At 38.1% G+C, this 72,089-nt stretch overlaps 1 long non-coding RNA gene across 1 annotated transcript; it reads left to right on the top strand.

Moving 5' to 3' along the window:
* Positions 1-31,996: 31,996 nt before the first annotated feature.
* LOC132151326 (uncharacterized) lies at positions 31,997-47,533 on the top strand. Its single transcript, XR_009436380.1, has 5 exons — positions 31,997-32,037; positions 42,508-42,546; positions 46,415-46,469; positions 46,701-46,892; positions 47,403-47,533. It is a non-coding gene; the product is annotated as an uncharacterized LOC132151326 (long non-coding RNA).
* Positions 47,534-72,089: the final 24,556 nt, after the last annotated feature.

Below are 72,089 nucleotides of genomic sequence, written 5' to 3'. Positions count from 1 at the left end.
CCTCTTTAGCCCGGAGGACACGGCGTCCGTGATTTCCAACAAGAATGTCAAATTTGGACTCGTCTGACCATAAAACACTATTCCACTTTGAAATAGTCCATTTTAAATGAGCCTTGGCCCACAGGACACGACGGCGCTTCTGGACCATGTTCACATATGGCTTCCTTTTTGCATGATAGAGCTTTAGTTGGCATCTGCTGATGGCACGGCGGATTGTGTTTACCGACAGTGGTTTCTGAAAGTATTCCTGGGCCCATTTAGTAATGTCATTGACACAATCATGCCGATGAGTGATGCAGTGTGGTCTGAGAGCCCGAAGACCACGGGCATCCAATAAAGGTCTCCGGCCTTGTCCCTTACGCACAGAGATTTCTCCAGTTTCTCTGAATCTTTTGATGATGTTATGCACTGTAGATGATGAGATTTGCAAAGCCTTTGCAATTTGACGTTGAGGAACATTGTTTTTAAAGTTTTCCACAATTTTTTTACGCAGTCATTCACAGATTGGAGAGCCTCTGCCCATCTTTACTTCCGAGAGACTCTGCTTCTCTAAGACAAAGCTTTTATAGCTAATCATGTTACAGACCTGATATCAATTAACTTAATTAATCACTAGATGTCCTCCCAGCTGAATCTTTTCAAAAATGCTTGCTTTTTTAGCCATTTGTTGCCCCCGTGCCAACTTTTTTGAGACCTGTAGCAGGCATTAAATTTTAAATGAGCTAATTAAGTGGATAAAAGTGTAAAATTTCTCAGTTTAAACATTTGCTATGTTATCTATGTTCTATTGTGAATAAAATATTGGCTCATGTGATTTGAAATTCCTTTAGTTTTCATTTTATTAAAATTTAAAAAACGTCCCAACTTTTCCGGAATTCGGGTTGTAGTTTGAGATTAATAGACCTATCCCAGGGGTGTCAAACTCAGTTCCTGGAGGGCCGTAGCCCTGCAGAGTTTAGTTCTAACCCTGCTCCAGCACACATATCATGTAGTTTTCAAATAAACCTAAATGATTAGATTAGCTGGATCAGGTGTGTTTAATTAGGGTTATATCTAAACTGTGCAGGACTGTGGCCCTCCAGGAACTGAGTTTGACAACCTTGGCCTGTCCCATTTTTGACTCCCTCCCACTGTTAAAATGTAACTAAGTAATTTTTACTCTGAGTAAATTTTAAATGAGCTACTTTTTACTTTTACTTGAGTAGATTTTTTAGACTGGTACTTTTACTTGTACTTAAGTAAAATTTCATTAATGTAATGGTACTTTTACTTGAGTAGAATATTTTTGTACTCTTTCCACCTCTGCATGTATGAAAATTGGTATACACATGTATCTCTCCAATACCTACAAAAAAGTCTCTTGGAGCAAAATCCGAAACCCAACAGGAAGTCAGTTATTTTTAATTTTATGAGCAAATTTTGTGTCATTTTTGTCATTTCCATGCGTTGTATTTTAACGAACTCCTCCTAGAGATTAATTCAGATCAACACCAAAGTTGGTATGCCTAATCTAAAGGCCTTTACGATGTTAAATTGCGAAGATTTTGAGTTTTCGTTAAAGGTCGTGTCCGTGGCGGCCTGGCGAATTTCGATGATTCGCCATGAAAAATGAAGTTGCTATAACTCAGACATTCAATGTCCAATCTGCCCCAAACTTCACATGTTTGATGAGACTCCAAACCTGAACAGATTGACATGCCCATATTCAGTTATAGTCATAGCGCCACCTATTGGCAACAGGAAGTGACATATTTTACACTGCGACTAACTACTCCTAGAAATTTTATGACATCAATGTCTTTTTTGTGGTCAGTCTAATCTAAAGGCCTGTGCGATGTTAAGTTGTGAAGATCTTGAGTTTTCGTTAAACGGCGTGTCCATGGCGCCGTGACGAAGTTCGATGTCTCGCCATGGGAACAAAAGATGTTATAAATCAGGCATAAAATGTCCGATCTTCCCCAAACTTCACATGTGTGATAAGAGTCCTGGCCTGAACACATCTGTAGGCCAAAATTCCATCAGGTGTGGCAAAATGGCTCGATAGCGCCACCTATACACTTTCAACGTAGCGCGCCTCGAGCTCTGTTTCACGTACATGTACAAAAATCGGTACACACATGTAACACACCAATACCTACAAAAAAGTCTCTTGGTACGAAATCCGAATCCCAACAGGAAGTCGGTTATTTTGAATTTTCTCTGCAAAATTGGCGTTGTTTTTGCCATTTTCAGGGGTTGTACTTTAACGAACTCCTCCTAGAGATTTATTCAGATCAACACCAAACTTGGTCAGTTAAATCTAAAGGCCTTTGCGATGTTAAATTGCGAAGATCTTGAGGTTTCGTTAAAGGGCGTGTCCATGGCGGCCTGACAAATTTCGATGTTTCGCCATGAAAAAGGAAGTTGCTGTAACTCAGACATACAATGTCCAATCTGCCCCAAACTTCACATGTTAGATAAGACTTCTGCCCTTAACAGATCTACATGCCCATATTCAGTTATAGTCATAGCGCCACCTGCTGGCAACAGGAAGTGACATGTTTTACTCTGCGAAAAACTACTCCTAGAAATCTTTTGACATTAATGTATTTTTTGTGGTCAGTCTAATCTAAAGGCCTGTGCAATGTTAAATTGTGGAGATCTTCAGTTTTTGTTGAAGGGCGTGTCCATGGCGCCGTGACAAAATTTGATGTCTCGCCACAGCAAGAGAAGTTGTTGTAACTCAGGCATAAAATGTTCAATCTTCCCCAGACTCTGCATGTTCGATAAGAGTCCTGGCCTGAACACATCTGAAGGCCAATATTCCATTATAATGATAGCGCCACCTACTGGTAACAGAAAGATTGGCACATATATGGAATAAACTTTGATATATTCCACTTATATTTTTGAGTTTAAATGCATATTTCTCACCGTTCACCTATTTACTAAAGCCATTCGCTGCCGGTGAGCCCGGGTGCGAGGGCCCGTTCATCGCTGCTTGCAGCTTTAATTATTATTATTATTATTCTTCTCTAAGATGAATCGCATTTTTGAGAGCCTAAACATGCTCGAAAAGTCATGAAACTTTGCACACACCTCAGAACTGGCGAAAATTTACGTCTGATATGGGTTTCAGAAGTGGGTGTGGCAAAATGGCTCGACAGCGCCACCTATACACGTTCAACGGTGTGCGCCTCGAGCTACGTTTCACGTACATGTATGAAAATTGGTATACACATATATCTCTCCAATACCTACAAAAAAGTCTCTTAGAGCAAAATTCTAAACCCAACAGGAAGTCGGTTATTTTTAATATTATGAGCAAATTTTGTGTCATTTTTGCCATTTCCATGAGTTGTATTTTAACGAACTCCTCCTAGAAACTTATTCAGATCAACACCAAATTTGGTATGTCTAATCTAAAGGCCTTTGCGATGTTAAATTGCGAAGGTTTTGAGTTTTCGTTAAAGGGCGTGTCCGTGGCGGCCTGGCGAATTTCGATGATTCGCCATGAAAAATGAAGTTGCTATAACTCAGACATAAAATGTCCAATGTGCCCAAAACTTCACATGTTTAATAAGACTCCTGACCTGAACATATTTACATGCCCATATTCAGTTATAGTCATAGCGCCACCTATAGGCAACAGGAAGTGACATATTTTAAAATTCGACAGACTACTCCTAGAAATTTTTTGACATCAATGTCTTTTTTATGGTCAGTCTAATCTAAAGGCCTGTGCAATGTTAAATTGTGAAGATCTTGAGTTTTCGTTAAGGGGCGTGTCCATGGCGCCGTGACAAAATTCAAAGTCTCGCCATGGGAATAAAAGATGTTATAACTCAGGCATAAAATGTCCGATCTTCCCCAAACTTCACATGTGTGATAAAAGTCCTGGCCTGAACAGATCTGAAGGCTAATATTCCATCGGGTGTGGCAAAATGGCTCGATAGCGCCACCTATACGCTTTCAACGGAGTGCACCTCGAGCTATGTTTCACGTACATGTACAAAAATTGGTACACACATGTAACACACCAATACCTACAAAAAAGTCTCTTGGTACGAAATCCTAATCCCAACAGGAAGTCGGTTATTTTGAATTTTCCCTGCAAAATTGGTGTTGTTTTTGCCATTTTCAGGGGTTGTACTTTAACGAACTCCTCCTAGAGATTTATTCAGATGAACACCAAACTTGGTCAGTGTAATCTACAGCCATTTGCGATGTTAAATTGCGAAGGAATTTAGGTTTCGTTAAAAGGGCGTGTCCATGGTGGCCTGACAAATTTCGATGTTTCGCCATGAAAAAGGAAGTTGCTGTTACTCAGACATACAATGTCCAATGTGCCCCAAACTTCTCATGTTGGATAAGACTCTTGACCTGAACAGATCTACATGCCAATATTCAGTTATAGTCATAGCGCCACCTATTGGCAACAGGAAGTGAAATATTTTACACTACGACAAACTACTCCTAGAAATTTTATGACATCTATGTTATTTTTGTGGTCAGTCTAATCTAAAGACCTGTGTGATGTTTAGTTGTGAAGATCTTGAGTTTTCGTTAAAAGGCGTGTCCATGGCGCCGTGACGAAGTTCGATGTGTCGCCATGGGAATAAAAGATGTTATAACTCAGGCATAAAATGTCCGAGGTCTCGTTAAAGGGCATGTCCATGGCGGCCTGGCAAATTTTGATGTTTCACCATGAAAAAGGAAGCTGCTGTAACTTAGACATACAATGTCCAATCAGCCCCAAACTTCACATGTTAGATAAGACTTCTGCCCTTAACAGATCTACATGCCCATATTCCATTATAGTCATAGCGCCACCTGCTGGCAATAGGAAGTGGCATATTTTACGCTGTGACAAACTACTCCTTGAAATTTTTTGACATTAATGTATTTTTTGTGGTCAGTCTAATCTAAAGGCCTGTGCAATGTTAAATTGTGGAGATCTTGAGTTTTTGTTAAAGGGCGCCATGACAAAATTTGATGTCTCGCCACAGCAAGAGAAGTTGTTGTAACTCAGCATTAAATGTTCGATCTTCCCCAAACTTCACATGTTTGATAAGAGTCCTGACCGGAACACATCTGAAGGCCAATATTCCATTATAATGATAACGCCACCTGCTGGCAACAGGAAGATTGGCACATATAGCTTTAATTATTATTATTATTATTATTATTATTATTATTATTATTCTCTAAGATGAATCGCATTTTTGAGAGCCTAAACATGCTCGAAAAGTCATGAAACTTTGCACACACCTCAGAACTGGCGAAAATTTACGTCTGATATGGGTTTCAGAAGTGGGTGTTGCAAAATGACTCGACAGCGCCACCTATACACGTTCAACGCTGTGCGCCTCGAGCTACGTTTCACGTACATGCATGAAAATTGGTATACACATGTACCTCTCCAATACCTACAAAAAAGTCTCTTGGAGCAAAATCCGAAACCCAACAGGAAGTCGGTTATTTTTAACTTTATGAGCAAATTTTGTGTCATTTTTGTCATTTCCATGCGTTGTATTTTAACGAACTCCTCCTAGAGATTAATTCAGATCAACACCAAAGTTGGTATGCCTAATCTAAAGGCCTTTGCGATGTTAAATTGCGAAGATTTTGAGTTTTCGTTAAAGGGCGTGTCCGTGGCGGCCTGGCGAATTTCGATGATTCGCCATGAAAAATGAAGTTGCTATAACTCAGACATACAATGTCCAATCTGCCCCAAACTTCACATGTTTGATGAGACTTCAAACCTGAACAGATTGACATGCCCATATTCAGTTATAGTCATAGCGCCACCTATTGGCAACAGGAAGTGACATATTTTACACTGCGACTAACTATTCCTAGAAATTTTATGACATCAATGTCTTTTTTGTGGTCAGTCTAATCTAAAGGCCTGTGCGATGTTAAGTTGTATAACAATAAAAGATGTTATAACTCAGGCATAAAATGTTCGATCTTCCCCAAACTTCACATGTGTGATAAGAGTCCTGGCCTGAACACATCTGTAGGCCAATATTCCATCGGGTGTAGCAAAATGGCTCGATAGCGCCACCTATACACTTTCAACGGTGTGCGCCTCGAGCTACGTTTCATGTACATGTATAAAAATCAGTATACACATGTATCTCTCCAATACCTACAAAAAAGTCTCTTGGAGCAAAATCCGAAACCCAACAGGAAGTCGGTTATTTTTAATTATATGAGCAAATTTTGTGTCATTTCCATGCGTTGTATTTTAACGAACTCCTCCTAGAGATTTCTTCAGATCAACACCAAAGTTGGTATGCCTAATCTAAAGGCCTTTGCGATGTTAAACTGCGAAGATTTTGAGTTTTCGTTAAAGGGCGTGTCCATGGCGGCCTGACAAATTTCGATGTTTCGCCATGAAAAAGGAAGTTGCTGTAACTCAGACATACAATGTCCAATCTGCCCCAAACTTCACATGATAGATAAGACTTCTGCCCTTAACAGATCTACATGCCCATATTCAGTTATAGTCATAGCGCCACCTGCTGGCAACAGGAAGTGACATGTTTTACGCTGCGACAAACTACTCCTTGAAATTTTATGACATCAATGTTATTTTTGTGGTCAGTCTAATCTAAAGACCTGTGTGATGTTTAGTTGCGAAGATCTTGAGTTTTCGTTAAAAGGCGTGTCCATGGCGCCGTGACGAAGTTCGATGTGTCGCAATGGGAATAAAAGATGTTATAACTCAGGCATAAAATGTCCGATCTTGCCCAAACTTCACATGTGTGATAAGGGTCCTGGCCTGAAAAGATCTGAAGGCCAATATTCCATTGGGTGTGGCAAAATGGCTCGATATCGCCACCTATACACTTTCAACTGAGTGCATATACACTTTCAACGGAGTGCACCTCAAGCTATGTTTCACGTACATGTACAAAAATCGGTACACACATGTAACACACCAATACCTACAAAAAAGTCTCGTGGTATGAAATCCGAATCCCAACAGGAAGTCGGTTATTTAGAAATTTTCTCTGCAAAATTGGCGTTGTTTTTGCCATTTTCAGGGGTTGTACTTTATCAAACTCCTCCTAGAGATTTATTCAGATCAACACCAAACTTGGTCAGTTAAATCTAAAGGTCTTTGCGATGTTAAATTGCGAAGATCTTGAGGTTTCGTTAAAGGGCGTGTCCATGGCGGCCTGGCAAATTTCGATGTTTCGCCATGAAAAAGGAAGTTGCTGTAGCTCAGACATACAATGTCCAATCTGCCCCAAACTTCACATGTTAGATAAGACTTCTGCCCTTAACAGATCTACATGCCCATATTCAGTTATAGTCATAGTGCCACCTGCTGGCAACAGGAAGTGACATGTTTTACGCTGCGACAAACTACTCCTAGAAATCTTTTGACATTAATGTATGTTTTTGTGGTCAGTCTAATCTAAAGGCCTGTGCAATGTTAAATTGCGGAGATCTTCAGTTTTTGTTAAAGGGCGTGTCCATGGCGCCATGACAAAATTTGATGTCTCGCCACAGCAAGAGAAGTTGTTGTAACTCAGGCATAAAATGTTCGATCTTCCCCAGACTCTGCATGTTCGATAAGAGTCCTGGCCTGAACACATCTGAAGGCCAATTTTCCACTATAATGATAGCGCCACCTGCTGGCAACAGAAAGATTGGCACATATATGGAATAAACATTGATATATTCCACTTATATTTATGAGTTTAAATGCATATTTCTCACCGTTCACCTATTTACTAAAGCCACTCGCTGCCGGTGAGCCCGGGTGCGAGGGCCCGTTCATCGCTGCTTGCAGCTTTAATTAGGGCCTGAGCACCGATGGTGTGAGGACCCTCTTGGAATTGCTCTGTTTATTATTATTATTATTATTATTATTATTATTATTCTTCTTCTTCTCTAAGATGAATCGCATTTTTTAGAGCCTAAACATGCTCGAAAAGTCATGAAACTTTGCACACACCTCAGAACTGGCGAAAATTTACGTCTGATATGGGTTATCAGAAGTGGGTGTGGCGAAATGGCTCGACAGCGCCACCTATACACGTTCAACGGTGTGCGCCTCGAGCTACGTTTCACGTACATGTATGAAAATTGGTATACACATGTATCTCTCCAATACCTACAAAAAAGTCTCTTGGAGCAAAATCCGAAACCCAAGAGGAAGTCGGTTATTTTTAATTTTATGAGCAAATTTTGTGTCATTTTTGTCATTTCCATGCGTTGTATTTTAACAAACTCCTCCTAGAGATTCATTCAGATCAACACCAAAGTTGGTATGCCTAATCTTAAGGCCTTTGCGATGTTAAATTGCGAAGATTTGAGTTTTCATTGAGGTTCAACAAATAAAAAACAGAAGCAATATGGATAAACAAATGATAAAGCTTGGCTTATTGAATATCAGATCCCTTTCTACGAAAACACTTTTTGTAAATAATATGATCACTGATCATAATATAGATGTACTCTGTTTGACAGAAACCTGGCTAAAACCTGATGATTACATTATTTTAAATGAGTCCACCCCCCAAGATTACTGTTATAAACATGAGCCACGTCTAAAAGGCAAAGGTGGAGGTGTTGCTTCAATTTATAACAACGTTTTCAGGATTTCTCAGAGGGCAGGCTTCGAGTATAACTCATTTGAAGTAATGGTACTTCATATAACATTATCCAAAGAAACAAATGTTAATGATAAATCCCCTGTTATGTTTGTACTGGCTACTGTATACAGGCCACCAGGGCACCATACAGACTTTATTAAAGAGTTTGGTGATTTTACATCCGAGTTAGTTCTGGCTGCAGATAAAGTTTTAATAGTTGGTGATTTTAATATCCATGTTGATAATGAAAACGATGCATTGGGATCAGTATTTATAGACATTCTGAACTCTATTGGTGTTAGACAACACGTTTCAGGACCTACTCATTGTCGAAATCATACTCTAGATTTAATACTGTCACATGGAATTGATGTTGATGGTGTTGAAATTATTCAGCCAAGTGATGATATCTCAGATCATTATTTATTCTTTGCAAAATTCATATAGCCAAAATTGTAAATTCTACTTCTTGTTACAAGTATGGAAGAACCATCACTTCTAACACAAAAGACTGCTTTTTAAGTTATCTTCCTGATGTATCCAAATTCCTTAGCATATCCAAAACCTCAGAACAACTTGATGATGTAACAGAAACTATGGACTCTCTCTTTTCTAGCACTGTAAATAAAGTTGCTCCTTTACGCTTAAGGAAGGTTAAGGAAAACAGTTTGACACCATGGTATAATGAGCATACTCGCACCCTAAAGAGAGCAGCCCGAAAAATGGAGCGCAGCTGGAGGAAAACAAAACTAGAGGTATTTCGTATTGCTTGGCGGGAAAGTAACATATCCTACAGAAAAGCATTAAAAACTGCTAGATCCGATTACTTTTCTTCTCTTTTAGAAGAAAACAAACATAACCCCAGGTATTTATTCAATACAGTGGCTAAATTAACGAAAAATAAAGCCTCAACAAGTGTTGACATTTCCCAACACCACAGCAGTAATGACTTTATGAACTACTTTACTTCTAAAATCAATACTATTAGAGATAAAATTGCAACCATTAAGCCGTCAGCTACAGTATCACATCAGACAGTGCACTATAGATCCCCTGAGGAACAGTTCCACTCATTCTCTACTATAGGAGAGGAAGAATTGTATAAACTTGTTAAATCATCTAAACCAACAACATGTATGTTAGACCCTATACCATCTAAGCTCCTGAAAGAGGTGCTTCCAGAGGTCATAGATCCTCTTCTGACTATTATTAATTCCTCATTGTCATTAGGACATGTCCCCAAAACCTTCAAACTGGCTGTTATTAAGCCTCTCATCAAAAAACCACAACTTGACCCCAAAGAACTAGTTAATTATAGACCAATCTCGAATCTCCCTTTTCTGTCCAAGATACTAGAAAAGGTGGTATCCACACAATTATATTCCTTCTTAGAGAAAAATGGTATATGTGAGGATTTCCAGTCAGGATTTAGACCGTATCATAGTACTGAGACTGCTCTTCTTAGAGTTACAAATGATCTGCTCTTATCATCTGATCGTGGGTGTATCTCTCTATTAGTTTTATTGGATCTTAGTGCTGCGTTTGACACAATTGACCACAACATTCTTTTGCATAGACTTGAATACTTTGTTGGCATCAGTGGAAGTGCATTATCATGGTTTAAATCGTACTTATATGACCGCCATCAGTTCGTAGCAGTGAATGAAGATGTATCCTATCGATCACAAGTGCAGTATGGAGTACCTCAAGGCTCAGTACTAGGGCCGCTACTCTTCACGCTTTATATGTTACCCTTGGGAGATATCATCAGGAAACATGGTGTTAGCTTTCACTGTTATGCTGATGATACTCAGCTCTATATTTCTTCGCAGCCCGGTGAAACACACCAATTTGAAAAACTAATGGATTGCATAGTCGATATAAAAAACTGGATGAAGAGTAATTTCTTACTGCTAAATTCTGAAAAAACAGAGGTGTTAATTATAGGACCTAAAAACTCTGCTTGTAATAACCTAGAACACTGTCTAAGACTTGATGGTTGCTCTGTCAATTCTTCATCATCAGTTAGGAACCTAGGTGTGCTACTTGATCACAATCTTTCCTTAGAAAGCCACGTTTCTAGCATTTGTAAAACTGCATTTTTCCATCTCAAAAATATATCTAAATTACGGCCTATGCTCTCAATGTCAAATGCAGAAATGTTAATCCATGCATTTATGACCTCAAGGTTAGATTATTGTAATGCTTTATTGGGTGGTTGTTCTGCACGCTTAGTAAACAAACTACAGCTAGTACAAAATGCAGCAGCAAGAGTTCTTACTAGAACCAGGAAGTATGACCATATTAGCCCGGTCCTGTCAACACTGCACTGGCTCCCTATCAAGCATCGCATAGATTTTAAAATATTGCTTATTACTTATAAAGCCCTGAATGGTTTAGCACCTCAGTATTTGAATGAGCTCCTTTTACATTATAATCCTCTACGTCCGCTACGTTCTCAAAACTCAGGCAATTTGATAATACCTAGAATATCAAAATCAACTGCAGGCGGCAGATCCTTTTCCTATTTGGCGCCCAAACTCTGGAATAACCTACCTAACATTGTTCGGGAGGCAGACACACTCTTGCAGTTTAAATCTAGATTAAAGACCCATCTCTTTAACCTGGCATACACATAACATACTAATATGCTTTTATTATCCAAATCCGTTAAAGGATTTTTAGGCTGCATTAATTAGGTAAACCAGAACCGGAAACACTTCCCATAACAACCTACGTACTTGCTACATCATTAGAAGAATGGCATCTACGCTAATATTTGTCTGTTTCTCTCTTGTTCCGAGGTCACCGTGGCCACCAGATCCAGTCTGTGTCCAGATCAGAGGGTCACTGCAGTCACCCGGATCCAGTACGTATCCAGACCAGATGGTGGATCAGCACCTAGAAAGGACCTCTACATCCCTGAAAGACAGCGGAGACCAGGACAACTAGAGCCCCAGATACAGATCCCCTGTAAAGACCTTGTCTCAGAGGAGCACCAGGACAAGACCACAGGAAACAGATGATTCTTCTGCACAATCTGACTTTGCTGCAGCCTGGAATTGAACTACTGGTTTCGTCTGGTCAGAGGAGAACTGGCCCCCCAACTGAGCCTGGTTTCTCCCAAGGTTTTTTTCTCCATTCTGTCACCGATGGAGTTTCGGTTCCTTGCCGCTGTCGCCTCTGGCTTGCTTAGTTGGGGACACTTCATCTACAGCGATATTGTTGACTTGATTGCAAATAAATGCACAGACACTATTTAACTGAACAGAGATGACATAACTGAATCCAATGATGAACTGCCTTTAACTCTCATTTTTAGATTATTGACACTGTTTTCCTAATGAATGTTGTTCAGTTGCTTTGACGCAATGTATTTTGTTTAAAGCGCTATATAAATAAAGGTGACATTAAAGGGCGTGTCCATGGCGGCCTGACAAATTTCAATGTTTCGCCATGAAAAAGGAAGTTGCTGTAACTCAGACATACAATGTCCAATCTGCCCCAAACTTCACATGTTAGATAAGACTTCTGCCCTTAACAGATCTACATGCCCATATTCAGTTATAGTCATAGCGCCACCTGCTGGCAACAGGAAGCGGCATATTTTACGCTGCGACAAAGTACTCCTTGAAATTTTATGACATCAATGTTATTTTTGTGGTCAGTCTAATCTAAAGACCTGTGTGATGTTTAGTTGTGAAGATCTTGAGTTTTCGTTAAAAGGCGTGTCCATGGCGCCGTGACGAAGTTCGATGTGTCGCCATGGGAATAAAAGATGTTATAACTCAGGTATAAAATGTCCGATCTTGCCCAAACTTCACATGTGTGATAAGGGTCCTGGCCTGAACAGATCTGAAGGCCAATATTCCATTGGGTGTGGCAAAATGGCTCGATAGCGCCACCTATACACTTTCAACTGAGTGCATATACACTTTCAACGGAGTGCGCCTCAAGCTATGTTTCACGTACATGTACAAAAATCGGTACACACATGTAACACACCAATACCTACAAAAAAGTCTCTTGGCATGAAATCCGAATCCAAACAGGAAGTCGGTTATTTAGAATTTTCTCTGCAAAATTGGCGTTGTTTTTTCCATTTTCAGGGGTTGTACTTTATGAAACTACTCCTAGAGATTTATTCAGATCAACACCAAACTTGGTCAGTTAAATCTAAAGGCCTTTGCGATGTTAAGTTGCGAAGATCTTGAGGTTTCGTTAAAGGGCGTGTCCATGGCGGCCTGGCAAATTTCGATGTTTCGCCTTAAAAAAGGAAGTTGCTGTACCTCAGACATACAATGTCCAGTCTGCCCCAAACTTCACATGTTAGATAAGACTTCTGCCCTTAACAGATCTACATGCCCATATTCAGTTATAGTCATAGCGCCACCTATTGGCAACAGGAAGGGAAATATTTTACACTGTGACAAACTACTCCTAGAAATTTTATGACATCAATGTTATTTTTGTGGTCAGTCTAATCTAAAGACCTGTGTGATGTTTAGTTGAGAAGATCTTGAGTTTTCGTTAAAAGGCGTGTCAATGGTGCCGTGACGAAGTTCGATGTGTAGCCATGGGAATAAAAGATGTTATAACTCAGGCATAAAATGTCCGATCTTGCCCAAACTTCACATGTGTGATAAGGGTCCTGGCCTGAACAGATCTGAAGGCCAATATTCCATTGGGTGTGGCAAAATGGCTCGATAGCGCCACCTATACACTTTCAACTGAGTGCATATACACTTTCAACGGAGTGCACCTCGAGCTATGTTTCACGTACATGTACAAAAATCGGTACACACATGTACCACACCAATATCTACAAAAAAGTCTCTTGGTACGAAGTCCGAATCCCAACAGGAAGTCGGTTATTTAGAATTTTCTCTGCAAAATTGGCGTTGTTTTTGCCATTTTCAGGGGTTGTACTTTAACAAACTCCTCCAAGAGATTTATTCAGATCAACATCAAACTTGGCCAGTTAAATCTAAAGGCCTTTGCGATGTTAAATGGCGAAGATCTTGAGGTTTCGTTAAAGTGCGTGTCCATGGCGGCCTGACAAATTTCGATGTTTCGCCATGAAAAAGGAAGTTGTTGTAACTTAGACATACAATGTCCAATCTGCCCCAAACTTCAAGTTTTTTCAATTCAAGTTTATTTGTATAGCGCTTTTTACAATACAAATCGTTACAAAGCAACTTTACAGAAAATTATGTTTCTACAATATTTAGTAGTAGCTAGTAGTTTGTGCACGTTTGACAGGATTTTAGAAAAATAAAAATAATAATAATAATACAAGACGTAGTCAGCTAGATGATGAACTATCAATATTATTAATTAATAGTAATTATAGGATGCAGTCACACATGTAGCAATAATTGTTAGTTCTGTTTGTTGATTCAAGGTTAGCATCATCTGGGGTCCTCTGAGGGTCAGCATCATCTCTTCTCAGGTGTTCTGGATCCAGACTGGAGCTTGTGTAAATCCCGTGGCAAAACATAGAAACAAAATAGAGACATCATTAGCATAGCTGCTGATCCAACAAAGTAAAATTAGTTTAACCCAAGCTAAAGAATAAAAATGCAGATGCAACTACACTCACAATTTAAGAGATACATTATTCGAATGCTTGGCGAAAGAGATGCGTTTTTAATCTAGATTTAAACAGAGAGAGTGTGTCTGAACCCCGAACATTATCAGGAAGGCTATTCCAGAGTTTGGGAGCCAAATGTGAAAAAGCTCTACCTCCTTTAGTGGACTTTGCTATCCTAGGAACTACCAAAAGTCCAGCGTTTTGTGACCTTAGGGTGCGTGATGGGTTGTAGCGTGGTAGAAGGCTAGTTAGGTACGCAGGAGCTAAACCATTTAGGGCCTTATAGGTAAGTAATGATAATTTGTAACAGATACGGAACTTAATAGGTAGCCAGTGCAGAGACTGTAAAATTGGGGTAATATGATCATATTTTCTTGACCTGGTAAGGACTCTAGCTGCTGCATTTTGGACTACCTGTAGCTTGTTTATTGACGAAGCAGGACAACCACCTAGAAGTCCATTACAATAGTCCAGTCTAGAGGTCATGAAAGCATGAACTAGCTTTTCTGCATCAGAAACAGATAACATGTTTCGTAGCTTGGCAATGTTTCTAAGATGGAAGAATGCGGTTTTTGTAACATTGGAAATATGATTTTCAAAAGACAAATTGCTGTCTAATATAACACCCAGATTTCTGACTGTAGAGGAAGTAACAGTACATCCGTCTAGTTGCAGATTGTAATCTACAAGATTCTGTGTGGTGTTTTTTGGTCCAATAATTAATATCTCTGTCTTATCCGAATTTAATTGGAGAAAATTATTTGTCATCCAATCTTTTACATTTTTAACACACTCTGTTAGCTTAGATAATTGGGAAGTTTCATCTGGTCTCGTTGAAATATATAGCTGAGTATCATCAGCATAACAGTGGAAGCTAATTCCGTATTTTCTAATAATATTACCAAGAGGCAACATGTATATTGAAAATAGAAGGGGACCTAGGACGGATCCTTGTGGCACTCCATATTTTACTGATGATAAATGAGATGACACCCCATTTAAGTAAACAAAATGGTAGCGATCGGACAGGTAGGATCTAAACCATCTTAGAGCCTGCCCTTGAATACCTGTATAGTTTTGTAATCGATCTATGAGTATGTCATGATTTATGGTGTCGAACGCAGCACTAAGATCAAGTAAGACTAGAAATGAGATGCAGCCTTGATCTGACGCAAGAAGCAGGTCATTTGTAATTTTAACAAGTGCAGTTTCTGTGCTATGGTGGGGCCTAAAACCTGACTGAAATTCTTCATACAGATCATTTTTATGCAGGAAGGTGCTCAATTGAGCAGACACAACTTTTTCTAAAATTTTAGACATAAATGGAAGATTTGAAATAGGCCTATAATTTGCCAGTACACTAGGATCTAGTTTTGGTTTCTTAATAAGAGGCTTGATAACCGCCAGCTTGAATGGTTTTGGGACGTGACCTAAAGATAACGACGAGTTAATGATATTGAGAAGCAGTTCTTCGGCTACAGGTAACAGCTCTTTTAGTAATTTAGTGGGTACAGGATCTAATAAACATGTTGTTGGTTTAGATACAGTGATAAGTTTATTTAGCTCTTCCTGTCCTATATTTGTAAAGCACTGCAGTTTATTTTTGGGTGCGAAGGATGAAACTGAAGTGTTAGACGCTGTAGAATCTACATTCGCTATTGTATTTCTAATGTTATCTATTTTATCAATGAAGAAATTCATAAAGTCATTACTATTTAACGTTGGTGGAATATTTGAATCAGGTGGCGTCTGATAATTTGTTAATTTAGCCACTGTGCTAAATAAAAACCTTGGATTGTTTTGGTTATTTTCAATGAGTTTGTGGATATGCTCTGCCCTAGCAGTTTTTAGAGCCTGTCTATAGCTGGACATACTGTTTTTCCATGCAATTTTAAAAACTTCCAAGTTAGTTTTTCTCCATTTGCGTTCAAGACTACGAGTTACTTTCTTGAGAGAGTGAGTATTACTGTTATACCATGGCACAGTACGTTTTTCTCTAACCTTTTTCAATTTGATGGGGGCAACAGCTTCTAATGTATTAGAGAAAATAGTGCCCATGTTATCAGTAATTTCGTCTAATTCATGTGTATTTTTGGGTACAAATAGCAGTTGAGATAGATCAGGCAGGTTATTTGCGAATCTGTCTTTGGTGGCTGGAACAATAGTTCTGCCCAGACGGTAACGCTGAGACATATAGTTAATATCAGTTATACGCAGCATGCACGATACAAGGAAATGGTCTGTAATATCATCACATTGGGGTACAATATCTATAGCAGTAAGATCGATTCCATGCGATATAATTAGATCTAGTGTATGATTAAAACGATGAGTGGGCCCGGTGACATTTTGCTTGACTCCAAAGGAGTTTATTAGGTCAGTAAACGCAAGTCCTAATGTATCATTTGCATTATCAACGTGAATATTAAAATCTCCCATGATTAGCGCCTTATCAACTGTAACTAGAAGGTCTGAGAGGAAATCTGCAAATTCTTTTAGGAATTCTGTATACGGCCCTGGTGGTCTATACACAGTAGCCAGAGCAAGAGATACATTAGATTTCTTTTGCATGTCTGACAGTGTAACATTTAGCAGAAGTATTTCAAAAGAGTTAAACCTGTATCCTGTTTTCTGGGTAACATTGAGAATATCACTATATATTGTTGCAACACCTCCTCCACGACCAGTCTGACGGGGCTCATGCTTATAACAGTAGTTTGGTGGAGTAGACTCATTTAGACCAAAATAATCATTTGGTTTTAGCCAGGTTTCAGTCAAGCAGAGTACATCAAAACTATTTTCTGTGATCATTTCATTTACAATAACTGCTTTGGGTGTGAGTGATCTAATATTTATGAGCCCAAACTTTAAAAATTGTTTTTGTTCATTTACTTTACATTTTTCTGGTTTAATTACGATAAGATTTTTTCTAGATCCTACATTATATTTTGACCTCACTATTCGGGGAACAGACACAGTCTTAATAGTTTTTACAGCACAAGTACTTTTATCATTTAAGCGGGTGGAACAAAACTCATCATAATAGTTATTAGAGAATTGTCTTACTAGTCACATGGAGCGAAGTGTCCTGGAGATGTTGTCAGAGAGCAGCTCCGCTCCGATTCTGCTGGGGTGTAATCCATCAGCGCGAAACAGCCTAGGACGCTCCCAGAAAAGATTCCAGTTATTAACAAATAGCAGTTTCTGTTCTTTACACCATGACAACAACCATTCATTTAAAGCAAAAAGTCTACTGAACCTTTCGTGTCCTCGTCGATACGTGGGCAGTGGTCCTGACACGACGATCGTCGCCGCGGGCGTCGTGCTGCGAACCGTCTCGATCAGGCTGCTGAAGTCCCTCTTCAGCGTCTCCGTCTGCCGCAGCGTGGTGTCGTTAACCCCGGCGTGAAGCACGACCGCTCTGGGGCTCTCGTCGACCTTCAGGATCCCGGGTATCTGCGCAGAAACATCGAGAACACGAGCACCAGGCAAACAATGAGTGTGCACTTTACCTTCGGCTAACGTAGCACTTACGTGTCGGACGATGGAGTCTCCGATGATCACAGCGTCGCGTCCTGTCTCGCGGAGGGGAGCGAAGCGGTTCCGGATGGAGATGTCGAAGGCAGGAAGGGGAGAAGTCGTCGCCCGGGACCCGGCTCGCGTCCTCCGCTGTGGATGCACCCAGGGTCCGTGGTGTCCCGGCGTCGCAGTGAAGGACATCTGGGAAGATCGCGTCCTGGGTGCACCGGGCCTGTGCAGAGAAACACACGGAGTAGACGTGGTGGGACTGTTAACAGATCGCTGTATACTTACCCCGGACCCAAACTTCACATGTTGGATAAGACTTTTGACCTGAACAGAGCTAAATGCCAATATTCAGTTATAGCCATAGCGCCACCTGCTGGCAACAGGAAGTGACATGTTTTACGTTGTAACAAACTACTCCTAGAAATTTAATGACATCAACATTTTATTTTGGTCAGTCTAATCTAAAGGTCTTTGCAATGTTAAATTGTGGATATCTTGAATTTTTGTTTAAGGGCGTGTCCATGGCGCTGTGACAAAATTTGATGTCTCGCCACAGCAAGAGAAGTTGTTGTTACTCAGGCATAAAATGTTCAATCTTCCCCAAACTTCACATGATTGATAAGAGTCCTGGCCTGAACACATTTGAAGGCCAATATTCCATTACAATGATAGCGCCACCTGCTGGCAACATGAAGATTGGCACATATTAATGACTTTGACATATTGCAATTATGTTTATGACATGAAATGCATATTTCTCACCATTCATCTTTTTACTAAATCAACTCGCTGGCGGTGAGCCCGGGTGCGAGGGCCGTTCATCGCTGCTTGCAGCTTTAATTATTATTATTATTCCGCTTCTCCAAAATGAATCGCATTTTTGAGGGCCTAAACATGCTCAAAAAGTCACGAAACTTTGCACACACCTCAGAACTGGCGAAAATTTACGTCTGATATGGGTTTCAGAAGTGGGTGTGGCAAAATGGCTCCACAGCGCCACCTATAGACGTTCAACGGTGTGCGCCTTGAGCTATGTTTCACGTACATGCACGAAAATTGGCACACACATGTAACACACCAATACCTACAAAAAAGACTCCTGGAGCAAAATTCCAAACCCAACAGGAAGTCGGTTATTTTTAATATTATGAGCAAATTTTGTGTCATTTTTGTCATTTCCATGCGTTGTATTTTAACGAACTCCTCCTAGAGATTTATTCAGATCAACACCAAATTTGGTATGCCTAATCTAAAGGCCTTTGCAATGTTAAATTGCGAAGAGATTGAGTTTTTCGTCGAAGGGCGTGTCCGTGGCGGCCTGGCGAATTTCGATGATTCGCCATGAAAAATAAAGTTGCTATAACTCAGACATACAATGTCCAATCTGCCCCAAACTTCAAATGTTTAATAAGACTCCGAACCTGAAAAGATTGACATGCCCACATTCAGTTATAGTCACAGCGCCACCTATTGGCAACAGGAAGTGACATATTTTGCACTGTGACGAACTACTCACAGAAATTTTATGACATCAATGTCTTTTGTGGTCAGTCTAATCTAAAGGCCTGTGCGATGTTAAATTGTGAAGATCTTGAGTTTTTGTTAAAGGGCGTGTCCATGGCGCCGTGACAAAGTTCGATGTCTCGCCATGGGAGTATAAGTTGTTGTAACTCAGGCATAAAATATCAGATCTTGCCCAAACTTCAAATGTTTGATAAGAGTACTGACCTGCACACATCTGGAGGCCTATATTCTATTGGGTGTGGCAAAATGGCTCGATAGCGCCACCTATACACTTTCAATGGAGTGCGCCTCGAGCTACGTGTCACGTACATGTACGAAAATTGGTACACATATGTAACACACCAATAGCTACAAAAAAGTCTCTTGGTACGAAATCCAAATCCCAACAGGAAGTCAGTTATTTTGAATTTTCCATGCAAAATTGGTGTTGTTTTTGCCAATTCCAGGGGTTGTACTTTAACGAACTCCTCCTAGAGATTTATTCAGATCAACACCAAACTTGGTCAGTGTAATCTTAAGCCCTTTGCGATGTTAAATTGTGAAGATCTTGAGGTTTCATTAAATGGGTGTGTCCATGGCGGCCTGACAAATTTCGATATTTCGCCATTAAAAAGGAAGTTGCTGTAACTCAGACATACAATGTCCAATCTGCCTCAAACTTCATATGTTAGATAAGACTTCTGCCCTTAACAGATCTACATGCCCATATTTAGTCATAGTCATAGCGCCATCTGCTGGAAACAGGAAGTGTCATGTTTTACACTGTAATTAACTACTTCAATAAATTTAATGACATCAACATTTTATTTTCGTCAGTCTAATCTAAAGATCTTTGCAATGTTAAATTGGGAGATCTTGAATTTTTGTTAAAGGGCGTGTCCATGGCGCCATGACAAAATTTGATGTCTCGCCATAGGAAGAGAAGTTGTTGTAACTCAGGCATAAAATGTTCGATCTTCCCCAAACTTCACATGTTCGATAAGACTCCTGGCCTGAACACATCTGAAGGCCAATATTCCATTATAATGATAGCGCCACCTATTGGCAACAGCAAAATTGGCACATATAAATGACTTTGACATATTTCACTTTTTATTTACGATTTGAAATGCATATTTCTCACCGTTCACCTTTTTACTAAAGCCACATGATGGCGGTGACTCCGGTTGCGAGGTCCCGTTCATCGCTGCTTGCAGCTTTAATTCTTCTTCTTCTTCTTCTTCTTCTTCTCCTTCTTCTTCTTCTTCTCCCGAATGAATCACATTTTTGAGGGCTTAAACATGCTCAAAAAGTCATGAAACTTTGCACACGCGTCAAACCTGGTGAAAATTTTCGTCTGATATAGGATTCAGAAGAGGGTGTGGCAAAATGGCTCGACAGCGCCACCTATACTAAGAAAATCAACAGCCTTCCAGCTATGTTTCACGTACATGCACGAAAATTGGCACACATATGTAACACACCAATACCTACAAAAAAGACTCCTGGAGCAAAATTCTAAACCCAAAAGAAAGTCGGTTATTTTTAATATTATGAGCAAATTTTGTGTAATTTTGGTCATTTCCATGTGTTGTATTTTAACGAACTCCTCCTAGAGATTTCTTCAAATCAACACCAAATTTGGTATGCCTAATCTAAAGGCCTTTGCGATGTTAAATTGCGAAGATCTTGAGTTTTCGTTGAAGGGCGTGTCCGTGGCGGCCTGGCGAATTTCGATGATTCGCCATGAAAAATGAAGTTGCTATAACTCAGACATACAATGTCCAATCTGCCCCAAACTTCACATGTTTGATGAGACTCCGAACCTGAACAGATTGACATGCCCATATTCAGTTATAGTCATAGCGCCATCTATTGTCAACAGGAAGTGACATATTTTACACTGCGACTAACTACTCCTAGAAATTTTATGACATCAATGTCTTTTTTGTGGTCAGTCTAATCTAAAGGCCTGTGCGATGTTAAGTTGTGAAGATCTTGAGTTTTCGTTAAAAGGCGTGTCCATGGCGCCGTGACGAAGTTCGATGTCTCGCCATGGGAATAAAAGATGTTATAACTCAGGCATAAAATGTCAGATTTTCCCCAAACTTCACATGTGTGATAAGAGTCCTGGCCTGAACACATCTGTAGGCCAATATTCCATCGGGTGTGGCAAAATGGCTCGATAGTGCCACCTATACACTTTCAAAATAGCACGCCTCGAGCTCCGTTTCACGTACATGTACAAAAATCGGTACACACATGTAACACACCAATACCTACAAAAAAGTATCTTGGTACGAAATCCGAATCCCAACAGGAAGTCGGTTATTTAGAATTTTCTCTGCAAAATTGGCATTGTTTTTGCCATTTTCAGGAGTTGTACTTTAACGAACTCCTCCTAGAGATTTATTCAGATTAACACCAAACTTGGTCAGGTAAATCTAAAGGCCTTTGCGATGTTAAATTACGAAGATCTTGAGGTGTCGTTAAAGGGCGTGTCCATGGCGGCCTGACAAATTTCGATGTTTCGCCATGAAAAAGGAAGTTGCTGTAACTCAGACATACAATGTCCAGTCTGCCCCAAACTTCACGTGTTAGATAAGACTTCTGCCCTTAACAGATCTACATGCCCATATTCAGTTATAGTCATAGCGCCACCTGCTGGCAACAGGAAGTGACATGTTTTACGCTGCGACAAACTACTCCTAGAAATCTTTTGACATTAATGTATTTTTTGTGGTCAGTCTAATCTAAAGGCCTTGCAATGTTAAATTGTGGAGATCTTCAGTTTTTGTTAAAGGGCGTGTCCATGGCGCCATGACAAAATTTGATGTCTCGCCACAGCAAGAGAAGTTGTTGTAACTCAGGCATAAAATGTTCAATCTTCCCCAGACTCCGCATGTTCGATAAGAGTGGCCTGAACACATGTGAAGGCCAATATTCCATTATAATGATAGCGCCACCTGCTGGCAACAGAAAGATTGGCTCATATATGGAATAAACATTTATATATTCCACTTATATTTATGAGTTTAAATGCATATTTCTCACCGTTCACCTATTTACTAAAGCCACTCGCTGCCGTTGAGCCCGGATGCGAGGGCCCGTTCATCGCTGCTTGCAGCTTTAATTTATTTTTATTATGCTTTAAACAACATATACAAATCAATACAACAGACAATATAAAGTCAGGGTAACAAAGGATTAAATTAAATACATAACAAAATAATGTAAAAATAAAAAAAATAATAAAAAACAAAAATCCTATCACAGACAAGCATGACCTTTACAAAACTCAAATAATTTTAAATATAGAACACAAACGGACCATTTGAATTGCCTTTCTATTAGTACTATGTTGGATAGTACACAAATAATTTTCCAACTCTAAATAAACACTCTTTTAAAACACTGTAAAACAGGGCTTTTTGTTAGAAAATTTACACTTATCTTTTGCATAGACTTGAACACTTTGTTGGCATCAGTGGAAGTGCATTAGCATGGTTTAAATCGTACTTATATGACCGCCATTAGTTCGTAGCAGTGAATGAAGATGTATCCTATCGATCACAAGTGCAGTATGGAGTACCTCAAGGCTCAGTACTAGGGCTGCTACTCTTCATGCTTTATATGTTACCCTTGGGAGATATCATCAGGAAACATGGTGTTAGCTTTCACTGTTACGCTGATGATACTCAGCTCTATATTTCTTCGCGGCCCGGTGAAACACACCAATTTGAAAAACTAATGGATTGCATAGTCGATATAAAAAACTGGATGACAAGTAATTTCTTACTGCTAAATTCTTAAAAAACAGAGGTGTTAATTATAGGACCTAAAAACTCCGCTTGTAATAACCTAGAACACTGTCTAAGACTTGATGGTTGCTCTGTCAATTCTTCGTCATCAGTTAGGAACCTAGGTGTGCTATTTGATCGCAATCTTTCCTTAGAAAGCCACGTTTCGGGGTTCCGGCTGAGTATGTGAGTGAGAAGACGCACGTGAAGCGAGCTCCCGAGCATTTTTTCATCTTTCAGGCTATCTAAAGTTTTTAGCACACTTGGTGGTTTCGTTTTGTAAATCACTTATTCTTGGATTGATGCTCGGAAAGAGTTATGGCTTCTGAAAGGCAACGTAAACTTAAATCGTCAGCGACCGTGACAGAGAGTCATGGCGACAAGCTGCCGCTTGATCTGGAAAATCTCCGTGCCACCCTGATCTCCGAGCTATCATCCACCATCGCAGAACAGGTGAAAGCAGCCATTGACTCCGCTCTTGCTCCAGTTGTTGCGTCCTTTGAGAGCTTTAAATCGAGCATTGAATCACAGGGACGACACATTGACGAGCTCGATAAGCACCTGAATGATTACAGTGACCGCATTGTAGCACTGGAACAGGCGGTGCTAAAGTTGAATTCGGCTAACAAACAACTCACCGACAAAGTGGAGGACTTGGAGTCACGTTCTCGGCGTTGTAATCTCCGTGTCATCGGCATCCCAGAGCAAGCAGAAGGAAGCGACCCGGTTGCCTTTATGTCACAGTTTTTCCAGGATGTGCTCGGGTCAGAAATCTTTCCAACTCCGCCGCTGCTAGATAGAGCGCACCGTATTGGGTCCGCGCCTTCGGCTGACCGGGAGAATCAAAGGCCTAGAGTAATGATCGTGCGGTTCCACTACTTTAGCGATAAAGAAAAGGCTGCTCGACGTGGGAATTGGAACCAGCTCTTCCATCAGAGCCGTAAGGTCTTCATTTTCCCTGATTTCAACTCTAGTGTTGCTAAGAGGAGGGCGGCATTTACAGCAGTGAGGAACGGCCTGCGTGAGAAGAGCGTGCGGTTTTCTCTTAGATTCCCTGCTCGTCTGGTGATCGACCTCGGTGATGAGAAGCTTCAATTTGATTGCCCCAAAGAAGCACAGCGATGGTTTAATGAACGGTACTCAGCATCCTAGGTATCTTGTAGAGGAAAAATGCAAAGGACACCATTGTAAAAGCAATGTGCTCTTGATACAATGCTAACCGTCATCCAAGTGAATTTAGGCAATAATATCCTTTCGGGTTGCCTGAATTGAATGTTATAGATGTTAACTTAACTCCATGTTCGGGAGTGACTTCATGCGACATAGATGCAAATAGATAGGGTTCACCAGCATCGGATGTTCCTGAGTTTTGGCGTTCTGCCTCCATTATTTGGGAGGGAATGGAGAGAAGAAATTGAGTGATGTTCAGGGCAGGGTTGTTTTTTTTGTGCTTTTTTTATGTTTTTTTTTTTTTTTTTTGCATACACTACTTTTTTCTCCTCTGCTTTTGGCCTCTTCTAATTATAAATTAACCTAACTTGATGAACAGCACCAGAGGTTCAGTTAGGTTCTTGAGTTGGAATATGAAAGGACTGAATGGCCCCATTAAAAGATCCAAAATTCTGACACATTTAAAACAACAGAAACCTGACATTGTATTCCTCCAGGAAACTCATCTGCGCCTCAAGGATCAATGTAGACTCCAATCTCGCTGGATATCACACACGTTTCATTCCAACTTTGATTCTAGGTCAAGAGGAGTTGCCATTTTGGTTAACAAGACTGTGCCGTTTTCGATTGACAATGTCATTTCCGATATGAATGGTAGATATGTAATTGTGAAAGGGAAAATTTCACAAACACCAGTAGTTTTGGTAAATGTATTTTTCCCCCGAATTTTGACAATGCTCTCTTTGCTCAAAACTTGTTTTCTAAGATCCCAGCTCTGAACACACATTTTTTGATATTTGGGGGTGATCTAAACTGTGTGATTGATCCAGATTTGGATAAGTCAAGTACTGTTATGAGAGCTCCATCTGCTATGTCAAAGGTATTTTCTGAGTTTATGGTTCAAAATGGTTACATTGACCCATGAAGACACATTAATCCCACAGCGAGAAAATACTCATTTTATTCGTATGTCCATCAATCTTTTTCTCGTATAGATTATTTTTTTATCAACAACTCTCTAATTCCCCAGGTTGTAAACTCAGAATATCTGCCCATTGTTATTTTAGACCATGCTCCTCTAAGTCTTGACATTCTTTTATTTTCATATCGCACTTCTCGACCACCCTGGAGGTTCAATTCTTTACTCCTATCTGACTCAGCATTTTGTGAATATATTTCTAATTCAATAGATGATTTTCTCCTTACTAATCAGACCGATTCAATCTCTTATTCCTTACTCTGGGAAACTTTGAAGGCTTTTTTAAGAGGACAGATAATCTCTTACTCTGCTTATGTTAATAAAGAACGGAGGAATAGGATTAAAAAGCTATCTGACAATATTCAAGCTTTAGATGACCAATATACTCACAACCCGACTCCTGACTTACATAAGCAAAGGCTTAACTTGCAGGCAGAATTTAATCTATTATCCACAGGTGAGGCAGAGAGACTTTTATTACACACGCGTGGCAATTACTATGAGTATGGGGATAAGATCGGTCGGCTCCTGGCCCACCAGCTGCGCGGACGAGCGGCTTCTCGTTTTATTACTCAAATTGCGCAACCCGGTGGCGCATTAACCTCCGATCCTGAGGAGATCAATTCGACCTTCCAAGATTTTTACTCCTCCCTATACAAAACTGAAGCTTTGAACCATAAAGAAGAAATGGAACAATTTCTTGGGCTTGTTGACTTCCCCAAGGTTGATTCTATTTTGGCATCTGAAATTGATGGACCCATTACTTTAGAGGAAATTGTTAAGTCAATTCATTCATTGCAATCGAAGAAATCCCCTGGCCCAGACGGGCTGCCGTCTGAATTTTATAAGAAATTTCATGCTAAATTGGCTCCACTTCTTTTATCTGTATTTGAGGAATCCTTAGAGCTAGGTATGTTGCCCCCATCATTGAGACAAGCATCTATAACTCTATTGCTTAAAGATGGGAAGGACCCGACATTATGTAACTCGTACAGACCTATTAGCCTGCTCAATGCTGATGTTAAAATCTTAGCCAAACTTTTAGCTTCTCGTTTAGAGGCAATACTACCTAGTATTATCTCAGAGGAACAAACTGGATTTATAAAAGGACGGCATTCATTTTCTAATATCCGTACTCTTTTTAATATTTTATACTCAGGACAAAACAATAGCTCCGCTGAGGTGATCATCTCGTTAGATGCCGAAAAGGCATTTGATAGGATAGAATGGGCTTATCTGTTTAGGACATTAGAGGAGTTCGGTTTTGGGGATCGATTGATTTCATGGATACGTTTATTATATGCTGGCCCTCAAGCTTCAGTTTATACTAATAATGCCAAATCTGAATATTTTACTTTATCACGGGGTACGCGCCAGGGATGTCCCCTATCTCCAATACTTTTTGCCATAGCTATTGAACCCCTTTCAATAATGCTTAGAACACTTCCGATATTTCAGGGCATAATCCGCAAGGGAACTGAATATAAATTGGCTTTATATGCTGACGACTTGTTACTCTATGTTACCAGCCCAACTGCATCTATCCCCGGGATAATACATCTATTAGATGATTTTGGGAAATTTTCTGGGTATAAATTGAACTTACAGAAGAGTGAATGTCTACCCATAAATCAGTCTGGCCAAAAACTAAAACAGAATGACATACCCTTCCATTTGGTGAATTCTAAATTTAAGTATCTTGGTGTTAATGTTACGCTTTCTTATTCCGCCTTAAAAGCAGCACATTTTACACCTTTGGTTTCATACATGAAGTCCGCTTTTTTAAGATGGGCAACTCTCCCATTATCTCCACTAGGTAGGATAAACGCTGTCAAAATGAACATTCTGCCAAAATTTCTTTATCTCTTTCAAGCTATTCCTCTGTTTTTACCTAAATCTTTCTTCAAGAATATAGACAAACTAATCTCTTCATTTATATGGGCAGGGAAAACTCCTAGAGTTTCCAAAATTTTGCTCCAAAAAAGTCGGCTAAGTGGAGGGCTTTCCCTGCCTAACTTTATGTATTATTACTGGGCGGCGAATATTCAGAAATTAGTGTTTTGGGTACAGACCCCCTCTTTACCATGGTGCCGCTTAGAAGCTAAGTCTTGCATTTTAACATCTCTCCCTGCTATGGCATTCTCTTCTCTCCCTATGTCCCTTTCACATTACACAAAAAACCCAATAGTATGCTCTTCTCTCAAAATATTCTTTCAATTTCGACGCCATTTTAAATTTACCTCAGCATCAACCATGGCTCCTATACGAAATAATCATCTCTTTCTTCCTCCCATTTCAGATTCTGTATACTCTCTTTGGGAAAAGAAAGGTCTGAAATGCTTTAAAGATCTTTTCATTAATGATATGTTTGCAAGTTTTTCTGAATTATCTTCATCCTTTAATTTGCTTCCTTCTCACCTATTTCGTTATTTTCAAATTAGGCACTGTGCCTCCTCTCTGTTTTCCGGGTTTCCCTCTCTGCCTACAAAGTCTACATGGGAAGAGGCTTTTAAACTGAATCCTCACATGGGGGGGATTATCTCAAAGATATATGCAATTATCTTGTCAAAAGATAATGCTCACAACATCAAAACTATCAGGGCTTGGGAAGAGGAACTTGAATTAGAGTTTGAAGATGACTACTGGAGTAGAGTATTAGACAACGTACGTATACAATTTAAAACTATTCATAGAGCTCATCTTTCGAAGACAAAACTTTCTAAAATGTATCCCAATGTTTCAGATTTGTGTGATAAATGTAAACTTTCACCATGTAACCTTAGCCATATGTTTGTATTGTGTCCCAAGTTACAAAACTTTTGGAATTCTTTCTTTAAAATAGTTTCTGAGGTCCTGGGGGTCAAGTTAGCGGTTTGCCCTTTGATTGCAACCTTTGGAGTTCCATCTCGGCGTCAGCCTTTAAGCCGTAGACAGGCCGATGCCGTAGCTTTTGCATCTCTCCTCGCCAGGCGCAGAATACTGTTATCTTGGACCTCCCCACAACCCCCTTCTATTTCAGTTTGGCTCAAAGATTTGGTCTTTTTTTTTAAACTTGAAAAAATTAAGTACAATATCAGAGGTAGGGGAGATTCCTTTGGCAAAAAATGGCAAAAATGTATTACATTCTTTAATGACTTACCAACCTTAGACGTGGATTGAATGGGGGTCTATATATGTGTCATCTCAATTTTGTATGTATCTTTGCCTGTATGTAGATATACATTAATGTATGCACATATGTGTGTTTTTTTTTTCTTTATTTTGATCTTCAGATGCCTTGTTTATCAGATTGGGGATTGCTTTGTTGGGGCTGGGTAGGGTTGTTTATGGTGGGTGGGGTGGTATAAAATGTAAAAATGCAGTTTGCAACAATAAAAATTCTATGACAAAAAAAAAAAAGAAAGCCACGTTTCTAGCATTTGTAAAACTGCATTTTTCCATCTCAAAAATATATCTAAATTACGGCCTATGCTCTCAATGTCAAATGCAGAAATGTTAATCCATGCATTTATGACCTCAAGGTTAGATTATTGTAATGCTTTATTGGGGGGTTGTTCTGCACGCTTAGTAAACAAACTACAGCTAGTCCAAAATGCAGCAGCAAGAGTTCTTACTAGAACCAGGAAGTATGACCATATTAGCCCGGTCCTGTCAACACTGCACTGGCTCCCTATCAAGCATCGTATAGATTTTAAAATATTGCTTATTACCTATAAAGCCTTGAATGGTTTAGCACCTCAGTATTTGAATGAGCTCCTTTTACATTATAATCCTCTACGTCCGCTACGTTCTCAAAACTCAGGCAATTTGATAATACCTAGAATATCAAAATCAACTGCGGACGGCAGATCCTTTTCCTATTTGGCGCCTAAACTCTGGAATAACCTACCTAACATTGTTCGGGAGGCAGACACACTCTTGCAGTTTAAATCTAGATTAAAGACCCATCTCTTTAACCTGGCATACACATAACATACTAATATGCTTTTATTATCCAAATCCGTTAAAGGATTTTTAGGCTGCATTAATTACCGGAACCGGAAACACTTCCCATAACACCCTATGTACTTGCTACATCATTAGAAGAATGGCATCTACGCTAATATTTGTCTGTTTCTCTCTTGTTCCGAGGTCACCGTGGCCACCAGATCCAGTCTATGTCCAGATCAGAGGGTCACTGCAGTCACCCGGATCCAGTACGTATCCAGACCAGATGGTGGATCAGCAATTAGAAAGGACCTCTACATCCCTGAAAGACAGCGGAGACCAGGACAACTAGAGCCCCAGATACAGATCCCCTGTAAAGACCTTGTCTCAGAGGAGCACCAGGACAAGACCACAGGAAACAGATGATTCTTCTGCACAATCTGACTTTGCTGTAGCCTGGAATTGTACTACTGGTTTCGTCTGGTCAGAGGAGAACTGGCCCCCCAACTGAGCCTGGTTTCTCCCAAGGTTTTCTTCTCCATTCTGTCACCGATGGAGTTTCGGTTCGTTGCCGCTGTCGCCTCTGGCATGCTTAGTTGGGGACACTTCATCTACAGCGATATTGTTGACTTGATTGCAAATAAATGCACAGACACTATTTAACTGAACAGAGATGACATAACTGAATCCAATGATAAACTGCCTTTAACTATCATTTTGCATTATTGACACTGTTTTCCTAATGAATGTTGTTCAGTTGCTTTGACGCAATGTATTTTGTTTAAACCGCTATATAAATAAAGGTGACTTTGACTTTGTTACAAATTAAATAACTTTGCAGAGAAAAGTTGTGCTTGTAGATCAATTTCCAAGACAGCAGAACTTGAGCATGAAAGGCAGGGCAATTACTCAATCTTATAATCAAACATTAGTAAAAAAGCAAGACCCCCCAGATGGTCAAAAATAAAATTAGGAATACAATTCCACATAGAAGGTTTATTCAAACAAAATTTTAACCATTTAATTTTGAGAATGTTATTTAAGGTAAAGAAATCCAGAAAGTCAAGTCCACCGTTTTTAATTTATGACAACAGATTTACGGATATAGTGCATATGGTTCTTCCATAAAAAAATTTAATAAAATCTGATCGATAGACTTTAAGTCAAGTCACCTTTATTTATATAGAGCTTTAAACAAAATACATTGAGTCAAAGCAACTGAACAACATTTATTAGGAAAACAGTGTGTCAATAATGCAAAATGACAGTTAAAGGCAGTTCATCATTGAATTCAGTGATGTCATCTCTGTTCAGTTTAAATAGTGTGCATTTATTTGCAATCAAGTCAACGATATTGCTGTAGATGAACTGACCCCAACTAAGCAAGCCAGTTTTATTATCTAGATATATGGTTGAAGCAATATAGATTAATATAGAAATTCCTTCTGCTTTTGACAGAAGAACTCTTCCTCTGAGAGACAAGTCCCTTAATAACCAAAGATTAAATTTGTTTAATCTTTTCAAATGCAGGGTTAAAATTCAAGAAAACTCTATCTTGATCACTTTTCGAAATGACAGCGCCTAAGAAATTAACAACAGCTTTAACTGGAATTCCTTTCACAGATAAAAGGGAGGAATTTTCAAGATTAATATTTAAATTTTTTTTTAATTAAGGTACAAACCTGAAGCATTAGAAAACAACTCTATATTTTTTAATTGCCTGATGGACCTGGCTTGAGTTTTTTTTAAATAAGGCTGTATCATCCACTAGTTGACTAATTAAAATACTTCTACCAGCAATATGAATTCCTTCTAGATTACTATCCTTAATAAAATGACAGAAGGCTTGAGCTACAATAAGGAAGAGATATACAGAGGCTGGACAGCCTTGCCGAATACCCCTTTCTAAAAGAAATCTCTGTGTAGTACCATGTCGTAACTTCACTGAGCTATTTCCCCCAGCATACAACGTTTTCATCGCATTACAAAAAGAGGGGCCGAAACCAAAGTGGTCTAAACAGCAAAAAAATGAAAGGATGATCAATAGTGTCAAAAGCTTTGAAGAAGTCCAAAAACAGAATTAAACCATCGTCCTCAATAAAGTCAGAGTAATCAATGAGGTCAAAGACAAGTCTAATGTTATTCAAAATATGATGATTATTCATGAAACCTGCCTGATTTTCATCAATAACAGAATTCAAAACCAACTTAAAACGCTTAGAGAAAATAAGGGAAAACAATTTATAATATTTCATATTTCATCAAGCATGGTGAGTAATGGCTTCTCCTGCTATTGTTATTTGCACCTCTTGCCACATGTACAGTTTATCCATCTCTGTCGCTGATGAGGGATTCACATGTGATAAATGCAGGGAAATAGTTAGGCTGACAGAGAAGATTTCAGAATTAGAGACACGCATCCAAACTTTAATTGAGGACAGTACGAATGTTAGGGCTCTAAATATGGCTTTGGATGCGTCTAGCTCAGGGATTCCTGTACATTGTTCGGTTCTGGCAACAGAACCCCTGCAGCAGAGCAACTGGGTGAAAGTGAGGCAGCATAGTCGTGGGTCAAAACACCGCTCTTCTGTTCCAATCAAAACATTAAACATGTTCTCCCCACTCAGTGATGCACCCACTGAGAAACCTGATGAAAGTGCTCTATTTATTGGCGATTCTATTGTATGGAATGTGAATAGACACACTGTTTTCCTAATGAATGTTGTTCAGTTGCTTTGACGCAATGTATTTTGTTTAAAGCGCTATATAAATAAAGGTGACTTGACTTGACTTGAATATAGAGACACCAGCCACCATAGTCAAATGATTACCAGGAGACAGAGTGCCTGACATCAGAGGCGGGGTCAAGACGTTTGGAAATTTGGAGGGAAGATACGTTGTAATCGACTGTTCGTTGGAGTGGGAGATCACATATATTGTAAGGTAAGTAAATTTACGATATATTGTTTTAAAAACAAAAAAACAGCCTCTAAGTGTACTAAGATAATTAGGGGAACATTGAAAGTGCACAAAAACAAGCCTCGTCTAAACATCCGATCGTATTTTGATTCGACTTTTTCAGTTCACCGCGCCAAAGCTGTTAACTTAATTGGATAACTATGGTAAAACATGGTTTTCCAGTGCTAACCTACCCCGCTGTCTGTGATCACTTAATTCGTTCAAGCCAAAGCGACATTTCCTTCAAATTTATACATCCCCTGCCCTAGCGCTGCAAGTGGGACCAACGTACTTCATATCGCTATTATTTTTAGTCTATGCTGCTCGGGGCAGAAGTATTCAATAGATTCATATCGATGTTATTTTTAATATTCAGTGGTTTAATATCGCTGTTATTTTTAGTCTATGCTGCTCTCAATAGATTCATATCGCTGTTATTTTTAATACTCAGTGGTTTCATATCGCTTTTCTTTTTAGTCTATGCTGCTCTCGGGGCAGAAGTTTTCAATAGATTCATATTTCTGTTATTTTTAATATTCAGTGGTTTCATATCGCTGTTATTTTTAGTCTATGCTGCTCTTGGGCAGGAGTATTCAGTAGATTCGTATCGCTGTTATTTTTAATATTCAGTGGTTTCATATCGCTGTTATTTTTAGTCTATGCTGCTCTCGGGGCAGGAGTTTTCAATAGATTCATATTTCTGTTATGTTTAATATTCAGTGGTTTCATATTGCTGTTATTTTTAGTCTATGCTGCTCTTGGGCAGGAGTATTCAATAGATTCGTATCACTGTTATTTTTAATATTCAGTGGTTTCATATTTCTGTTATTTTTAGTCTATGCTGCTCTCGGGGCAGAAGTATTCAATAGATTCATATCGATGTTATTTTTAATATTCAGTGGTTTCATATCGCTGTTATTTTTAGTCTATGCTGCTCTCGGGGCAGAAGTATTCAATAGATTCATATCGATGTTATTTTAAATATTCAGTGGTTTCATATTTCTGTTATTTTTAATATTCAGTGGTTTCATATCGCTGTTATTTTTAGTCTATGCTGCTCTTGGGCAGGAGTATTCAGTAGATTCGTATCGCTGTTATTTTTAATATTCAGTGGTTTCATATCGCTGTTATTTTTAGTCTATGCTGCTCTCGGGGCAGGAGTTTTCAATAGATTCATATTTCTGTTATGTTTAATATTCAGTGGTTTCATATTGCTGTTATTTTTAGTCTATGCTGCTCTTGGGCAGGAGTATTCAATAGATTCGTATCACTGTTATTTTTAATATTCAGTGGTTTCATATTTCTGTTATTTTTAGTCTATGCTGCTCTCGGGGCAGAAGTATTCAATAGATTCATATCGATGTTATTTTTAATATTCAGTGGTTTCATATCGCTGTTATTTTTAGTCTATGCTGCTCTCGGGGCAGAAGTATTCAATAGATTCGTATCGCTGTTATTTTTAATATTCAGTGGTTTCATATCGCTGTTACTTTTCATTTATGCTGCTCTCGGGGCAGAAGTATTCAATAGATTCATATCGATGTTATTTTAAATATTCAGTGGTTTCATATTTCTGTTATTTTTAATATTCAGTGGTTTCATATCGCTGTTATTTTTAGTCTATGCTGCTCTTGGGCAGGAGTATTCAGTAGATTCGTATCGCTGTTATTTTTAATATTCAGTGGTTTCATATCGCTGTTACTTTTCATTTATGCTGCTCTCGGGGCAGAAGTATTCAATAGATTCATATCGCTGTTATTTTTAATATTCAGTGGTTTCATATCGCTTATATTTTTAGTCTATACTGCTCTCGCGGCAGAAGTATTCAATAGATTCATATCGCTGTTATTTTTAATATTCAGTGGTTTCATATCGCTGTTACTTTTCATTTATGCTGCTCTCGGGGCAGAAGTATTCAATAGATTCATATCGCTGTTATTTTTAATATTCAGTGGTTTCATATCGCTTATATTTTTAGTCTATACTGCTCTTGGGCAGGAGTATTCAATAGATTCATATCGATGTTATTTTTAATATTCAGTGGTTTCATATCGCTGTTATTTTTAGTCTATGCTGCTCTCGGGGCAGGAGTATTCAATAGATTCGTATCGCTGTTTTTTTTAATATTCAGTGGTTTCATATTTCTGTTATTTTTAGTCTATGCTGCTCTCGGGGCAGATGTATTCAATAGATTCATATTGCTGTTATTTTTAATATTCAGTGGTTTCATATCGCTGTTATTTTTAGTCTATGCTGCTCGGGGCCGAAGAATTCAATAGATTCATATCGCTGTTATTTTTAATGTTCAGTGGTTTCATATCGCTGTTATTTTTATTTTATGCTGCTCGGGGCAGAAGTACTCAATAGATTCATATCGATGATATTTTTCATATTCAGTGGTTTCATATCGTTGTTATTTTTAGTCTATGCTGCTCTCAATAGATTCATATCAATGTTATTTTTAATATTCAGTGGTTTTATATGGCTGTTATTTTTAGTCTATACTGCTATCAGGGCAGAAGTATTCAATAGATTCATATTTCTGTTATTTTTAATATTCAGTGGTTTCAAATTTCTGTTATTTATAATCAGTGGTTTCATATCGCTGTTATTTTTAGTCTATGCTGCTCTTGGGCAGGAGTATTCAGTAGATTTGTATTGCTGTTATTTTTTAATATTCAGTGGTTTCATATTTCTGTTATTTTTAGACTATGCTGCTCTCGGGGCAGAAGTATTCAATAGATTCATATCGCTGTTATTTTTAATATTCAGTGGTTTCATATCGCTTTTCTTTTTAGTCTATGCTGCTCTCGGGGCCGAAGTTTTCAATAGATTCATATTTCTGTTATTTTTAATATTCAGTGGTTTCATATGGCTGTTATTTTTAGTCTATGCTGCTCTTGGGCAGGAGTCTTCAGTAGATTCGTATCGCTGTTATTTTTAATATTCAGTGGTTTCATATCGCTGTTATTTTTAGTCTATGCTGCTCTCGGGGCAGGAGTTTTCAATAGATTCATATTTCTGTTATGTTTAATATTCAGTGGTTTCATATTGCTGTTATTTTTAGTCTATGCTGCTCTTGGGCAGGAGTATTCAATAGATTCGTATCACTGTTATTTTTAATATTCAGTGGATTCATATTTCTGTTATTTTTAGTCTATGCTGCTCTCGGGGCAGAAGTATTCAATAGATTCATATCAATATTATTTTTAATATTCAGTGGTTTCATATCGCTGTTATTTTTAGTTTATGCTGCTCTCGTGGCAGAAGTATTCAATAGATTCATATCGATGTTATTTTTAATATTCAGTGGTTTCATATTTCGGTTATTTTTAATATTCAGTGGTTTCATATCGCTGTTATTTTTAGTCTATGCTGCTCTTGGGCAGGAGTATTCAGTAGATTCGTATCGCTGTTATTTTTAATATTCAGTGGTTTCATATTCCTGTTATTTTTAGTCTATGCTGCTCTCGCGGCAGAAGTATTCAATAGATTCATATCGCTGTTATTTTTAATATTCAGTGGTTTCATATTGCTGTTACTTTTAGTCTATGCTGCTCTCGGGGCAGAAGTATTCAATAGATTCATATCGCTGTTATTTTTCATATTCAGTGGTTTCATATCGCTGTTATTTTTAGTCTATGCTGCTCTCAATAGATTCATATCAATGTTATTTTTAATATTCAGTGGTTTCATATCGCTGTTATTTTTAGTCTATACTGCTCTCAGGGCTGAAGTATTCAATAGATTCATATTTCTGTTATTTATAATATTCAGTGTTTTCAAATTTCTGTTATTTTTAATATTCAGTGGTTTCATATCGCTGTTATTTTTAGTGTATGCTGCTCTTGGGCAGGAGTATTCAGTAGATTTGTATTGCTGTTATTTTTAATATTCAGTGGTTTCATATTTCTGTTATTTTTAGACTATGCTGCTCTCGGGGCAGAAGTATTCAATAGATTCATATCGCTGTTATTTTTAATATTCAGTGGTTTCATATCGCTGTTACTTTTAGTCTATGCTGCTCTCGGGGCAGAAGTATTCAATAGATTCATATCGCTGTTATTTTTAATATTCAGTGGTTTCATATCGCTGTTATTTTTATTCTATGCTTCTCTTGGGCAGGAGTATTCAATAGATTCATATCAATGTTATTTTTAATATTCAGTGGTTTCATTTCGCTGTTATTTTTAGTCTATGCTGCTCTCGGGCAGGAGTATTCAATAGATTCGTATCGCAGTTATTTTTAATATTCAGTGGTTTCATATTTCTGTTATTTTTAGTCTATGCTGCTCTCGGGGAAGAAGTATTCAATAGATTCATATTGCTGTTATTTATAATATTCAGTGGTTTCATATCACTGTTATTTTTAATCTATGCTGCTCGGGGCAGAAGTATTCAATAGATTCATATCGATGTTATTTTTCATATTCAGTGGTTTCATATCGCTGTTATTTTTAGTCTATGCTGCTCTCAATAGATTCATATCGATGTTATTTTTAATATTCAGTGGTTTCATATTGCTGTAATTTTTATTCTATGCTGCTCTCAGGGCAGAAGTATTCAATAGATTCATATTTCTGTTATTTTTAATATTCAGTGGTTTCATATTTCTGTTATTTTTAGTCTATGCTGCTCTCGGGGCAGAAGTATTCAATAGATTCATATCGCTGTTATTTTTAATATTCAGTGGCTTCATATCGCTGTTACTTTTACTCTATGCTGCTCTTGGGGCAGAAGTATTCAATAGATTCATATCGCTGTTATTTTTAATATTCAGTGGTTTCATATCGCTGTTATTTTTAGTCTATGCTGCTCGGGGCAGAAGTATTCAATAGATTCATATCGATGTTATTTTTAATATTCAGTGGTTTCATATCGCTGTTATGTTTAGTCTATGCTGCTCTCAATAAATTCATATCGCTGTTATTTTTAATATTCAGTTATTTCATATCTCTTTTCTTTTTAGTCTATGCTGCTCTCCGGGCAGAAGTATTCAATAGATTCATATTTCTGTTATTTTTAATATTCAGTGGTTTCATATTTCTGTTATTTTTAGTCTATGCTGCTCTTGGGCAGGAGTATTCAATAGCTTCATATCGCTGTTATTTTTTAATATTCAATGGTTTCATATCGCTGTTATTTTTAGTCTATGCTGCTCTCGGGGCAGGGGTATTCAATAGATTCATATCGCTGTTATTTTTAATATTCAGTGGTTTCATTTTTCTGTTATTTTTAGTCTATGCTGCTCTCGGGGCAGAAGTATTCAATAGATTCATATCGATGTTATTTTTAATATTCAGTGGTTTCATATCGCTTTTCTTTTTAGTCTATGCTGGTCTTGGGGCAGGAGTATTCAATAGATTCATATTTCTGTTATTTTTAATATTCAGTGGTTTCATATCGCTGTTATTTTTAGTCTATGCTGCTCTTGGGCAGGAGTATTCAATAGATTCGTATCACTGTTATTTTTAATATTCAGTGGTTTCATATTTCTGTTTTTTTTTAGTCTATGCTGCTCTCGGGGCAGGAGAATTCAATAGATTCGTATGACTGTTATTTTTAGTATTCAGTGGTTTCATATCGCTGTTATTTTTAGTCTATGCTGCTCTTGGGCAGGAGTATTCAATAGATTCGTATCACTGTTATTTTTAATTTTCAGTGGTTTCATATTTCTGTTATTTTTAGTCTATGCTGCTCTCGGGGCAGGAGTATTCAATAGATTCGTATGACTGTTATTTTTAGTATTCAGTGGTTTCATATTTCTGCTATTTTTAGTCTATGCTGCTATCGGGGCAGAAGTATTCAATAGATTCATATCGATGTTATTTTTAATATTCAGTGGTTTCATATCGCTGTTATTTTTAGTCTATGCTGCTCTTGGGGCAGAAGTATTCAATAGATTCATATCGATGTTATTTTTAATATTCAGTGGTTTCATATCGCTGTTATTTTTAGTCTATGCTGCTGTTTGGCAGGAGTATTCAATAGATTCATATCGCTGTTATTTTTAATATTCAGTGGTTTCATATTGCTGTTATTTTTAGTCTATGCTGCTCTTGGGCAGGAGTATTCAATAGATTCGTATCACTGTTATTTTTAATATTCAGTGGATTCATATTTCTGTTATTTTTTTAGTCTATGCTGCTCTCGGGTCAGAAGTATTCAATAGATTCATATCAATGTTATTTTTAATATTCAGTGGTTTCATATCGCTGTTATTTTTAGTCTATGCTGCTCGGGGCAGAAGTATTCAATAGATTCATATCGATGTTATTTTTAATATTCAGTGGTTTCATATCGCTGTTATGTTTAGTCTATGCTGCTCTCAATAAATTCATATCGCTGTTATTTTTAATATTCAGTTGTTTCATATCTCTTTTCTTTTTAGTCTATGCTGCTCTCCGGGCAGAAGTATTCAATAGATTCATATTTCTGTTATTTTTAATATTCAGTGGTTTCATATTTCTGTTATTTTTAGTCTATGCTGCTCTCGGGCAGGAGTATTCAATAGCTTCATATCGCTGTTATTTTTTAAAATTCAATGGTTTCATATCGCTGTTATTTTTAGTCTATGCTGCTCTCGGGGCAGGGGTATTCAATAGATTCATATCGCTGTTATTTTTAATATTCAGTGGTTTCATTTTTCTGTTATTTTTAGTCTATGCTGCTCTCGGGGCAGAAGTATTCAATAGATTCATATCGATGTTATTTTTAATATTCAGTGGTTTCATATCGCTTTTCTTTTTAGTCTATGCTGGTCTTGGGGCAGGATTATTCAATAGATTCATATTTCTGTTATTTTTAATATTCAGTGGTTTCATATCGCTGTTATTTTTAGTCCATGCTGCTCTTGGGCAGGAGTATTCAATAGATTCGTACCAAAGTTATTTTTAATATTCAGTGGTTTCATATTTCTGTTATTTTTAGTCTATGCTGCTCTCGGGGCCGGAGTATTCAATAGATTCATATGACTGTTATTTTTAGTATTCAGTGGTTTCATATCGCTGTTATTTTTAGTCTATGCTGCTGTTTGGCAGGAGTATTCAATAGATTCATATCGCTGTTATTTTTAATATTCAGTGGTTTCATATTGCTGTTATTTTTAGTCTATGCTGCTCTTGGGCAGGAGTATTCAATAGATTCTTATCACTGTCATTTTTAATATTCAGTGGATTCATATTTCTGTTATTTTTTTAGTCTATGCTGCTCTCGGGGCAGAAGTATTCAATAGATTCATATCAATGTTATTTTTAATATTCAGTGGTTTCATATCGCTGTTATTTTTAGTCTATGCTGCTCGGGGCAGAAGTATTCAATAGATTCATATCGATGTTATTTTTAATATTCAGTGGTTTCATATCGCTGTTATGTTTAGTCTATGCTGCTCTCAATAAATTCATATCGCTGTTATTTTTAATATTCAGTTGTTTCATATCTCTTTTCTTTTTAGTCTATGCTGCTCTCCGGGCAGAAGTATTCAATAGATTCATATTTCTGTTATTTTTAATATTCAGTGGTTTCATATTTCTGTTATTTTTAGTCTATGCTGCTCTCGGGCAGGAGTATTCAATAGCTTCATATCGCTGTTATTTTTTAAAATTCAATGGTTTCATATCGCTGTTATTTTTAGTCTATGCTGCTCTCGGGGCAGGGGTATTCAATAGATTCATATCGCTGTTATTTTTAATATTCAGTGGTTTCATTTTTCTGTTATTTTTAGTCTATGCTGCTCTCGGGGCAGAAGTATTCAATAGATTCATATCGATGTTATTTTTAATATTCAGTGGTTTCATATCGCTTTTCTTTTTAGTCTATGCTGGTCTTGGGGCAGGATTATTCAATAGATTCATATTTCTGTTATTTTTAATATTCAGTGGTTTCATATCGCTGTTATTTTTAGTCCATGCTGCTCTTGGGCAGGAGTATTCAATAGATTCGTACCAAAGTTATTTTTAATATTCAGTGGTTTCATATTTCTGTTATTTTTAGTCTATGCTGCTCTCGGGGCCGGAGTATTCAATAGATTCGTATGACTGTTATTTTTAGTATTCAGTGGTTTCATATCGCTGTTATTTTTAGTCTATGCTGCTGTTTGGCAGGAGTATTCAATAGATTCATATCGCTGTTATTTTTAATATTCAGTGGTTTCATATTGCTGTTATTTTTAGTCTATGCTGCTCTTGGGCAGGAGTATTCAATAGATTCGTATCACTGTTATTTTTAATATTCAGTGGATTCATATTTCTGTTATTTTTTTAGTCTATGCTGCTCTCGGGGCAGAAGTATTCAATAGATTCATATCAATGTTATTTTTAATATTCAGTGGTTTCATATCGCTGTTATTTTTAGTCTATGCTGCTCGGGGCAGAAGTATTCAATAGATTCATATCGATGTTATTTTTAATATTCAGTGGTTTCATATCGCTGTTATGTTTAGTCTATGCTGCTCTCAATAAATTCATATCGCTGTTATTTTTAATATTCAGTTGTTTCATATCTCTTTTCTTTTTAGTCTATGCTGCTCTCCGGGCAGAAGTATTCAATAGATTCATATTTCTGTTATTTTTAATATTCAGTGGTTTCATATTTCTGTTATTTTTAGTCTATGCTGCTCTCGGGCAGGAGTATTCAATAGCTTCATATCGCTGTTATTTTTTAAAATTCAATGGTTTCATATCGCTGTTATTTTTAGTCTATGCTGCTCTCGGGGCAGGGGTATTCAATAGATTCATATCGCTGTTATTTTTAATATTCAGTGGTTTCATTTTTCTGTTATTTTTAGTCTATGCTGCTCTCGGGGCAGGATTATTCAATAGATTCATATTTCTGTTATTTTTAATATTCAGTGGTTTCATATCGCGGTTATTTTTAGTCCATGCTGCTCTTGGGCAGGAGTATTCAATAGATTCGTACCAAAGTTATTTTTAATATTCAGTGGTTTCATATTTCTGTTATTTTTAGTCTATGCTGCTCTCGGGGCAGAAGTATTCAATAGATTCATATCGCTGTTATTTTTTATATTCAGTGGTTTCATATCGCTGTTATTTTTAGTCTATGCTGCTCTCGGGGCAGGAGTATTCAATAGATTCATATCGCTGTTATTTTTAATATTCAGTGGTTTCATATCGCTTTTCTTTTTAGTCTATGCTGCTCTCGGGGCAGGAGTATTCAATAGATTCATATTTCTGTTATTTTTAATATTCAGTGGTTTCATACCGCTGTTATTTTTAGTCTATGCTGCTCTTGGGCAGGAGTATTCAATAGATTCATATCGCTGTTATTTTTTATATTCAGTGGTTTCATATCGCTGTTATTTTTAGTCTATGCTGCTCTCGGGGCAGGAGTATTCAATAGATTCATATCGCTTTTATTTTTAATATTCAGTGGTTTCATATCGCTTTTCTTTTTAGTCTATGCTGCTCTCGGGGCAGGAGTATTCAATAGATTCATATTTCTGTTATTTTTAATATTCAGTAGTTTCATATTTCTGTTATTTTTAGTCTATGCTGCTCTCGGGGCAGGAGTATTCAATAGATTCGTATGACTGTTATTTTTAGTATTCAGTGGTTTCATATTTCTGCTATTTTTAGTCTATGCTGCTATCGGGGCAGAAGTATTCAATAGATTCATATCGATGTTATTTTAATATTCAGTGGTTTCATATTGCTGTTATTTTTAGTCTATGCTGCTCTTGGGGCAGAAGTATTCAATAGATTCATATCGATGTTATTTTTAATATTCAGTGGTTTCATATCGCTGTTATTTTTAGTCTATGCTGCTCTTTGGCAGGAGTATTCAATAGATTCATATCGCTGTTATTTTTAATATTCAGTGGTTTCATATCGCTGTTATTTTTCAGTCTATGCTGCTCTTGGGCAGGAGTATTCAGTAGATTCGTATCGCTGTTATTTTTAATATTCAGTGGTTTCATATTTCTGTTATTTTTAGTCTATGCTGCTCTCCGGGCAGAAGTATTCAATAGATTCATATCGCTGTTATTTTTAATATTCAGTGGTTTCATATCGCTGTTATTTTTAGTCTATGCTGCTCGGGGCAGAAGTATTCAATAGATTCATATCGATGTTATTTTTAATATTCAGTGGTTTCATATCGCTGTTATTTTTAATATTCAGTGGTTTCATATCGCTGTAATTTTTAATATTCAATAGATTCATATCGCTGTTAATTTTAGTCTATGCTGCTCTAGAGGCAGGAGTATTCAATAGATTCATATTGACTCCTGTGGGTTAAGTCCTACCTCTCTGACAGATCCTTCAGTGTGTCTTGGAGGGGTGATGTTTCTAAGTCACAACACCTTGCTACTGGGGTTCCTCAAGGCTCAGTACTTGGACCACTTCTCTTCTCCATCTACATGACGTCATTAGGATCTGTCATTCAGAAGCATGGCTTTTCTTACCATTGACACCCAACTCTACTTCTCATTCCAACCAGATGACCCGACGGTAGCTGCTCGCATTTCAGCCTGTCTGAGTGACATTTCTAGCTGGATGAATGACCATCACCTTCAGCTTAACCTTACTAAGACAGAACTACTGGTGGTTTCAGCTAATCCATCATTTCATCACAACTTCTCTATTCAGCTGGGTTCGTCAACCATTACTCCTTCGAGGACAGCCAGAAACCTAGGAGTTGTGATGGATCATCAGTTAAGCTTCACAGACCACATTGCTACAACGACCCGGTCCTGCAGGTTTGCCTTATACAACATTAGGAGGATTAGACCCTTCCTGTCAGAGCAAGTCACCCAACTTCTTGTCCAAGCTCTTGTTCTCTCCAGACTGGACTATTGTAATGCTCTCCTGGTGTTCCTTCCTGCATGTATTGTCAAGCCTCTGCAATTGATCCAGAATGCCGCAGCAAGGGTTGTCTTCAATGAGCCAAAAAAAGCTCACTTTACTCCTCTCCTCATCAGGTTACACTGGCTACCAGTAGCCGCTCGCATCAAATTCAAGGTACTGATGCTTGCCTACAAGACGACCACTGACACGGCACCAACATACCTAAACTCACTGGTTAAATCTTATGTGCCCTGCAGAGGTTTGCGCTCTGCAAGTGAACGACGCCTTGTGGTGCCGTCCCAAAGAAGTTCAAAATCACTCTCACGGACCTTTTCCTGGACTGTGCCCAGCTAGTGAAATGACCTCCCAATCTCAATTCGTACAGCTGAGTCATTACTCATTTTCAAGAAACATCTAAAGACTCATCTTTTTCGACAGCACTTAACCAACTAATACTAGCACTTTTACTTTTCTTGTCTTTTCATTAAAAAAAAAAACCTCTCAAATAAATGAGGCCTATGATTATTCAGATGCAAATCAAAATATAAAACCAGTCCTAATTGAAAGAGAACATGTTGACAAAAAGATTGAATCCAAGATTGGGTGAAAATATGGTATAATGAGTGATTTATAAGCTTTTTTTTATGGGCCGTTCATTTTTGACCGGGAACACCACAGGTGTTATAGGGTTTTGAACACCACATGAGGGTTAAGATTGGTAACAGTGCTCTTTATAGGTTAGGCTAATATTTTTCTGCCAGCCTATCCCTCTGTCTTCAAGGAACATTTCTGTCAGAGAAAAAATGAATGGTAAGTAGTGTAGTCTCCTACAATATGTATTTGCTATAGAAAGTGTTAATATGCAATGATCACAGAATGTTTTAACAAAAAATATAAAATACTAAAACAATAGTTTAAAAATGAAAAAAAAAAAATGTACCCTTGCAGTCTTACAAGTTATGAAGTCTGGAGGACTGCATGGATGCAGCATTGGAAGGACTGGACCCTATCCACTTTACATGGAAAGTTTTGAATCCCTTGTAGAAAACAACAAAGTATCTGATGAGGTAACATTTCTCTTATATAATCTATAATACAACTTATCTTTTTATATGTGTATGTAAATAATTTTCTGGATTGCTTCTAATACAGATCCTGAATCTCCCACGATTCAGAATACACAACTAAACAAAATAGCATGTAATTAATTAAAGGTTCTGAGAAAATGTTAATTGCTGCAGTCTATTTAAATTACAAAACAGAAATAGTGAAACTGTATGGTTAAATAAATGTTTGTGAAGCTGTTTCATACAGTTAGATGATAACTTTTTTTTCTCTGGGTCCGAATAGCTCAAATACATAATCTAATCTTCCAGTGTCATTTTTTTCAATGGTTTTATAGATACAGGTGAATTGAATATGATCACATTGTTGTTTGAATTGCTGAGGCCATTCTAGAAGGCTCAAAGGGATACCTTGCATGCTCGCCTGTACAGCAAAAGAGAGAACGACTGGGGTTGTTTCTTTTTAGGTCAATTGGTAAGTACCATACACATGTATTTATTTAGAGTTTATTATTGGTTGATTCCTGTTGAAAGAGTAACCCATGTTTCACACCGCAAGCGTGAACGGCGAGCGAGCAGCGCGTCCGCGCAACTACACCGTCACTGCAAGCAGCAGACTCTCGCGAGTATTCACACTGGAAGCGTATAAGTACAGCGTCAGAGCAGCGGCTGCAAAGCGTGTTCGGAAAATAGCCATTTCAAACAATGGGTATAACTCTTTCAACATTTGTTTTTATAACAATACACCATACTTTCACCCAAAACGATTAATTAAAAAGTTTAAATGGGTAAATACATATTTGTTATACTTAATTTTCTTTTCTGGCATAGTTGTTAAAACACTAGACATTGTCGTTGTTGTTAAAACTCTTGGCATGCTTATTCTGTGCATTTTGAACAAGTTTTGTGTAAAATCATTTTTATTTTTCCATCAAAAGTGTGCTTTCACTTTAATTGAGCGTGAGCAGCACAGCAAAAATAGACCGGACGCCGAAACCCCCGCTTCACTGCTGTTCACGCGCTGCTCCTGGTCCCGGTGTGAATGCACTCATTGATTAACATGGACACCGAAAAAAAATACGCGCTGCTTGCGTGCCGCTCACGCTTGCGGTGTGGAACAGGGGTAACAATGCAGCAAATATGTTTCTTATGTGCTTTAGATAAGTCAAGTATTTGTGGTATCTGTCACAACACGGTGCCTAGGAAGAACAAGGCAAGTGACACAAAGTACATTTTAAAATTTAAAGCAATGTAAGCTTAAACATGTTCCAATATCTTGTGGTCTTTTGACGCCAGATCCAACTGTAATTAGTTGGGGAGTAAAAGTAAAATTAAAACATTTTTGACCTAACCATTTTTCATGCAAATGATCCTTTTAGGAAAAATGCTCAACCTGTTTAGTAAATATCCATAACAAATGTCTACCTGGGAATCAAGAGGATGCCAAGTGTCTGTTTTGCTAAGGTAAAAAACTCTGGAATAAATGACACTTGTAAAATAAACCTTCTAATATTACATAGTTTAATGAGGCTTTTTACATTTTGATAGACTATTAATAATAGTCTATCAGCCTGTTTATTTTAATATTATTTCTAAATACATAAGTTCTGTTAGAAGGCAGTTCAGAAGAAGGTAACAGAATCAAAGAAACTGAGGGACAAGACAGTTCAGAAGATGGTAACAATCAAAGAAACTGAGGGACAAGACAGTTCAGAAGATGGTAACAGAATCAAAGAAACTGAGGGACAAGACAGTTCAGAAGAAGGTAACAGAATCAAAGAAACTGAGGGACAAGACAGTTCAGAAGAAGGTAACAGAATCAAAGAAACTGAGGGACAAGACAGTTCAGAAGATGGTAACAGAATCAAAGAAACTGAGGGACAAGACAGTTCAGAACAAGGTAACAGAATCAAAGAAACTGAGGGACAAGACAGTTCAGAAGATGGTAACAGAATCAAAGAAACTGAGGGACAAGACAGTTCAGAAGATGGTAACAGAATCAAAGAAACTGAGGGACAAGACAGTTCAGAAGAAGGTAACAGAATCAAAGAAACTGAGGGACAAAGACAGTTCAGAACATGGTAACAGAATCAAAGAAACTGAGGAACAAGACAGTTCAGAAGAAGGTAACAGAATCAAAGAAACTGAGGGACAAGACAGAAATGTCTTTTGGGGTGAAAGCAGCCGAGGACACAGCCAAGATCAGACAGGTAAAGTTTTGCATCTGCTCTATAACGGGTTTAAACCTCTGGTAGGTTTTAGCCATTGTAAAGAATAATGTTATTTACTGTTGACCTAGTAAAGAATCAGGTGACACTGATATAAATGCTATAAATGTTGCATTAATAAAGGAAACCAGAATTAAGACACTTTATGATGCTGTAGATGAGTCTATGAAAAGCATTTATCAACAGACAGTAATTCATTTTAATATAAATTAATGCATGTTATTCCTCTCCCATTGGTATGGTTAATTTTACTTTCCAACTTTTCCAGGGGGATTCCTAGTGGAAAGTGCTTTAAAAGTGTCAGACTTTCACCAAGCAAAAAGGTTAGTACAATTTTTCTTTAAATGGGTTTTAATTAAAGCAAAATATGCTCTAGATCAGTCCCATTTAATTAAAAAAAAGAAAGAAAAACCTTCCAAATAAATTATCTTAATGCCATGGTCCAAACCCTTCTTACTTTTGTGTTCCTATGCATCTAAAGAGGATTTTTAAAAGATAAAGTACCGCCACCTTTTCAAGATCATTATAATATATGTAACACATTGATATTTCAGATACCTGGTCACATCAGATGAGCTACAGAGAAGATGGTCTCTGCCAGAGAGCTACTCTGCAAACGCTATAGTGGCTTATCTCCGGAAGGCCAAGGGACAAAAAAAAAAAAATTATAGAGAAGTTGGAGGAGTTGGAGGTGAAGCCCTCAAAGCAAACAAAGTTAACTTCACAGTGCTCCAAACTTTGTGAAGGTAATACTATAGTAGAAGTAATAACTTTAAAGGGAATTCTGAGACCAGTATCATTGTTTTGTGCCTTTGAATCACAAAATTCATAATATAATAAGATTTTATATAACATAATATAATTTCAACTGACTTTACACATTATTTGTAACTATTGTTATGCACTTACTATGTATAAACCATTGTACTGTAAGCAGAAAATCATTTTAGCATGCACAAGACATTGAACCTTGAGGTAGATGGGCTATAACAGCAGCCAAGAACAATAATCTGCAGAATGCCAGATTTCCACCCCCATAATAATTGGTTATTCAATAGTTTTTTTTTACAGTTCTGTGTAAACACTAAATACTTTTGTTAGTGAAACGTCTCAGTAGATCAGCATGTTCTGAAATATTCAAACCAGCTCATCTGGCACCCACAACCATGCCATGGTTATTTTTTGAGTGTATCCATAATTACAAATAATTATTATATTATTATTATTAAATTAAATTAAATTAAATTATATTTTAGATGAATGCAGTGATCTGGCTGGTGACATCATGTACCTGGCAACAAAATTCATCCCCCAGAAAAAAGTGGCTGAAGCCCTGTTGGAAGAGGGAAATGTCAATGAAGCCATGTTCAAAACAGAAGACTGCAGGTAATTTAGTAACAATTTACTGTTACACTTAACATTAACTAAATTATTTAATAATCAGGTGAACTGGAAAACTAAACAGCTGTTGATATTTTCAATTGCATGAAGACCATGAAAGCTTTACAAGAAGCTTTGGAGAATAATTGGGAAACATTTGGCCTCGCAACACATGGTCTTGGTCCTGCTGTGATTAAGGGCACTTTTACAATAATTGATGCCTGTCTTAAGGAAAAGATAAGAGCACTAAAATCAAAAGTCTCCAAAGACGAGTAAGATTTCACCCCACTTTATTTAGTACTTCCATTGTTTCAAATGATTGTTTCTTGTTGATTGTAACTGTTCAGCAGTACAAAAAATAAAATACACCTGTTGCCGATAGGCATGCAGTGCAGTTATTTTTCTTTTTCTTGACCGAATACTGAAGTTTGAAAAAACTTGTCTGTGTGCCCTCTCTACTGTCTTGTACAGCTCCTTGTTTTCAGTGTACGTTTCTGATTGGCTCCATTCTATAAGGTCTCTTAACATAGCCTGAATTTCAGGTTTTGGCTTTCTGTTGGGTGTTTTCTGGCAATCTGGATGAATAGAGATTAACTCAGAAGGTGTCAGAGGAAGGTAGAGGATGTTGTGAACCAAAATACAGACACATTTTTCATTGTGACTATTTGCCATGCATGTACAAAAATTTGGGCTTTTGTGATTTATAGTTGCGACACTTCCATCACTGTGAAAGACAGTGAGGTTTTCATCATCTGAGATATACGAATGACTATCGATTATTTTTCTAGCAAGAGTAGACCTGATGTCTTGAATGTCTAGTCCTTGTTGCTGTGCAACAATTCTCGAGAAAAGTATATGTTTGCACAGAGAACTGCTTCTGGATATATATATATATATATATATACACACACACACACACACACACACACACACACACACACACACACACATTTACATTTCCAGTCATTTCCTGCCATTACTAATTTACATTGCTAATGAATGATTGTGTGATTTACAGTTACACAAAAGATCTGGCAGCAAGTGGGCGCATCAAAGGAAACAACAATGATTTATCTGATGCTGTCAAATCTATGATTGAGAAGGGGCTGGATTCAAAATGGATTTCTGCAGTCACATTTGACCATGACCAAATCAACTGTGTGAGACTGAGTGCTAGTATCTGGTGGAATAACGCATGTTCCATTTTCATTCGTTTTCATTTTGAATCCAGCCCCTTCTCAATCATAGATAGCCAACTTCTCTAACTCAATGCAGTTTGTTGGTTGAGCCTAAGTTCATTTGAAGTTGTCATAACATAAAAATTAAATCAAACAGTTGCGTTAACACATTGGTCAGTGGCAGCGCCTATGCAGATTTGAATGTTCACTGTGATCATACATGTTAAAGGTTTAATAATCATAGCCAAATCATTTTAATTTAAGAATAGACCAATTCAGAGTAAACGTCACAGTTACGTCACTTGCAGCTGTGTGCCCATAGTGGTTGCAGAAAAACACTGGGAACAAGTGGAGGTAAATGGGTAAAATCCATGGATTAAGAGAAAAAATATATATATTTTTGTGCCTTTTGATGTCAAGATCGGAATGCAAATAATTTTTATATAATACAGTTGTCAAAAACACTATTTGAATCTAAATGCTGACATTTAACTAGACATATTTTGGATGAAAACTGCTATGATTACTCTACTTTTGAAGCATACATTTGATTTAAACAATAGGTCCATTTGAATTGGTGTACATAATATTCACATTTGCTGTTCAATGATGTATTGTATTAGCCCTACAAACCTTACTACTAACATTTTTAAATAACATTTATTTATTTTGTCTCACAATTCTGACTTTTCTTTTTTATATATATACGGAAATTCTAAGCGGCCATGCATTATAATTTTTTTCCTTCTTGTTTTCTCGTTATAATGACTTAATTTTCTTGTTATCTCAACATAAAAAAGTCGTTTTCTCGTTATAACGACTAAATTTTCTCGTTATCTCAACATAAAAAAGTCATTTTCTCGTTATAACGACTTAATTTTCTCGTTATCTCGACATAACGAAAGTCGTTTTCTCGTTATAATGACTTAATTTTAGAAGAAGTTACGAAACTACGCCAGCAGGTGGCACTATAGATCTGAAAATAACTGATGGGGTGTTGTACACTATCCACTTTACTGTACGCAGACCTTCCTCGTGATCGCTATAATTTGTGCAGTCTTGTTCATTACTGACATTTAATTAATTCATAAATGTTAAAAGCTTGAATCAATATGATTATTTTGTGTATTAAGTTCTTGCTAGAGTTACACCAACTCGTTCTGGGTCATAAAATAACTGCTTATCAAAATCAAGGTTGACGTCACTGTATTCTGTTTGCACCTATATCTTTATTTGTGCTTCTTTTAAGCACATGATTGTTAGTTAATAAGCGGAGATGTTCTGTTTATCTACAGTAGGACGGTATTTAACGATAGGCTATTTGTGATGTGCTTCTTTTCCTTATTACTAATCTTTATTGTTAACCATATTGATGAGAAATGTGATGTATATGTAAAGTGCATAGGCTAATTTCATTCAGTTTTGTTCTATAATGTTGTAATCGTTTTTTTCTGCACACACACATACACTGCACATGAACGCTCTTTTCAAACAGAAGCTTGTAATGTACATGATATCTGCCACAGCATATAATGTCTACTAAAAATTACAAATTATATATAATTTTATTTCAAATAAAGGGAAAATTAAAAGTGAGTTTAATCCAAGCAGCTCTAAAAGATCTTAGAATAGTTCTGCATCTTTCTGAAGGCGCTCCGCCTGTGTTTGCTGTGTTGTTTTGAAATGTTAATTACAAAAACAAAATGTTTGGTGTACTGGCTCTGGAAAAATCAACAGTGATTGATCAGCCTTTATTTATGTACAGTATTGTAGACGCGAAGTAAAATTTGCTGAAATATAGGCTACAGTAAGAGCATCTGCATGGTTGTCCATCAGATGTCTGTCAAAGTTGAGTTCGTTACTTTAGCAACCGTTAAACTGTCATGTCGTTATAACGAGAAAACAAACTTTCATTATGTCGAGATAACAAGAAAATTAAGTCGTTATAATGAGAAAACAAGAAGGCAGGAAATTATAATGCATGGTCGCTTAGAACTTCCGTATATATATATCCAAATTCACAATTTATAACTCGACTTAACTCAAAAATAGTTTAAGTTGAGTTTGTCAATTCTGAGGGGGAAAAAACGGAGAGCTGAGGGGAAAAGAGAGAATGACGAGTTCTTCCCTTTTTTGGGCGCCACTCCATTTGTGTATCCTCGGATATCTATCTAAACAGGGTGTTGCTACTAGAGATCTGTTGAGACAGCTCCTTCAGCAGCAACTTGTCCGAGAGCAAGCGGTAGCCCCTGTGTGACAGCCAAGACCTTGTATAAATGCTGGGTTCTTAGCCGTATCCCTTTAAAGGAATCCTTCCTGATTCCAAGCCTTTAAGCTCTACCCCGGGCCGAGGCCCTAACGAATAAAACTGGGTATGTAGCTTAGGCCTTTGGCCGTAAGGGATAATGTCATGGACAGCCGTGTAACCGTCCCAGGGGCAACTCCCATGGAAATGGTAGAGTTGGTACTTAGTGTTTGCCATGATTATGGCCTGCACTCCCCTCAGCATGGCGGCGTGGGTATACTGTTCCCCATAACGACCCCTAGAGGACGCAGTTCAAAGTTCCCTTGAAAGGGAATGTCTCAGGTTACTATTGTAACCATGGTTCCCTGAGTAGGGAATGAGACACTGTGTCCTCTAGCTCCCTGCCATGCTTTGGACGCAAGCTTCAGACGAAGAAGTAAAAGACGTGTTCTCCTGGTGCTTATTTATAGTCGCGCCGGTAGTGACGTCAGAGGCTGTTGCCGGGCAACATGTTGGTGTTTTTCAAAGTATGCTTCAGACATGGGTCACGACGAGGTGTTCCCCAAAGCGCCCCCTAGAGGATGCAGTGTCTCGTTCCCTACTCAGGGAACCATGGTTACATTAGAAACCTGACATGTTTTTCCTTATTAGAATTGTGAGATGATATATCAGAACTGCGAGAATTAAGTCAGAATCTTGAAATATAAAATCAAATTCACTTTTATTATTATTATTCTTTTATTCCAATTTTCTGCCACTAGATAGTCTCCGCACACAAAAAAAAACGTCTTCCCTGTTTGGGATCTGTAAGACTCTCCCACTATCTAACGTCAATTTCACTGAATAACAGTGCTCATTGTTGAGTGACAAGCTCTTGTAACATTTTGAAAATGACATCTAATCAATATAATCTGCAATCTTTTTAAACCTAGCAATTTTATACTGTATCCATGTAATTCTCTATCCGTAAAGGCTATTCGCTCCTGAATGTTTAGAAACCTAAAATTGGTCTATAGGATCGCATAGGTGTTTGAATCAAGATCACAATCTTTTAATGATTAATAGTCCAGTGCTAACTCATACTACTGTTTTTAAGGTATTTGTGAATTATTGGTAATAATCATACAAGTAAATAAACAATATATTTTTAAGATATTTAATATAATCAGAAATACTTAGAAATAATGAATTTGCTATGTGAACTGTTCTGTCATCTACCTGCAGCACGTGAAACCAGCAAACGAGGACCTTTGCTGAAGGAAAAATCTGCCTTATGGCATTGAGCTCTTTCAGGTCCCTGTCAATCATGACTGACCTATACAGAAAAAGGAATACACATGAAATTCATGATTTTAACAGGTTTTTGTTACGCAAGTCACAATATGGAGAATTTAAGCTACCTTATGATTTTTTTTTTTTTTTTACATAAACAGTGTATACATTTTACATTATTTATCAATGTAAGGAAACTACAATTTCCATGATATGGGCTGTGTAAGCAAATAATCATCTGAAGAGTTTAAATACAAAGGGTACTGACCGGGGAAGAAAACCAGGATTACAGCTAGAAAGCTTTTCCAGGCAGAGAGTGAGTGCGGCTGTTGTTTCCTGACTTATAATGAAGTATGCAAATGGAACTCCTCTTCCAATACTATTGCTCAGAAGAAGTACATAAAATGCATAACCATATGAGATCATCCCCTTGTAGGTTGCATCCATGAACATCATGGGATTTGGATGTTCCTTAAGTAGTTGTTTTTGCCAGGGTGTCTGTACTACAATTATCAATGGCTGTTCATAACTTAATGGCTGATAAAAACAAATGTTCTCCTTTAGCTCTGATGTGGCGAGTATATCCACACTGACACAATCTTTTACATCAGGAAAAATTAGGGCATTGATGCTCTTTTTGATGATTCTAATATCCTCCGGTGTAACATAATATCGACGATTGTGTTTGTCGATGTGTCCATGCCTTTCTGCCCAATTAACACTTTTCAGAAGTGTTTCTGACACCGACAGTCCTTGTTCAAGCCACATGTCAATAAAAGCCAGAAGTTCTGGGTCAACACGATTTTTTATACCCTCTTCCTGCATGTTGATGTCATGTCCATTGTGTTTCAGCATTTTGTGCACAACAGCACCTGTAACTCCAGCATCCTTGATTATTTTGAAAGACACATAAGCCCTGCAAGAGTTAGCCCTGGTTTGAGTTGGTTTACCATTGCTACATCCAGTTGGTTTGTTTGATCTCTCACATGCATAATAGTAGTAGTCCTTGTGAGTGCATACAGGAGATTTAAAATAGCTGTGAGTTTCCTCTTCCAATTTCTTGATATAAGATTGCATGAAGTCCTCCTCAAAAACAACAACTTCTTGGATCACCTCAGGATCTGTAACCTTCTTCAGCTTTCGTTTAACACCTTCAATCCAAATGTTTTCCATTTTCTTTCTAAAAAGGTGGGGGGGGGGGGGGTATTAGGAGAGTATAAAACTCTATAAAACTCTCTCTCTCTCTCTCTCTCTCTCTCTCTCTCTCTCTCTCTCTCTCTCTATATATATATATATATATATACATATACACAGTACAGACCAAAAGTTTGGAAACATTACTATTTTTAATGTTTTTGAAAGAAGTTTCTTCTGCTCATCAAGCCTGCATTTATTTGATCAAAAATACAGAAAAAACAGTAATATTGTGAAATATTATTACAACTTAAAATACTTTAAAAAAATGTATTCCTGTGATGCAAAGCTGAATTTTCAGCATCATTACTCCAGCCTTCAGTGTCACATGTAACATCCAGTCTATCACATGATCATTTAGAAATCATTCTAATATTCTGATTTATTATGAGTGTTGGAAACAGTTCTGCTGTCTAATATATTTGATGAATAAAAGGTTAAAAAGAACTGCATTTATTCAAAATAAAAAAAAAACTCTAATATATTCTAATAATATATTTTCTTTAATATCACTTTTTATCAATTTAACACATCCTTTCTGAATAAAAGTATTGATTTTATAAAAAAAAAGTAAGAAAAAAAAATACTGACCCCAAAATTACTGACCAGTAGTGTATATTGTTATTACAAATAATTTATAATTTAAAAACATAGCTTCTTTTTTTTTTTTTTTTTTTACTTTTTATTCATCAAAGTATCCTAAAAAATTATCACATGTTCTGAAAAAATATTAAGCAGCAGAACGGTTTCCAACTTTGATAATGAATCATCATATTAGAATAATTTCTAAAGGATAATGTGATAATGATCCTAAAAATTCAGCTTTGCATCACAGAAATAAATGCTAATTTAAAGTATAATACATTTAAAAACAATCATTTTAAATTGTAATAATATATCACAATATTAAATTTTCTGTATTTTTGATCAAATAAATGCAGGCTTGATGAGCAGAAGAAACTTCTTTCAAAAACATTAAAAATAGTAATGTTTCCAAACTTTTGGTCTGTACTGTATATATATATATATATATATATATATATATATATATATATATATATATATATATAAACCATTGACACAGTTCACTAATGAACAAATTTGTTTATCCCTGAGAGCAGCATATAGTAGACAAAAAATAACAGGTATATGAATCTATTGAATACTCCTGCCGCAAGAGCACCATACTCTAAAAAAATAACAGCGATATGAAACCACTGAATATTAAAAATAACATCGATATGAATCTATTGAATACTCCTGCCCCGAGAGCAGCATAGACTAAAAATAACAGCAATATGAAACCACTGACTATTAAAAATAACATCGATATGAATCTATTGAATACTCCTGCCCAAGAGCAGCATAGACTAAAAATAACAGCGATATGAAACCACTGAATATTAAAAATAACAGAAATATGAATCTATTGAATACTCCTGCCCCGAGAGCAGCATAGACTAAAAATAACAGCAATATGAAACCACTGAATATTAAAAATAACATCGATATGAATCTATTGAATACTCCTGCCCAAGAGCAGCATAGACTAAAAATAACAGCGATATGAAACCACTGAATATTAAAAATAACAGAAATATGAATCTATTGAATACTCCTGCCCCAAGAGCAGCATAGACTAAAAATAACAGCGATATGAAACCACTGAATATTAAAAATAACAGAAATATGAATCTATTGAATACTCCTGCCCCGAGACCAGCATAGACTAAAAATAACAGCGATATGAAACCACTGAATATTAAAAATAACATCGATATGAATCTATTGAATACTCCTGCCCCAAGAGCAGCATAGACTAAAAATAACAGCGATATGAAACCACTGAATATTAAAAATAACATCGATATGAATCTATTGAATACTCCTGCCCCAAGAGCAGCATAGACTAAAAATAACAGAAATATGAAACCACTGAATATTAAAAACAACAGAAATATGAATCTATTGAATACTCCTGCCCCAAGAGCAGCATAGACTAAAAATAACAGAAATATGAAACCACTGAATATTAAAAATAACATCAATATGAATCTATTGAATACTCCTGCCCCGAGAGCAGCATAGACTAAAAATAACAGCAATATGAAACCACTGAATATTAAAAATAACAGTGATACAAATCTATTGAATACTCCTGCCCAAGAGCAGCATAGACTAAAAATAACAGCGATATGAAACCACTGAATATTAAAAATAACATCGATATGAATCTATTGAATACTTCTGCCCCGAGAGCAGCATAGACTAAAAATAACAGAAATATGAAACCACTGAATATTAAAAATAACATCGATATGAATCTATTGAATACTTCTGCCCCAAGCAGCATAGACTAAAAATAACAGCGATATGAAACCACTGAATATTAAAAATAACAGCGATATGAATCTATTGAATACTCCTGCCCAAGAGCAGCATAGACTAAAAATAACAGCGATATGAAACCACTGAATATTAAAAATAACAGCGATATGAATCTATTGAATACTTCTGCCCCGAGAGCAGCATAGACTAAAAATAACAGAAATATGAAACCACTGAATATTAAAAATAACAGCGATATGAATCTATTGAGAGCAGCATAGACTAAAAATAACAGAGATATGAAACCACTGAATATTAAAAATAACAGAAATATGAAACCACTGAATATTAAAAATAACAGCGATACGAATCTACTGAATACTCTACTGAATTAGGGAAGTCGTGGCCTAATGGTTAGAGAGTCGGACTCCCAATCGAAAGGTTGTGAGTTCGAGTCCCGGGCCGGCAGGAATTGTGGGTGGGGGGAGTGCATGTACAGTTCTCTCTCCACCCTCAATACCATGACTTAGGTGCCCTTGAGCAAGGCATTGAACCCCCAACTGCTCCCCGGGCGCCGCAGCATAAATGGCTGCCCACTGCTCCGGGTGCGTGCTCACAGTGTGTGTGTGTGTGTGTTCACTGCTCTGTGTGTGTGCATTTCGGATGGGTTAAATGCAGAGCACAAATTCTGAGTATGGGTCACCATACTTGGCTGAATGTCACTTCACTAAAATTTTTTAAAAATTTACTCCTGCCCAAGAGCAGCATAGACTAAAAATAACATATATGAAACCACTGAATATTAAAAATAACAGAAATATGAATCTATTGAATACTTCTGCCCCGAGAGCAGCATAGACTAAAAAGAAAAGCGATATGAAACCACTGAATATTAAAAATAACATCGATATGAATCTATTGAATACTTCTGCCCCGAGAGCAGCATAGACTAAAAATAACAGCAATATGAAGTACGTTGGTCCCACTTGCAGCGCTAGGGCGGGGGATGTATAAATTTGAAGGAAATGTCGCGGTGGCTTGAACGAATTAATTGATCACAGACAGCGGGGTAGGTTAGCACTGGAAAACCATGTTTTACCATAGTTATCCAATTAAGTTAACAGCTTTGGAGCGGTGAACTGAAAAAGTCGAAAAGTCAAAATACGATCGGATGTTTAGACAAGGCTTATTTTTGTGCACTTTCAATGTTCCCCTAATTATCTTAGTACACTTAGAGGCTGTTTATGTTTGTTTTTTAAAACAATATATCGTAAATTTACTTACCTTACAATATATGTGATCTCCCACTCCAATGAACAGTCGATTATAACGCATCTTCCCTCCAAATTTCCAAACGTCTTGACCCCGCCTCTGATTTAATTTCATTGGTTGAATCTTTCAACCAATCATTTTCTTTTCTGCCCATAGAACAACTTTGAGTAAGTAAAACTCCCACGAGCGAGCTTTTGGGGCAGACCTAACCTGTTGAAAAGAGATGCTCTTCATCCCTCCTGGGGTGGCGCCGCTCTTCTCTCTAGAAATATGGCAAATAGTCTTAGAGTTTATACTTGACTAACTGGGGCCCAGGTCAGGAAGCAGACAGACTGGCTAAACCGACCATCTGCTAGCTGCCTCACGTCACAGAAGTCAGTTAATTCCCAGCACATAGAGACTCTTTCACCTAGATATCACACTATAGAGACTGTGTCTGTTCCCCGAACTAGAAAATACAAAAAACATATGCAATACGGATAAACAATTGATAAAGCTTGGCTTATTGAATATCAGATCCCTTTCTATGAAAACACGTTTTGTAAATAATATGATCACTGAACATTATAGACAGTTTGACAGAAACCTGGCTAAAACCTGATGATTACATTATTTTAAATGAGTCCACCACCCAAGATTACTGTTATAAACATGAGCCGCGTCTAAAAGGCAAAGGGGGAGTTGTTGCTTCAATTTATAACAACGTTTTCAGGATCTCTCAGAGGGCAGGCTTAAAGTATAACTCGTTTGAAGTAATGGTGCTTCATATAACCTTATCCAGAGAAACGATTGTTAATGATAAATCCCCTGTGATGTTTGTACTGGCTACTGTATACAGGCCACCAGGGCACCATACAGACTTTATTAAAGAGTTTGGTGATTTTAATATCCATATTTATAATGAAAAAGATGCAGTGGGATCAGCATTTATAGACATTATGAACTCTATTGTGGATAGACAACACGTTTCAGGACCTACTCATTGTCGAAATCATACTCTAGATTTAATACTGTCACATGGAATTGATGTTGATGTGCAAACTTCATATAGCCAAAAAAGTAAATTCTACTTCTTGTTACAAGTATGGTAGAACCATCACTTCTACCACAAAAGAATGCTTTTTAAGTTATCTTCCTGATGTATCAAAATTCCTTAGCATATCCAAAACCTCAGAACAACTTGATGATGTAACAGAAACTATGGACTCTAGCATTTTAAATACAGTTGTTCCTTTATGCTTTATGCCTAAAGAGAGCAGCCCAAAAAATGGAGCGCAGCTGGAGGAAAACAAAACTAGAGGTATTTCGTATTGCTTGGCGGGAAAGTAACCTATACTACAGAAAAGCATTAAAAACTGCTAGATCCGATTACTTTTCTTCTCTTTTAGAAGAAAACAAACATAACCCCAGGTATTTATTCAATACATTGGCTAAATTAATGAAAAATAAAGCCTCAACAAGTGTTGACATTTTCCAACATCACAACAGTAATGACTTTATGAACTACTTTACTTCTAAAATCGATACTATTAGAGATAAAATTGTAACTATTCAGCCATCAGCTACAGTATCGCATCAGACAGTGCACTATAGACCCCCTGAGGAACAGTTCCACTCATTTTCTACTATAGGATAGGAAGAATTGTATAAAATTGTTAAATCATCTAAACCATCAACATGTATGTGAGACCCTATACCATCTAAGCTCCTAAAAGAGGTGCTTCCAGAAGTCATAGATCCTCTTCTGACTATTATTAATTCCTCATTGTCATTAGGATATGTCCCTAAAACCTTCAAACTGGCTGTTATTAAGCTTCTCATCAAAAAACCACAACCTGACCCCAAAGAACTAGTTAATTATAGACCAATCTCGAATCTCCCTTTTCTGTCAAAGATAATAGAAAAGGTAGTATCCTCACAATTATATTCCTTCTTAGAGAAAAATGGTATGCTCATTATACCATGGTGTCAGAATGGTTTCCTTAACCTTCCTTAAGCGTAAAGGAGCAACTGTGTTTAAAATGCTAGAAAAGAGAGAGTCCATAGTTTCTGTTACATCATCAAGTTGTTCTGAGGTTTTGGATATGCTAAGGAATTCGGATACATCAGGAAGATAACTTACAAAGCAGTCTTTTATGGTAGAAGTGATGGTTCTTCCATACTTGTAACAAGAAGTAGAATTTACAATTTTGGCTAAATTAAGTTTGCACAAAACTAAATAATGATCTGAGATATCATCACTTGGCTGCATAATTTCAACACAATCAACATCAATTCCATGTGACAATATTAGACAATTAGACAATTAGAGTATGATTTCGACAATGAGTAGGTCCTGAAACGTGTTGTCTAACCCCAATAGAGTTCAGAATGTCTATAAATGCAGATCCCAATGCATATTTTTCATTATCAAAATGGATATTAAAATCACCAACTATTAAAACTTTATCTGCAGCCAGAACTAACTCGGATGTAAAATCACCAAACTCTTTAATAAAGTCTGTATGGTGCCCTGGTGGCCTGTATACAGTAGCCAATACAAACATCACAGGGGATTTATCATTAACATTTCTTTCTCTGGATAATGTTATATGAAGCACCATTACTTCAAACGAGTTATACTTGAAGCCTGCCCTCTGAGAAATCCAGAAAACTTTGTTATAAATTGAAGCAACACCTCCCCCTTTGACTTTTAGATGCGGCTCATGCTTATAACAGTAATCTTGGGGGGTGGACTCATTTAAATAATGTAATTTAGCCAGGTTTCTGTCAAACAGAGCACATCTAGTTATGATCAGTGATCATATTATTTTATGTCGTCTGCCCTCCCTTTCAATCCCATTCAAAAATGGACACGGGCTGACGGCGCCGGAAGGGTTCGACTTCTCCTTATCCTTCTCCTGCTTAGCCTTCGATATGTCACAAAATGCATGCCATGTTTATCTATAATCCAGTAATATAAGTTAAAATAAGTAATATCTTAAGTATACTTTCATGCATATAGTAATGTATTTGATTTTACTTAAAGGGATGTATTTGTATTTTACTTAAAGGGATTATTCACCAAAATCAAGAACTTAATAATGAAATAATCACTGAGTAATCATTTACTCATTTTCATGTCTTTCAAACCTGCAGGATTTTTTTTTATCTGTGGAACATAAAAGTTATTCTAAGACTTTCTTATTATTCAATACTTTTTCCATGTCCCTCAAAGAAATGATTTTTGGCTTCTGATAAGTACAATGACTCATTTCACTGAATTTTACAAAAAACTATCAAGACTAGTAATATTTATAATACATATCATATATGTATTCATTAAAAAAAAAAAAAACAGAGATGAGATGATGCGTCGATAACGCCTTGGGAGCGAGAATACCCAAACCGCCATATTACAAGTTCCTGAGTGTCAGCCAGAAAAAACCAACACCTCAAGAATTAAAAAAACCTGAGACCCGGGAGTAGCGTCCAGGTCTAGGCTATAAAACCTGACGAATGTGAGTGGCGAGGACCAGCCTGCCGCATTACAAACATCCGGAAGAGAGGCCCCAGATAATAAGGCTCTAGAGGCCGCCATACTCCTAGTAGAATGAGCTCTGACCCCCAAAGGGCACGGTAGGTCAGAAGACTCATAGGCAAGAAGGATAACCCCAACTATCCACTTACTAAGTGTCTGTTTAGTGGCAGGAAGACCTATCTTAGGTGACCCGAAACAAACAAACAGCTGATCGGATTTCTGAAAAGAAGAAGTCCGATGAACATAAGTGTCTAATGCTCGCACCGGGCATAAGAGGTTAGACTTTTCCTGGTCCGATGATGCAAACGGGGGAGGACAGAAAGCCTGCAGAACAATAGGTCTCGGAACAAAGGTCAGTACCTTAGGGACGTATCCCTGCTTAGGGTAGAGAAATGCTTTGACCATCCCAGGTGCAAATTCAAGGCAGGTGGGAGAAACCGAGAGAGCCTGAAGGTCTCCGACTCTTTTAAGGGACGAAATAGCAAGGAGAAAAGTAGTCTTAAACGAAAGAAACTTCTCAGAGACTGAATCTAGGGGTTCAAAAGGAGCCCTAGAAAGGCCTTCTAAAACTATAGCCAGGTCCCAGGCCGGCACTCTAGTACGAGTTGCAGGTCTCAGCCTCAAGGTGCCACGAAGGAAACAAGAGATAAGAGGGTCTTGACCCAGAGATGCACCACCCACTGGGGCGTGGAAAGCCGAAATGGCCGCAACGTAAACCTTTAAGGTGGATGGACATAGACCAGAAGTGAAGCGTTCTTGTAAAAACTCAAGAACTGAGCCAACAGAGCAGTGGATGGGGTCACACTGATGTTGGTAACACCAAGAAGAAAAAACATTCCATTTGAGTCTATAAAGTTTCCTCGTAGCTGGCGCTCTGGAGCTAAGAATGGTCTCCACAACCTCAGTTGAGAGACCACTCTCTATGAGTTGCGCCTCCTCAGAGGCCACACCCAAAGCTTCCAAATCTCTGGCCGGGGGTGAAATATAGTGCCCCCGGCCTGAGATAGAAGGTCTTTCCTGATCGGGATCTCCAAGGGAGGACTGTCGAGGAGATGAATCAATGTTCAATGTTCAATGTTCAATTTATTTATAAAGCACACAATAATACAACAGAAGTTGACCACAGTGCTGTACAAAGAGTAAGCTAGCAATCATAAAAACACATTTAAATTCTAAACATTGCCATAGACAACCTTATAATCCAAGCGGCATTAATAATTACCTATTACACCACTAGCACAGGACTCATGAATGATCAAATGCCAAAGTGAAAAAGTAAGCTTTCAGTTGTCGTTTAAACTCTGTAAGAGAGGTGCATTCTCTGATATAAGGAGGTAAACTGTTCCACAGCTTGGGAGCAGCGGCTGCAAAAGAGCGATCTCCTCTCATTTTCCTATACGTCCGCGGGACTACCAAGAGGTTTAATGACTCGGAGCGCAGTGCTCTCTTTGGTTTATTCACTTGGATTAGATCAGCTATATATATCAGAGCATTACCATGTAAGGCCTTAAAAACAAATAAAAGTATCTTAAAATTAATCCTATAGAAAACCGGCAACCAATGTAGTTCTCTTAATACAGGGGTAATATGCTCATTTTTCCGGGTGTCTGACAGTAACCTTGCGGCCGCATTTTGGACTAGTTGCAGTCTGTTTAAACTTTTATGTTGAATACCATAACACAATGCATTCCCATAGTCCAATCTTGAGAAAATAAATGCATGAACTATCTTTTCCAGGTCCTTCCGTGTTACAAAGGGCTTAATTTTAGCAATTAATCTTAACTGGAAAAAACTCATTTTGACTACTTGATTTATCTGTTTATCAAATTTCAGTGCACTATCGCAGATTATACCCAAGTTCTTTACTTGAAGCCTCAGATAGGGGGATAGTGTGCCCAATTTAATTTTAGATGTGTCAGTGGACTCTGAGGGACCAAATAAAATCATTTCAGTTTTTGATTCATTTAGACACAAAAAATTTGCAGACATCCACCTTTTAATCTCCCCAAGACACTCTGCCAGCCTTTCAACAGCAGCAGGGACAGTTGGTTTTAAGGGTAGATACAACTGAGTATCATCTGCGTAGCAGTGAAAGGAGACGTCATATATTTACTCATGATCTGACCTACAGGAAGCATATAAAGAGAAAAAAAGACTGGTGCTAAAATAGATCCTTGTGGAATACCGCATGATAAAGGCGCTGAGCTCGATGTACATTCTCCCGTTTGCACTGAAAAACTTCTATTTTGGAAGTAGGACTTAATCCAATTTAAGACCTTAAATACCTCGAATACCAACATAGTTTTCTAAGCGAGAAATTAAAATATTGTGGTCAATTGTGTCAAACGCTGCTGTAAGATCTAATAGTAGAAGTAAGGTCACGTCCCCAGTGTCTGTGGCCATAAAAACGTCATTAAATACTTTTAATAATGCAGATTCTGTACTATGTTGTTTTTTGAACCCGACTGAAAAACTTCACCGATAGTATTGTCAGTAAGGAAAGACTCAAGTTGGATAAAGACTGTTTTCTCCAGGATCTTAGCTAGATAAGGAAGCTTTGAGATTGGTCTATAATTGCACAGCACACTCTTATCTAAGTTTGCATTTTTCAGCAACGGATGCACTATAGCATGTTTACAATAAGTTGGAACAATTCCAGACAATAGACTCTTATTAATTATTGATAATACAAATGGACCAATCAATTCAAAAAACCCTTTTTAAATAGTGATGTAGGAACAATATCTTGTGGAGAGACTGTCGGCTTTAACTTACAAACAATATCTAAAAGTGTGGATAAGGAAATAGGCTCAAAATCAGACAACACCGCATGAGTTACAGGTATATCCATAGGCTCATATGAACACTGTTGTATATTCCTTCGGATGTCCGATATACGTCTGACAAAAAACTCCAAAAGATTTTCACATAAATCCATAGGTATAACTCCAGGGACCTCTAATCTAGGGTTTAGAAATACATCAATTGTTGAAAAAAGGACTCTAGGGTTTTGACGATTCTTCTCAATAATATCTAAGAAAAATCTGAACCTAACAGTTTTCACAGCCTGTTGGAATTTACCTAAGGAGTCTCTAAACATTTCATACGAAATTTGTAATTTGTCTTTCTTCCATTTACGTTCACATCTTCTACACTCTCTTCGCACTGATTTAACATGTTACCAAGGGGGAGACTTATTTATTTTTTTTGCTCACCTGTCTCAAAGGTGCAATACAGTCTAGTGTTTCTGTGCATATAATATTGAAACTATTAATAGTTTCTTCTACATCAAGATGTGGAGAGACTAGGTCCACTTTCCTATACTGCAGCTTCTCCACAAAAGACACATTAAAATCTACATGTGAATTAGGTATTAGAGGACGACGCAATGTTTTAGCTGCACAAAATTTTCTCGGCTGACAAGGAAGAGAAACCGTACATAAAATCGGATTATGATCAGATAACACAAAATCCTCAATGATAATGTCCTTGACAACTAAGCCAAATGATAATATCAAGTCCAAAGTGTGGCCATGATTGTGAGTAGGGCCATTCACCATTTGTTGAAACCCAAAGGAAGCAATAAGATTTATAAAAAGGGTTTGATGGACAACATACATGAATATTCAAATCCCCCATTACTAGAATATGATCGTATTTTAAAACAATGTCAGATAAGAAAGCAGCCAGTTCTGAAATACAGTCATTATTTGCTCTCGGTGGTCGGTAAATAACCGCACACAGAACAGGTGTCGTTGATTGAATTTCAAAGGCTTGAAGTTCAAAACTGCTCAAATTGAAGTACAGTACAAATAAAATTGTTCTTAAAAATAGAAGCCAGTCCTCCACCCCTTCCTATTTGTCAAGGAGAATTAAAAACTGAGAAGTTATTTGGTACAGCTTCTCCCAAAACGTATGTATTTTCAGTGTTCATCCAAGTTTCCGTAATAAAAGCAAAATCTAGATCCTGAGTTCTAATAAACTCGTTTAGGATAAAAGACTTGTTTTTCAGAGAGCGTACATTCATCAAAGCCAACCTTATAACTGATCTCTCGACGTCCATAATCTCCAACGGCTGTCCACGTCCAAATGGGACAGGGCGAAGATTCTGCGAGTCAATTCCATTCCGGTGGAAATATCGTGCACGCCGAAGATGATTCGTCACAGGCCCCTCCGGCGCAACAGGCCGAATCCATCGAGACACCGTGCTTTCCGCATGCCAACACAGCACCCGACCGCCGCTCCAGCCCCACAGTGGCACATCCGCAAGTCGCGGCACTCCCGGGAAGGAGATCAGGTATGCTTTTAGTTTGACCAACCTTCCCCCTCGCTTTTTCGGCAAACGGGAACAAGGATTATGTTGAAACCACGTAGGAATCCTTAGCGGCGGTTTTATAACAAAGGACTGGATTTCCTGCTGAGCTTCCTTGGAATGTTTCTCAAATATATTTCGGATATTTAAAAGTGTAGAACGATCATAGACCAGTGCAGTGCTAGAGTCATGTATAAACAAAGTCATAAGTAGAACGAAAACAATGATAAAAAACAGACTATACACGGGCAGACGGCATGCCATTGACATCGGCGCCATCAGGTCCGCAAACCAGATTCGAGTCGGCCAATGTGGAGCTTCGAGGAGTAGACTTACTCCGTCCTGGCGGACTCTCTCCAGAACTCCTGGGAGCAGAGCAACAGGGGGAAAGGCGTACAGATGTAGCCTCGGCCACGTCTGTACCATAGCGTCCAACCCCAGGGGGGCTGGATGAGTAAGGGAGAACCATAGTGGACAGTGCGTCGTGTACTGAGACGCAAACAGATCCACTTCTGTTTGGCCTTAAGATTCCCATATGAGCTCCACCACCTCGGGGTGAAGCCTCCATTCCTCTGGCCTCAGCACCTGCCTCGACAGGGTGTCCGCTCCAATATTCTGAGTCCCTGGTATATACATTGCACTCAGAGAGCGTAATTTCCCCAGGGACCAGAGGAGGATCTGGTGCGCTAATTTGCAGAGTGGGCGCGAGCGCAGACCACCCTGACGGTTGATGTAAGAGACCACCGATGTATTGTCTGTACGGACTTGCACATGATGGTCCCTCAGGTCTGGCAGGAAATGCCTCAAAGCTTTGAAGACAGCCGTCATCTCCAGGCAGTTGATGTGCCAGGAGTAATGATGGCTCTCCCACAGACCCTGAGCTGAGCGGCCTTCCATTACCGCTCCCCAGCCGGTAAGGGAAGCATCTGTCGAGATGGTAAACCGATGACAAAGAGCTCCCAATACCGGACCCTGGGACAGGAACCAGTGTTCTCTCCATATGACCAAGGCACGGAGACACCGCCGCGTGATCTTGATCGTACAAAGTGGGTTTCCCCTTGGGGAGAACCCTCTGGTCCTGAGCCACCACTGTAAAGGTCTCATGCCCAGCAGACCAAAGTGGATCACATTGGACGCTGCTGCCATGAGACCCAACAATCTCTCGAACTGTTTCACAGTGCGTGACTGGCCTAGCTTTAGCTCTGATGTGGCTGTGAGGATGTTGGCTATATGAGCAGGCGAATCCCATACCACCCCAAGAAAAGTGGTCCTCTGTAATGGAGATAGCACACTCTTCTTGGTATTGAGCCTCAAACCCAACTTCTGCATATGAGCGAGGACGACATCTCGATGCCGAACCGCCAACTGTTCTGATTCCGCTAAAATCAACCAGTCGTCCAAGTAATTCAGAATACGTATGCCCTGCAGCCTGAGCGGGGCCAGAGCTGCATCTACGCACTTCGTGAATGTGCGGGGTGAGAGAGCTAGACCGAAGGGAAGTACCCGATACTGGTATTCTTTGCCCCCAAAAGAAAACCTTAGGAACTTCCTGTGCTGAGGGGGATGGAGATATGGAAGTACGCATCTGTTAGGTCTATCATGACAAACCAGTCCTCGGATCTGATTTGAGTCACGATCTGTTTGAGTGTCAGCATCATTTTACTTCTCGCTCCATGACCTGAGCCTGCTCGGGATGCACTACTGTGAGCAACACTCCGTTGTAGCGTGGGGGACGAGAACCGAACTGGATTCTGTAACCCTTCTCTACTATCTGCAGGACCCATTGAGATATATTCGGCATACTTTTCCATTCTGTCAGACATTCTACTAAGGGAACCAGCCTCTCGTGTAATTTGAACAGCTAGTTCGGGGACCTGAAGCCGAAGCGCAGGAACCACCCGAGCTAACTGCTCTTGAACCCCCCTCAGAGGGAGCGAGCCTGACACAGCGTCTGGGAGACACAGCGCCAGAGACCCGCTGGAGACCGCTGCGCCCCGAGGCACCAAGGGTGGCGGGGTTGGCAGGACGTCCCAGTGAGAGCACCGAGACCGGACGGGCACCGTATACTGAGGTGTACACCGCACCGTCTCCATTGGGGCTGCCCTCACAGGTCTGACCCATTTGGCATCAGGACCTTTTCTTCTGAGCCGAAGCTTTCTTAGCGAGAAGAACGGTCCTCAGATCCGGCTTCTGCTTATATTGCTTTGGCTGTGAGTGCTGGCTCGGTCCCCGTGATCTTTGAGGAGGAGCGCGAGACGCAACACTCTCTTTTTGAAAAACACAAAATGAGGAGCATGACGGCTGGGGCTGCCTTGCACGCCCAGCAGCTTCAGGAGGATTAGAGAAAACTTTTAAAAGCTTCAGATTGCTTTTTATTTTCTTGAAATCTTTCAACCACTTCATTCACAGCATCACCAAACAGACCTTCATGAGAAATGGGAGCATCTAAAAGAAAAGATCTATCTTTATCTTTAATATCTGAAAGATTAAGCCAAAGGTGTCTTTCAGTAGAAACCAAAGCAGCCATAGATCTACCAATAGCACGTGCTGTTTCTTTAGTCGCCCTGAGAGATAAATCCGTAGCCCGACGAAGTTCACGAATTTCGTCATGCTGACTCCCTCACTGTTATCTAACTCCACCAGCAGCTCAGCCTGATAAGCCTGAAGCAAAGCCATTGAGTGAAGGCAAGCTCCCGCCTGACCTGCTGCTCTGTAAGCTTTACACACTCAATTTGATGTGATCTTTAAAGGCTTCGTGGGCAAAGTCGGGTTCTTAATAGACGATGCTGAACCAGGGGAAAGATCGCTTCATAACCATTTTCTTTCAGCCCTCTTATATCAGAATAAATGCGCACTTGAGGGCTGAAAAGACGTGACGAATATGGCTTATTCCACGATCTAGACAGCTCACTGTGAAGATCTGGAAAAAATGGAAGACCCCGTGATGTAGGAGATGTTTTAGAAGACAGAAAACGCTCGTCTAATTTGCTTTTAGGACCAGCGCTCTGTTTATCAGATGGCCAAGATATATGTAACTTATCTACAGCTCGTGTTAATACATCAACCAACTCCTCATATGCTGGGGAAAGAGATGGCGAATCCTCTTCCCCTCTGATGTGTCACCTTCACTGCCCGTTACATCTAACTCCTCGGAGCTAGAGCAACGAAGCAATGAGCTCTCCCCCCGGGCGGAAGAAGCCGCGGGGCGGGCTTCCGACACTGGAATTTGAGCTATGGATCTCCCAGGTAAGGGAGGAGAAAGAGCCCTTGGACCCGTCTCCAACCCCGCTGAGAGATCAATTTGCGAACCCCAGGAATGCATTCTCCGTTCTGCCTTTGCAGAAGCGGGTCCTGCACCCTGAGGAGCGCGAGGCTTGCCGCTCTTCTCATCAAAGAGTGACAAGCGGGAGCGGAGCATGCGAAGTGAAAGCTTCTCACAATGCAGGCAATCAGTCTCCTCGAAGGCTGATATCGCATGCTCCACTCCCAAACAAATTACACAAAGCTTGTGTGTATCCCCACCCGTTAAATAACGCGGGCAGGGAGAAGCACACTGTTTGAATAGTTGCTTTGCCATGTATATAAACTTTGAACAAGACAACAGTAAATATGACAGACAGGTTTGACACAGATCGCTTGCTGAGGCACAGAAAGCTAACACCGGTTGCTCTGGTTGGGGTTTTTATCAATTCCTGGTCGTGACGTCACTCCTGACGCTCACTCTCGCCATTGGACTAGTTGACATGGATGCTTCAGACGCACTCACACAGAATGCGTTCCCAAGGCGTTATCGACGCATCGTCTCTCCCTCGATGGGGAACATCATATATCATAGAAAAAGTCATGTCATTATTTGCTGAAAATCCATCATTTAGCTCCTAAGATATCTCTCATAAAGCTATAATACATAAAAATTATGACATGTAGCTGAGCAAAATTTAAATTATTTAAATAATATAAAAAAAGAGGTGCACTCCTGCCAAACATGCATAGATCTTGAAAAATCGCACATTATTTTCAGAAAATTCTTCTGATTAAAAATCCAAAATTTACCATAATCAGTCGATCAGATCGATAGATAATCCTCATAAAGCATAACACATTAAACCATACAGGGCCTAAGGGGCACATATGGCGCAGCAAAGAAAAAAAGGCCCAATGCTACAAATTTTTATTCGTAACTTCTCAAAACATGCACATAATTGGATGTCATTATTTTCGGGAAATTCTCCTGATTAAAAAGAGTTTACCCTAATCTGTCATAGGTCTAAAGATATTCATCATCAAATTATAAACTCCAAGTGTGCACATTGTGTAACTTTCTCGTGGATTTTTACGCTTGTCATTTCATAACACACGCTCTGATCGTGTAAAATGTCATATCATTATTTACAGCAGATTCTCATTCGTGAGAATAATAATACCTAAACCCATGAATTAAAGAAATCAGTTGGAAATATCCTTTGAACACTTGGCAAGCAGAATATAAAACCTAGAATGTTTCTGTATTTTATCTTTTATATACAGTAACTTATGTAACTATATATAATTTATGAAATAAAATGGTTTTTTTTGTGCCATGTACTCTAATATGTCAGAAACATCATACAGCTCAGTTAGTCGTTTATATATGTCACAACATCTAACTACTGGGGTGCCTCACAACTCCTTGTTCAAGCTCTTGTTCTGTCCAGGCTGGACTATTGCAATGCTCTCTTGGCAGGTCTTCCAGCCAATTCTATCAAACCTTTACAATTAATCCAGAACACAGCAGCAAGATTAATTTTTAATGAGCCAAAAAGAATACACGTCACACCTCTGTTTATCAATTTGCACTGGCTTCCAATAGCTGTTCGCATAAAATTCAAGGCATTGATGTTTGCCTACAAAACTACCATTGGCTCTGCACCCATTTACCTAAATTTGTTACTTCAGACTTATGTGCGCTCTTGAAGCTTGCGTTCTGCAAGTGAACGTTGCTTGATTGTGCCATCCTAAAGAAGCACAAAATCACTTTTACGGACTTTTAAATTAAATGTTCCCTCCTGGTGGAATTACCTCCCCAACTCAATCCGGGCAGCTGAGTCCTTAGCCATCTTCAAGAATCGGCTTAAAACACATCTCTTCCATCTTTATTTGACCCTCTAACTTTAACACTCACTATTCTAATTCTATTCTTAAAAAAATCTAGCTACCTTTCTAATCTTTTTGTATTCTATTTTCTTTTGATTTATTATGCAATTGTATGTGTGTGTGTGTGTGTGTGTTATGTGTAAAGACCTCTAAAACTAGCTTGCTCTATTCTTTTTTTATTTTATCTCTTTTTTCTTTTTATTTATTATATTATTTAAAATCCCATGCTACGTGTACTGTGTTAACCTAACTGAGACTTGTTATAGCACTTATATATCATTGCTCTTTTTGTTGTTTTTGATTGCTTCCATTGTCCACATCTGTAAGTCGCTTTGGATAAAAGCGTCTGCTAAATGAATAAATGTAAGTGTAAATGTATATATGTAATTTGAAAGGTCTCATAGTAAAATAAAACAAGTATAATTATTTAGGACTTTGACTAAACTTGAGTGAGGCGTTACTTCAAATTCAAAACAACAATTTCAAAACTGTCAAGGACTAAGAGAAAGGCTGCCTTGGTTCCAAATGCTGTAACTTTTGATTACTTCATAATATCACCATAAAATGTAATTCACATACAGCACATATGTTTTAGAACATTTATCTTGTGAGATATTAAATGCCAAATAAGAGATATTTTATTTTACTGTATCTACCGAGAGCAGCCTCACCTCGGCTAGATTAATATGTGCCACTGGTTCTGATGTCTCTTTAGTGGTTAAACATAAAATAACATTCGTTTTGGGTAAATCTAACAGATAATCTTTGGTCTGTATTCAATTTATCTATATGTTAAAATGAAAATAAAAAAGGCAAATTGATATAATATTTCGTTACATTGTAATGACTGCATATATACACATTTCCCTGAACTAAGTACATTTCTGCGGCTATTATTATGTTCAAATTAAGTTTTAATAGTTGGTGATTTTCATATCAATGTTGATAATGAAAAAGATGCATTGGGATCAGCATTTATAGACATTCTGAACTCTATTGGGGTTAGAACACACGTTTCAGGACCTACTCATTGTCGAAATCATACTCTAGATTTAATACTGTCACATGGAATTGATGTTGATAGTGTTGAAATTATGCAGCCAAGTGATGATATGTCAGATCATTATTTAGTTTTGTGCAAACTTCATATAGCCAAAATTGTAAATTCTACTTCTTGTTACAAGTATGGAAGAACCATCACTTCTACCACAAAAGACTGCTTTTTAAGTTATCTTCCTGATGTATTCAAATTCCTTAGCATATCCAAAACCTCAGAACAACTTGATGATGTAACAGAAACTATGGACTCTCTCTTTTCTAGCACTTTAAATACAGTCGCTCCTCTACGCTTAAGGAAGGTTAAGGAAAACAGTTTGACACCATGGTATAATGAGCATACTCGCACCCTAAAGAGAGCAGCCCGAAAAATGGAGCACAGCTGGAGGAAAACAAAACTAGAGGTATTTCGTATTGCTTGGTGGGAAAGTAACCTATCCTACAGAAAAGCATTAAAAACTGCTAGATCCGATTACTTTTCTTCTATTTTAGAAGAAAACAAACATAACCCCAGGTATTTATTCAATACAGTGGCTAAATTAACGAAAAATAAAGCCTCAACAAGTGTTGACATTTCCCAACACCACAGCAGTAATGACTTTATGAACTACTTTACTTCTAAAATCGATACTATTAGAGATAAAATTGCAACCATTCAGCCGTCAGCTACAGTATCACATCAAACAGTGCACTATAGACCCCCTGAGTAACAGTTCCACTCATTCTCTACTATAGGAGAGGAAGAATTGTATAAACTTGTTAAATCATCTAAACCAACAACATGTATGTTAGACCCTATACCATCTAAGCTCCTAAAAGAGGTGCTTCCTGAAGCCATAGATCCTCTTCTGACTATTATTAATTCCTCATTGTCATTAGGATATGTCCCCAAAACCTTCAAACTGGTTGTTATTAAGCCTCTCATCAAAAAACGTACTCGGTTACTAAACGTAACCTCGGTTCTCTCTAGAAGAGCGAACGAGTATTGCGTCTTAGCTAAGACGCTACGGGAAAAGTCTCTTTTCACGAAATACTGAAGCAAAAAATTATCCT

Source organism: Carassius carassius, chromosome 10, assembly GCF_963082965.1.
Source record: "Carassius carassius chromosome 10, fCarCar2.1, whole genome shotgun sequence".
Classification (NCBI taxonomy): domain Eukaryota; kingdom Metazoa; phylum Chordata; class Actinopteri; order Cypriniformes; family Cyprinidae; genus Carassius; species Carassius carassius.
Note: the sequence above shows the minus strand (reverse complement) of the source record. Positions and strands in the feature narration are given on the sequence as shown.